The sequence below is a fragment of the Xiphophorus hellerii genome, chromosome 4, assembly GCF_003331165.1.
Source record: "Xiphophorus hellerii strain 12219 chromosome 4, Xiphophorus_hellerii-4.1, whole genome shotgun sequence".
Taxonomy (NCBI): Eukaryota; Metazoa; Chordata; class Actinopteri; order Cyprinodontiformes; family Poeciliidae; genus Xiphophorus; species Xiphophorus hellerii.
Genome location: NC_045675.1, coordinates 33,695,302 through 33,767,390, shown reverse-complemented (window position 1 = coordinate 33,767,390; position 72,089 = coordinate 33,695,302). Strand labels below are relative to the sequence as shown.

Sequence of the window (72,089 nt, the reverse complement as noted above, 5' to 3'; positions counted from 1 at the left end):
ACTCTGACTCAGACTTCTTTGTTGCTTTTGCAACAAAGTTCTGCTAAAAGCAAGTTTACTATTGAGAGAGGAGCCACAGCACAGATCAAATAACTTTCACTGCTTCAGTTTAAAGTAGGATATGAGATTTTTATTTGTGTCACATTGCTGAGATTATTGTACATCTGCATATCAATATGAGCAAACATTCATGTGTGCAGCATGAGCTCAAGTCTCAATGAATGATTCAACATTTTCGTTTTCTTATAAAAATATTGAGTGGCACAAATATGGGGGAATTTTACTGCCATAAGTCCAGAGCACACATTTTCAATTTAAAAGCAGTTCCTGTGCTCTTTCAAATATTCACTGTGCTTTCTCAAACCTTTCTTCGTTCTCTCAAAACTTCTCTTTGCGTCGATGAAATCTCCACTTGCAAACCTCTCTGCTCGCTTGCAAATTCTTGTCTGCTGTCTCTCAAAACAAAAAGTACCGTTACCTGGCAACCGTCTCAGCCCATATAATGAAAGTATTTCCTTCTAGTGGGCGTGCCGGTGTGTTTACCATCAATTGTAGTAGCGCCTGCTTTTCTGCGCCGCCCACTGATGCAGGGAGAAACAATGTCAGCTTTTTGCTCTGTGATACAACTTAAAGTAAAACTAACCCCCAAATCAACTTTTTTCCTGATAAACTGTCTGGAAAGCTTAGGGTTCAATCTTGGTTTCTCTGCGAATTTTGACATGTTTGTTCAATTCCTTTAGTTCTGCATTATTTTGCCTAAGTGTCTAACTGCTGGCTTTCTTACACAGTTTAATTTTCAATAGTACAACTTGGTACAACTTCGTCACAGCCCCTGTTTGGGTATAAAGGCACTCTCTCCTTACCTACCTCTACTCCCCCACCTGCCCAATGGCGAATCAGAATTTGCAGTAATATGGGTTGCCATGGCGACTGGCGAGCATTGATCGATAGCATTACTCAGGTTTATTTGTGTGATTTATTTTCAATGTGTACACAGAGTGAAACCAGTCTGCTCTGCTCTGACTGTTGGTGAAGGTTTGGTGTTGACTGTGTCAGACTGACTGCTGTGCTAAGGAGGCTGGAGAAGCTAATAGCGGCTAATGGCCGCTCACTGCAGACTCAGGACCGACAGGCTGCAGCCGCACCTGAGCTGCAGAGCGCTGTCGCCATAAAGGGCTCCAACAACAAAGAATAAGAGTTGTTAAATTTATTATTAGTTATTGTTTTGAAAAAAAATAAGTCACAGAGGAGTCTGAAAAATCGATAAAAGTAAAAACAAAGTAGATACATTGACAATAGTGCTTCTTTTGTCATGATCACACTCCCACCCATCCCTCTGTGGTTTGCACATTCTCTCACTTGGCTGTTTTTCTTGGCTCCACCACATTTGCTGAATTTTTTCCAAATTAGCCATGGATGGGGTTTAGCTTTCAGAATTTAGTTATACTTTGAAGAATCACGGCATGATTTCAAAATAATGGCTGTTGATTTTTATCTGTTTAATGGTTTTTCTATTAATATCTGTCTCTCTAGATTGATATAGAGTCATACCTATCTATCTAGACACACACCCACTAGAAAGACGCACGGATTCTTCCACCACCCAGTATAACACTTTCATTCTATTGGCTGAGAGGTTGCCAGGCGACTGTACTTTTTGTTTCGAGGGAGAGCAGAAAAGAATGCGCAAGCAAGTGGAGAGGGTTGCGAGCGGAGATTTAATCTGTGCAGAGAGAAGTTTTGAGTGTGAGGAGAAAATATGAGCATGAGCACAAAGATTTGAGAGATCAGAGAGAACATTTGAAAGAGAGCAGAAGTTTTGAGTGCAAGCATTGCAAGTTTTGAGAACAAAGATGAAATCTTGCTTTCCAACCAAAACTGTTGGAAAGTTTCGGTTGGAAACTTTCAACTGCTCTTGACTTATGGCAGTAAAATTCCCCATACTCACATATCCTAGTCTGCCATGCCATGCTAATTCTAGATCACAACACGCGTCCAGCCTCCCACAGTCCAAAACAGTGACTGTTAGGTAATTGGTATCTTTAGTCGGTCCCCAGGTTGGAGTGTGTGTGCATTCTCATCTGTCCTGTGTGTCTCTCTGTGATGGACTGGAAATGGAAACCAGTTTTCCTAAGTTGAACAAAATAATATAATTTTGTGTTTCTTATTTAGTCTCACAAACATAATTTATAATAAAAGGAGAAATGTTTGAAAGTTGTAAGAACCAAAATCACACAGCTAAAAATTAATATTACAGAGTTAACTTAAATAAAAATGAGTTAAAAATGTAATTTTTGTTATACAACATTTATAATTGTTGTACAACAATTATTAATGTTGTTTGGGATTGAAGCAGCAATTTTGCTGCTTCTGTTTTTTTTTTTTTGTTTCTCTACAGAACAAATAAAAAGGTAACTTTCATTACACTAACCTATTTTGCTCATGCATCATGGAAGTGCAAAAATTGTCTTTATTTGTTGCCTCTCAGCAGAGACTTTCAGAATGTCATGTTTTACGAATGTCTCTTACACAGAGGAATGCAGTGAATGAACATGGTTAGGTTTGCTTATGTCATTGTCTGTGGACTGTGTCTTTCTGTGGGATTTTTTTGTGAAAGGCTCAGTGTTATTTACATGTGAACAGACGTGCTCTTTTGGTAAGCGACACTTTGTGAAGGTTCAAAGTTGTTCCACCTGCAGCAAAGTTCAAAGCTTTTACCTGCCACTGATCCCACTGCAAGGAAACTGGAAGGCCAGGCCTAATGCCAAACCACAGGCAGGTGTGGGGCACAGCAGCAGAGCAGGCGCTGAAGGCTCTTTGATGACAAACGCACCGTCGACCATCTCCAGAAACAGCTGGTTCCTTGGTGAGATAACCTGTAAACTACAGGCAGAATCAAAAAGGAAACAGTAGGCTTAGCAATGTGAACTTGTTCTTTGAGTTGGGTAGAGTTACCATTATAAACTGACTTTGTCGTGACATCATAAGATCACATGAAGGGGAAGCAGTTTCCACAATTGTCACAGTATTCCTAAATGGCTTTTCATGCAAAATAAAAGATCAAATTTCAGATAAATATAGTATGTTTTACCAGTGGTTATTTAACAAGATCATTAAAAAAATACACATTTACTTGAGGCTTATGACTTTGTTCAACTTTTTGATAAAAAGACTTTTAATTATTTAAGAAATAAATTAAATTCCATCATCTTTTAATTTAGGACATAATTTAAAATCCTAAAAACTTTTCCAGGTTGTAAGATGACTTATCTCTACTGTCAGATCCACCATGCCATGATAAATGATACAAAAAAGCCAATATGTTCCCTTGGTGCTTCTATAGGCCTCAGGAAAGGAAAGACATCATGTGCCGCTGCTAGAAAAACTGGATTTTCTGTTCTGGTTGAAGTAACACAATTCCAAGAAAGAAAATCACCAGTAAGAATCTCAAAGATCGAATTGTGATTATTATTTATTGTTTTGAGCATGAAAAATAAATCCTACTGACAATGTTTTATACACAACACAGTGAAGAAAGCACTGTTGAGATGTTGCAACGTTTTCCCTTAACAAAACAATGCTTCAATTTAAGCTTACACAAAAACATTTTGATCTTATTTTGTATTAAAAAATATTTCAGACCGCCTATTTGAATTAGACATTGAAGTACCAAAACCAGCAATCAAATTTGATGAACATAAAATGATGAGAACTTCTCTTGATGAAAACTTGCAACCAAAGGCAGAAAAGTAATTATAAATGTCGTTGGGATTTGTTGCTTGGATGAAACACTTTAGGTGCTTGACGTTTTTAAGCTTCACTGAGCTTTGATAATGTTTTTTTTCCCTTTTAAGAAGTGACCTGCAGCTGCATTATTTATGTGTCCATTTAGTTTATGTTAATGTGCTTATCATTGATTTGCTGCCTAAAATTATTGGTAATTTTGTCACACTTATTTTTTCCTTCACTTGAACTTTTTTATGTATTTTCTATACAGTTTTTTTTTTGTTTAAAATACTTTGAACATGCTGACAATATATATGTGATTATATAACAAAAATATAATCATGATAAAATTATGAAATAGTGAAATACTATTAGAGTCTTCTTTTAATCAAACAGACCAGCACCTGTGTGTGTGTGGGGGGGGAGGGGGGGCGTAGGTGTGGGTGTGTGTTTGTGTGCGTGTGTGTGTGGGTGTGTGGGCGTGGGTGTGTGTGTGTGTGTGTGTGCATTCAGGGGGGGTGTGTGCGTGGGCGTGTGTGTGGCCCTGTGGAGGAGCAGCAACATGGAGTCACTGGTTCCCTTGTTCTCCCCTAATTGATCAGCAGATGGCACTGACAAATGATGAATAGGTTTGACATGTTACACCCCTCACACTTTAAAACACACCAATACATGCACACACACACACGCACACACACACGCACACAGAAAGAGTGGCGCCCCGCTTGGTGTCATCAGTCTTGTCGTACAAGACTCCTAACACCCCAGTGGCATGGGAGAGTGAGCGCATCAAACCACAGAAGAGCAGCCCTCCTCGCTTCACTGAGATAGACAGACTACACAAAGGCATGAAGCAGAAAGAGAAAGAGGGAGAGGAGATTCCTTACATAGCTTCCTATTTGTATGGATGGTTGCCATCAGAGAAATGACGGTATCATCAGATATTTCATCCCTCCCTGCCTTTTCATGTAGCATTCAAAGGAAGTTCTTTCGTCTTTAGACCTATTGAGATGCCACCACCTGTAACTGGATGCAAGTTTTTCTACCTTTTGTTCTTTCATTCTCTCACACTCAGACAAATACACCAGACTGTTGGATAACATGAGTAAATGAACCAGAAAATCAATGAGTCTAAAAGAGTCACATGTCTTCTTGTCCACGGTTTAATCTACAGTAGATGTTTCAGAAATGGAATAATTTCTGGTATTGTCTAACTTTGTTGAATCACAAATGTGTTTCAATGCAGTAGTGGTTCACAAGCTCTTGAATTTTAGGCTAAAAACATAAATAGGTATAAAAATACAAATGACTGAAACACAAAGATTTACTGGCTAATTCTGAGTGGTGTTTGTTGGTGGATCCAATGCAAAAAAGAAAAAGAAAAGCAAGACTAGAGTTCTAAATAAGTCCATACAAAACAAGAGTCTAGAGGCTGGCGATGATGGAGGACCCTAAAGTCTAGAGGTCAGTTGTGCGACTGGAGGGATCCACGACGAAGATCTGGAGAGCGGCCTTTCAGCCGGAGGAGCTTGACGCCTGCAGGACTGAGTGGTGGCTGAGTTTCTGGAGGCCAGCGTCGATTGAAGGGTCGTGAAGTCCTCTCGGTGAGCCCTACGGATGTTTTTAACCCACACTGAAGCTTGGAAAGATGACCCATGAAAAGACGCTGGGGACTTCGGTGGGTTGTCCTTGACCCCCTTGGAAATTGGTGAACGCTATGGAGCTCAGGAGATTAAGTAGCCTGGAGCCCTGGAGTAAGCACAGAGACTGCCACTGCAGCTGGCGAATGAGAAGCTGTTGGTTCAGTAGCCACTAGAGTCATGGCTGGTGATTGAGACGACAGATGATCTTTAGCTGCTTCTGCAACAACAGGCCGAGTGACTGTGGGTGAAGACATGGAGGCTGCTGGTGAAGACATTTACATTTATGCATTTCTGATATCAGCTTATGCCTGTTTTGGGTTCATAGGGAGGGTTAATAGTCAGTTAATAGGGTGAGGTACACCCTGGAGAGATACAGTCCATCACATGGCCAACAAGGACAAGGAGGACAAACAACTATGGATGTGGACACTCAAGCCCTACACAATTTATGCTAAATCCCATTTCTTCCCATGCTCCTCATTCTTGGCCTTAACCCAAGTTTTTATAGAACAGAGGCAGGTTAGCATTTAAAACAGGCACTTTTCAGAGGAGCAAAGAAGTTATAGCCTGCTTCCAAATACACTCATATGGAAACTCTTTCTAGGTTATGTTGTGATATGTTTGGTATGACTGTTAGCATAGACATGAATATATAGACTCCTCATTGACTGGGTCGGCCCGTTGCTGAGATAGGTCACAGCATCTGCCATATTGAATGAGGAGATCTACAAGTAAATGGACCGAATTTCATAAAACACAGTTCTTCAAAGTAGTTCAAGTTAATTCCTGTTGTTCAAAAATTCTGTCACACATACCAATACAGTGGGTACTGAAATTATTCACACCCCTTTAAATTTTTCACTCTGTTTCACAGCTGTCTTTTGCTAAAATAAAAAAATTTTAAAAGATTTTAAGTAACAAGTTACATTTCCCACACAGCCACCGAAGACGTTAATGCAACAAAAACAACACAAAAAAAACAAAAAACGAACAACCCCAAAAATAGTAGAAATCAAGAATGTACACTCAGCATTCTATCTTGACAGAAAAAAACAGAAATGTAGAAATTTTTGGAAATTGTAAAATTACATTATTATAGACAAATACAGGTACATGTTTTCTTTCATTCATACCTGTGAAAGATAATGCCAATAGATCCAGTTTGTACTGTAAAATTGTTGAAACAGTTCCACATAAGTTATGGACCTCCATCACTCCACCACCTCATCCAAGATGGCGACAATGTGTTCAATAAGGCATCTCTGCATTCATACCTATAGTATAAACAATGTTGCATCATCTCTATTTAAAATATATTGTCTCAATAACAAAAAGACAAAAAAACTGTAATGTTTTGATTAATGTACTAGGATGCATTTCTTCTGGCATTATATTTTTGTTCTAACATAACAGGATTGAAAATAATGGATAGCATAATAACATAGTCATGTTTAGTGGCTATGTTATTATATAGATTTCTTCTTTTTGACAAGAACTCACAAAGAACAGATGTATAAGATTTTTGAAAGACTTTCTCATTTGACTTTTAAATAATTTATTCTCTACCAATATTAAAGGTCTAGAGTTAGAGTGACCAGAAGCAGTATGAATAAGCCTAGGAAATATGCAGGCTTAATGACAGCAAAATTAACCAAAGTGTTCCACTTTGACATGGATAGCTTTCACTGCCACCATGTATGACTCCATAATTTAGCGGCATGTATGCTGCATATTCAGAAGAAACATATATACAGTATATATATATATATATATATATATATATATATATATATATATATATTTTTTTTTTTTTTTTTTTTGCTGTCGGTGCAGAGAGTCAGCATGGGCACAAAAAATGGATTCACATCACACTCCTTGTAGGCAGAATGTTAGTAATGAGGTGGCAAATTGAAGTCCTAAAGTTTGATGAGGGGGATTCCCTGCTGACATCCTGAGAGAGCACACACACACACACACACACAGCCTCTCCCTCAGGGCTGTCCTCCACCTCCTGCTGACTGTTAAACAACATGTTGTTCAGACAAACCTGGTCTTCACTTGCTTGCCTTTACCCTCCAGTTTTGACCCCAACAGTAAATTCCCATGGCTGTTTATGAGCACCCTCGCAAATTTTCTTTCACTTGAGTGAGAGAGTTGGGGGCTCTCTTTCAGGAGTCTGATAAAATGGTAAATGTACCACAATTGTTTGATTTTGATGTTCGATTTATTCCAAGGCCTAATTATTCACTAGTGAGAATGGAGATCACAAGAAAGGAATCTTGAATTGGGTGAAATTTTAAAGTACAGAAAGACTTCAGTATTTGCATCGAACTAACTTTCACATTAGTTCTCAATTAATGATTGATTAATTTAAGAAAGCCATGTAACATAAATGAAAACAAATTTACAAAAGCATACTTGACCCTCAGTGATCATTCTCATGGGAAAACTAACACCGTATTTATTTTCTGCCCTCATTTTCTTTCTGCTCCCCCTTTTCCCTCTTCTTCAATAAAGAAGTGGGAACTGAGGGACCATAAGAGAGGAGATCCTTATGCCGTGCTATCTTCAGTTTTCTCCATTCAGCCCGCATAGATGGGGATCAGTGGAGTGGACCGCCTGTCTGCCCAAAAGGACAAAAGTCCCCTTGCTAATTGCTGCCACATCAAATGAAGAAGGACAACCTAAATAGGGACTCTCAGACTGATGGAGAGGGGGTGAAGGAAGAAAAAAGTGTAATTCTAAAACTCCTGACTGCTTTGTCTCATTAATCCTCAGGCTCTGCTGCTCATCACCTGGTCAAGTCTGTTTAGTGATTGTTAGATGGTCACTCCGGTTTATTCAGGTTAAAGAAAACATTTTTCTATGGTATGAAGCAGTCACATACTCTTGGTGAATCCTATCTTTCATAATTATCCTACTACAGTATTAGTTTGCAAAGCCTGAACCTATGCAATAAAAAGAGCAAATGCAAAAACATTGAAGCAAGTTGATATGTTTCAAATCTTCAGTTTTCCTGTCGGTGACTCCTCGTGCAGCACCAATTCAAAAATACTTCTACACATTCATCTCAGTTAGAAATACGTTGCTCTGACCTTTGGTATCAAAACATTATACAGTTTATACTTCATTTGAAAAAGAGAAAAGAAAAGTAAGAAAAAGTTCACTTCACTACATAAGGATTTTGGCTAAATTAGTAAGAAAACCAAACCCTGTTTGTGGCTCCTCCACTTTATGCTCAAAATATTGGGGCAGGGCAAACAATTAAAGTTTCTCGTCCCCCATGCTCACTGAAAAGGTGGGAGTCATAACAGAAACTAGTGACTAACCGTTCTGAGAAAAATCCTATTTTAATTCCTAGGCATATTAGAAAACACGTCGGATTTTCGGTCAGGACCAGCATTGGCAGTGTTCAAAATGTTTTGTTGTTAATTTTCTAGGATTTCAGCCAAAGTATTCTTGTTAATTTTATCCTCAGAAAAAGCTCCTCATTACTTTTTAAAATGCTTTGTGTTCAAGACGTTGAAGATTCATCCATTTTATTTTGTTAAATTACCATCAAAAGGTAAAAGGTTTTTTTAAAGCTAAGGAGAAACTTTCCCAGATTAGTTCTGGCTGTACGAATGCCTGCTATGTCACTAGGAAGCAGACAGTAGCTGACTGCCGGTTTGACTGGCTGCCCCTTATTGTCCTTCAGCAACGAAGGAGATCAGTGGAGCAGGACCCAGTGACAATAGAATTGGAGCCACCGCTGTGTGTGCTGTGTGTTCTTGTATATGTGTAGCTGTCACGGCTCAGTGATATAAGTGTCTAGGGGCCCTGGTCAGGTCCCTGCACCACAAAGCCACTGAAAGAGAGAGAAAAAGCTGTCACATCAGAAGCTCAGTTCACAACCTGCAGCACTTCAGACCAGATATGTTCTGAAAAGCCACAATTTGACTCCTCTGAGGAGTCAAATGGCTGCTGCTCTGCATCTGCTTCTAGTCATTTGTTGTCCATCTCCTCCATCCCACCCTAACAGCACCCCATCTCCCACTCAGCCTTTATTTCTTTTCCTCTTTCTTACCACTCAGGCATTCCCATTTCCAGATTGTGTTGTCTCTGTGTCACTGCAAGTCTTTGTAGGGGCCATGGATGGCCGTCGAAGGCAGTGTTGTAATTTCAAAGTGTTTATTGATGTGCAGTCTCCACATGAAGCTGGATCATGTTGTTGGAGGTCACAACCTGTTGGTGTTCCGGTGTAACTGCTGTGGGACTCACATCTTGATCCATCCCACCAGGTCACAGTGGGCCTTTGAAAGCAACAAAGTAAACAGAGCTGTTGGACATCAGCTCATCCATCAAGCACACCTTAAGACTGTATCACCCAAGCATGGAGTGCTGTCACTCCCAGGTAACAAAGCTGTTTGAGGCAGGAAGTGTAGAAAAGCCTGCTGTATGGTGAGAGAACGGTTTCATAAGAACCGTGGCTTATTTTACAATTGGTCCAATTAAAGATATAAATAGATTAAGAATCCAGTCTGCAACATGCTGAGATCTAAATTATACAGATTTGATCAACTTAGATGAAAGCTATTTTGCCCTATTTGGTAATGTAATAGTTGTGAGTAATGCTATGTGAATGCTTTTTAAGATACAAAACAGAATTCATTTCAAGTATATCTTATAAACAGCTTTTGATTAAGACATCATCATGTATTTGTGATTGCGATCAATATGTATGACACGTATGATGTAAGCAAGCTTTCTGCCTCATCTGTCTCCTGGACTCCTGGGTAAGATCTGATTATCGTAAGTTTAATGGGCCAAGAGCAAAGGTTAGAAAAGAAAGAACACAGAGGAACCAGGAGGAATACAACAGAGACAATGTCAGTCAGAGGCTGATAGACAATGAGGAGTTTAAATACTGGTGAGTTGATTACTGGATGGAGAACCTGTGGATGATTAGCAATGGGCTGCAGCTGAGAGATGGTACCAGAAAGGTGGACTGAGGACAGAGAGAGAGAGAGAGGAAGAAAGAGAGGAACAAGGAGGCGAGGAAGAACAGAAGAATTAGGAAAATGAAACTGAAGCAAATAACTGTCACATTATGTAAATAGGACATCTAAAATAATACTGAACAGAGCAAAGTTGAGTGAATCACAGCAGGAGTAAAGAAGGATGGGAAGATTTACTGTGTGCAAAATAAAACCAAAGCTAAAGTACTGAACAAAGTGAAAGAACAAACTAGGCTGTGGGGAAGTGATGAAAATAAGAACAACAAAAGCTGAAGTCTACAACCAGATGGGTTGACATCATGTAGTTGACTTCATCTCAATAATATGTGTGGATTATTTTAAGGGTGCATCAAATTTGATCTTTTCAGCAAGTAGTAAGGTATTTATTTAATTCATTTGTTAACTTTACAAATCAAAGAAGTCATCATATGAACAAACTGGTGTCATTGATATATAATTGTATGAAGATTATCATCTGTACATGTTCTGATGGTAATGAGCAGCCCAGGTTTAGGTGAATTTATAGAATATTCATCTCAACAATGCAAATGTGCCAAATGCCCAACTACTAAAAAGTTGGAACCAAGAACAGCAAACCAGGCTGTGAGTGTTTACTGCAGAGAAAGATGAGCTAGAAGGATGATTGTTTTATTAGGATGAAGAAAAGAAGCTGATGTCCACATTTACAGAAACTATCACACAAAATTTGTAAAACCTTTCTGATTAAAAAAAATATTTAAAACCTATTTTCTTTCATTTGTCAATGTCAAATGTCACATTTGTAAGAACTGTGGGTCATTTATTTTTCTAGCAAATTTTAAAACAACAAAGCTGACCAAAGTGCTTCAAAGTTTCACCAAACATACATGAAATAAAGTGAGTAAAACAGGAAGTTTTGACCTCACAATGTTTCTTCTTCTACTCTCCAATTTCCATTATTTGATGTTATTTCAACTGTTAACTTCATGTTTTCTCTCAATTTCTTTTCTCACCATAGAAGCTACATCTGATCTGTGTTTGGCTGTGATTCCTTCCTGGAGGAGGGAATCAGCTGAGATAATGCTGCCATCAGGTAATCATTCTCACTCTCCTGCTATTAACTTTTTACTTCTATGAATATAGAAAATAGTCCTACATCAGTTCATCTCTTTCTTCTTGTGTTTCTGCTCTTTCTTTTCAAACCTCCAGTCAGTCATGCTAGATGGCCGCTCGTACTAAGCCTGGTTCTGGTTCTGCTTTAGGCTTCTTCCTGTTAAAGGTGAATGTTTCCTCTCCACTGTCACTACATGCATTGTAGTGACAGTGGCTGACAATGCATGGCTGATGCATGGCACAATCAGCATGGCTGTACTGATTGTTGCTGTGTGTTGGTCCAGGAGGAACGGATGCTGCAGATCACTGACTCAATACAATCTGCCGGGTTTTCTTAGATAAAAACTGAATAATAAACTGAACTGTTTGATAACGAGGATCAGTTGGAATGTATGTGTGATTGAACTGAAAAGTTTTACTTATAAAGCGCTTCAAAACGACATTTGCTGTGAATTGGCACGTTAAAAATACACTGAATTGAATTGAATGGGAATTTCTAAGTGAAAAACGTCACATACAGACTAATGTGTTTTGATATGACCATCACTATTGAAGCAGTTCTTTGTTCAATGAAAACACAAACAGGGCCGGGGTACAATAGAACCGAGCCGACCGGACTGGATCGAACCGGACCGGACCGGACCGGACCGGACCAGACCTATTATGAAGGCCCTTTCTGCAGTGTAAGATCCTTCATGCATGTGACTAGAGTTGTATTGCATGTAAAAAGTTGTATTTAAAATTTTTGTGGCATATTGATTTTCGTAGAAAATTATTTAAAGAAGATGTCTCCATCATGCCTGACCAGACAATGGTGACTCACTCTTTCTGAATCACATTTTTTCTCATCAGGAAGGCCTCCCTTCCTTCTCAGTGCTTTAATCTTCCACTATCAAACTGCCCCCTCACTGTGCTCCTAGCCTAAAACAGTCTCATTTACCTCCTGGGACTCATATACTTGAATCAGCCTCCTCTTATTTTCCCATGTCTCGTGTCAACAGTCCTTGAGGCCAAACCCGGAGTCTCTCAAGTAGGTAATCAAGTTATTTTAACAAAGACAGACACCATTAGCAGCAAATGTCAAAGGCTAGAAAGCTGAATTTGTTTTCTACTGTGTCTGAACTCCTAGGCTCAGCTTGGAGGTGGTGGGGGAGGGGGGGGCGACCTTAGTGTTAAGTGGGAAAAAATCTAATTCAAAACTCTTAAGCTTCTATTATGATGAAGTTAGACCTGCTCTGCTTATATGCTTGTGTTGGACTATATTCACACTTTGTCAGTGCCTCCATTCTGACCGGTCAGTTTTAATTGAGACTCTATCGTTGCCCAACAATTTCATTCAGTTTTCCCTCTCCATATGTAAAGGCTAGGCAGTATTTTTCTTTTCTATTATGTTTTACATATCAATCATCTTAGAAATGATAAAGTAATCATGTATTTTATCTGATTTTGCTGTCATATGATTGAGGCTGGTGTTGTTCCAGATCTGATTTTTGTTAACCTCACTCTTTCACCCAGAGCTAAAGAAGAGAACAGGGATCAGCCCATTGACTGTAGAGTTAATCTAAACGATTCCACAGCCTCCTTTGATTGAGCCCAGGCTGGATGTGTAGACAGCGGCTGCCGGAGCTTTGTCTCTGCCTGCTGCTTGGCTTTCAGCGAGCTAACCACTGTTGTTATGTTGCTCGTTACACCTGACTGTTCTCATCAGCTCACATTGTCATCTCATTAGGAGCTGAATCTAATGAGGGTCACTCTCGTATTATAGTCCCTCTGAAAGCACCCTGGCCTGACCTCTGACCTTTTCCTACCTACAGCCAATCAAGATTTGTTTATTACCTCTTTCCTTCCTGCTTTCTTTTGGTCCTGCTGTCAGACAGACCATGTGATTGGAAAGAACTGCCACAAACAGGAAGAAAATGAAGAAAGAGGAAAATAAAAGTTTGTATGTGTGTTACACATTCAAAAAACATTTGTAAAAATAGGATTTAAGTACAGTTCAGGTATTATTTTGTTAAACTTATAATTTTACTCAGGACAATTTAGTTTTGAAGGGGTGGGGTGCTGTGTGTGTGTACCAGTGGGGGTCACAGGAAGGGTGGAGGTAAGGATTAGAGGGCAACAATGAGTTAAATGTTCCCCATCCAGACCACATGGAGGTCGAAGCATCCCCCAAGTGTCCATAATTTGTCTGGAATAATTGTATGTGTGTGTGCATGTGTGTGTCTGTGTGTGTCCACAGCTCAGGCCTTGGTCTATGGAAGTTGGATGTGAAGGGGCTCTCCAAAGAGAGTTGAGGACCCTCGCTGTCAGACAAAAATCTGAAGAGACCTCCCAGTAGGCGTCAGCGGTGAGACCCAGCAGCTCCAGTTATTCACAGCACTGAGGAGAGCAGCCTGCCTCAGTCCACAGGGATCCTCACCAGTTCTGGTCACATGGAGCAAACATGTAGAAGTGCCAACCTGGACATGAGACTCTCAATGTTACAACATCAGAGAAAAAAAAAATCAATCCAACCATCTTCTGAATTGAACTAAGCTCAGAAGATGAGCTAACACTAGCTTTAGAAAGTCATCTGTAAACACAGAGAAATCAGGTTCTGGTGCCTGTTTCCAGGTGGAGGACACCCTGGACAGAGACACAGGACAGACAACATGTGCACACACTCTATGGACACTATGGAACATTTAAAGTGACAGTTAACCTGACAGTCATGTTTTTAGATTGTGGAAGGAAGCTGGAGTACCTGGACAGAATCCATGCATGCACAGGAAGAAAGACTCCAGAGCAGGATTCAAACCCACAACCTTCTTGCTTTGTGTCACCATCTTCTCCACCGTGTGGGCCAAAATGCAGAGATGTTCACTTTAATTCAAAAATATCTGAATATATCTTATAACATTCCAGGAGTCTTACTACAGGTGTTTTTATTAGAGTTGAAGACTATATGAGATGTGTGGAGGGGTGTGAGGAAGTGACGATATGAGGACATGAAACAGTGGAGTATGTTCCTTAATAATAAGGAGACTGCTGAACTACGCTACTGCATTCGTTTGTCAGGCATTGCTATCACTTCAAGTCGTGCACTGCCCCCTGGTGGACTGATACATAATGAGCCCAAACAGTCTGGTCACAAACCGTGTGTTACGTGAAGTAACTACTGTATCTTGTTACAGCTGCAGTGGGTTAACTATCACTAATGAACACCTACATTTCACTGACATTCAACTTTTATCAGAAGTCAAACTTCTTTAAATCTTCCAAAATAACAAAAACCCAGGTTGATATAGTTAAACTCATTTCAATTTGAAACCACGTATTTTTACTAAATATGAAGATGCAGAGTTTGACCTCCAGATCACATCCTACATCAACATCTGCAGCTTGATTCACAACTTCTCTGATGTAACCATGCATAAAACTTAAATTAATTCATTAATTATTGCAGTGATTAACAAATTAATCAATGCATTGATCAAAATTAATGCATTGCAAATAAGCATATGTCAGCTAGAAAGTCAGCCAGGGAAAGAGATACCACAGCATGTCTATTCATTCAATTATATGTCTTTTGCTTACTTTTATATATATATATAATTTATAATTTATATATATATAAATTCTGACAAAATGTTCCTGCGCATGCACCATTTTGTCACAGGTCTTGTGACAAAATGGTGATAAGAAAAATATGATTCCTCCATTTCAGTGACACCTGACAGAAAAACATAGTCATATTGGTTGCTGAATGTGTTTTGCAACACTTGATTTACAAACACAGCTGCTCACACACACGTGCTCCTGTATCTGTGTGGCCCATAGAACTGAGTGGGCATGTCCCGACACGTGTGGCAGGCAGTCCAAGCAGTGCAACAAGTTCTGAAGCTTTTGTTTCCAAAAGTTTGGGATCAAAACTTCCAACAAAAGTTTGTTGGAAGCTTTTGATTCCAATAAGCTTCCAAAGCTTTCAACAAGCTTTGGAAGCTTATGATTTTGTTTGAGTGATGCAATTGAGCCATCTGCTGTTGTAAATATACAATTACAAGACAAGCAACCACACACACATACCTAAAATCAATTTGGAGAGACAATTAAACTAAAAGTCGTGTTTTGGGGCTTCTGGAGGCAGAGTACCTGGAGATGACCCATGTATCACTGGGAGAATACCAGTGCACTCAGGACCTTCTTGCTGCAAGGCAACAGTGCTACCAACTGCGTCACCCTGAGAATGGTTTCATAAAACTGGGATTACAAAATCCAGGATAAGGGATAAATCCAGGTTTAACATAGCATCATTAGTTCATCCTGCTTTTGTCCGTTTCACAAAGACCAAACCAGGGCCAGGAGGTGCAGCTATGTTGAGCCAGGATGAAGTAATTCAGGTGAATGCACTTCAACAGATTTCTGCAGCAGACCATGAGATCAATCACAGATTCTCTGATGCTACGGTAGATAAACTGTGTACAGCATACCTCACACCAAACAAACAACATCTTTTGATGGAGGATATATGGGTTTGCAGCACTTTATACGAAAGAAAGAAAACTACTGCTACAATAGCAACAAATAGCAGATTGATTGAATGCATATTTGATAGCCCAAAATATAAATTTAAAAACTGTATATACAAACATATGCTAGTACTATACTAATACTTATACTAATATAAGAATTCCCGGGACTTCTGGGGGTCCCGGTTGTTGTTCCGAAGTGACAAAGACTGCTTAGTTATATTTATTTATCAAAACTCTTATGAGTTTTAAAAACAGCTGGAGAAAGACTGGCAGGTACAAAGGAGCATGACCATTCAGGTTTTTACAAGATAACATTTTAAAATTAATTCAGTTGCACAGGGAGTCAATGAAGAGAGACCAGAACAGGAGAGATGTGTTCATTCTGTCAGGAACCTTTAGACTGACTTGCAGTTTCTCTTCTGGAACCGTCCTCTGAATGTCTGTGTGGTTTTCTTCACTGGCCGTTGTCTCTGCTACTGATGCAAAAATGCAAAACAAGACAAAGCTGCTGGAACTTCGTCAATGTCAATTTATTTACGAAGCTGACAGCTAAAAAAAAATTAAAGGTTTCTATTGGAGGAACCTTGAAATGTACAGTACAGACCAAAAGTTTGGACACACAGTTGTGTCCAAACTTTTGGTCTGTACTGTATTTGATAAAGAGGGTCCATCACGAATGCATACTGACTAAGAACTTTCTTTGATAATGAACCTGTAGCTCTCTAACAGAAACCCAGGTTGATATACTGACAACATGCATCATGGACGCCTCTGTTTCTCAATGCCCTGTCTTTGTAATCAAGAACAAACAGACAGAACAATCCTATTTGTGCTTGTTTAGCCTCACACAGCTGTGCCCTTCACCCGAGGGGCAGGCCAGGGGGTGGAGGGAAGGGTTACTGCATGATGTGTCATTCTGATCCAATTTATGTAAAGTATAACAGCACAACAAACGCACACCCTCCTGATGACATGGGAAGAGTTTCTTCTTTTGAAGTTGCCTGTTTGCTTTTTATGTCACCTTTAGGATAACCTCTGACTTCTGTGACATAGGCAGAGGTTACTATGGTTCAGCCTGAAGGCAGAAGTGGGAAGAGGGATATGGTAGTTAATAAAGATAATCCATGTTATAAATTCACATAAGTTTAATCTGATTTGTTTGGTCAGACAAATACACCTGACGATGAGAACATGAGAGGCTGTAGCTCACAGAATGAACACAGGTTGAAACATCTCACAGATGGTCAGCAGCATGGAAACTTCTGTCTCTTCATCAAACCTTTCATTACATATTCTATTGCTTTCTGATAGTGGAAATGATAAGTGGTAGATTAGAAACTAAACCTGCTTGGACAATATAGTGTGTTAACATCTGTTTTGTCAATACAATCTCCATCCATCCATCGTCTGTACACCCTTGCCCCTGGTGGGCTCGGAAGGGTGCGGTGCCTATCTCCAGCGAACGTTTCGGGCGAGAGGCGGGGAACACTCTGGACTAGTCGCCACTCCATTGCAGTCAATACAATATTTTTCTGGTATTTCTGAAAGTCCAGGAACTGAGAACAGGAGTCCAACTCTCGTTTTGTAGTCTATAGAGGCTCCAGATGTCAACAGCTGTGTTGAGGTCTGTAACCTCATGTATATGGACCACTTAGCCATGCAATTCTTCGATCTCAATATACAGTAATGTCATTGATTCATATATCTTCAAATCTTCTCTGGGAAAAGAACAACTTTGTTTTCTTAGAATATAAACTTGTTGTTCAGAGACGACCTGTAATAAAGAGAACTTTGAGAAAGTGGTGACAGGAAGCAGAAGAAGTCTGGCAGGTTTGTTTTGAGGCTACAAACTGGACTTCTCTTTGATAGCCACATTGAGAGGACTGAGTGTGTGACGCCAGTGGAGGCCTCAACAATTGCCTGCATCAACGATGACCTGATAAACAGACCAGAGTTTGTGAGACTCAAGAGTCAAACATCTAGCCATGTGGTCAGCACCTCAAGAGCCCCACAGGGGACTTTCATCAGAACCAGAGACCTGAAAAGGCTCAACAGCCTCATAGAGAAGACATCACCATGTACGACTCTGAGCAAACTCAAAAGATAAAAACTTATTCTTCTGTCTGTGAACATGTCCTGTTTGTGTTAGATGGGGAAAAATAAACCTATCTACAAGAAATAATTATACATCTGTTTTTCTTATTTTTAACTGGAATATGAATAAGTTGGAGATTGTGTCAATATGAGACTTGTTAAAAATCCACAAAAGAGCAATATATTCCATTTAACCTTGACTTGATCTACTGTATTTTTTTATTATCTGCAGAGTTTCAAGCATCACAGCTGGAGTTTACAAAGTGAGACAAAGGTGACAGAAAGTCACTAGAAAATCCTGGTGTTTCTGAGAATCCAGCTCACTGCATGACCTACTGAGTCTGACATGGAACTATCCAAATGAACTTCCAGAGAAACCTTCCTTTACTTCACCTCAAACATTTTGTGTATACTCTGAATGTGATGCAGCTGCAGTTTGCACAGCTGAGTTGCTATGGAGTCCTGCCAGTTTTTAGTCTGCACATGCTCAGTAGCAACACAATAATACATCTCTCTCAGACACACAAAGACAGATTTTTGCTTCTAAAACTTTATTATTTTGACTTGCCTTGTAGTGACCTGTAGACTCACTACAAGACCTAAACCTGACTAACCCTGACCTCTAAAAGACTATCCAAATGAATATCCTTCAAATCTGTGTATAAAATAGAAACATTTTTACAAGATAAAATAGACATACTTTATCTAATCTTATCTTGACGAGTATCCGTAATTGTTATTATTATTAGCATCTGATCTATAAACCTGGCTTTATTGATCAGATAGAGAGAAAAAGACTTTGGGTAGCATCTGAGTTTATAGATGCATATTAAAAGACTTATTGGATTATGACATATTACAAATTTTGAAGAAATAGACAGACTTATTATTGACCTCTGCACAAATTTGCTCTGGTGAGTTCAAAACGTTCAGGGTGGGTACGCCAGACAGAAAAGTCAAAACTCAACATTCTCCTAACAGGTTAGAGATTATGTGGAAATATTATATAGCTCTTGAAACATTTATAAAAATCACCTTAGAGGAGTACAAGAGTTTTTGAGGGCATTTTCACTGCCCTCCAGTTATGGCTTTAAAGTTTTTCATGTCAGAGCACTGTTTACACATCACAGTGTGTTGATGTGGCTGATAACTCCATTTTCAAAACAGCTGTGTTTTCTTAGTTGCCAGAGGGAAAAAAAACATGATTCCACATTCCAGGTCTGTAGAACTGGACTTTGGGACTGTTTAGACCATCCACGGTTCTTCAAGATCAGCAAATTCCTGCTTGTTTTACAGAGACCCCTGCTGTCACGCAGATTTCAAATGGTCCTTTTTCAGTTAATTTCAATATTATTTATTTAGTATAAAATCAAACTACAATAGGAGCATCACAAAACATTTTACAAAACAAACAATTCCAATCCAGTCCATTTTAATAAGTCCAACAAAATGGCACATTCCAGGAATCAAATATAAATCAATTACATATATTTAAATTTGATCCCAGTACTCAAATGTTGCAGTTCAGTTCAGTTTATTACTTCAATATGTAAAGCAAAGAACTGAGAGAAGCTATGAAAATGTAGTACTGAAAAACAAAGAGATTAACATATTTAAGAGCAACAAAACCTCCTTAAGTGACTTTATCCTGAGAAAGGAACACACACACACACACTGGACCTGGTGTCCTTTCAGTGGAAAGACATAAAAAGAAAATATATAGTTGGCTTAGCAAAGTCTAAGCTTTTCTAATTACTACATTTAAAAAAAAAAAAAAACTTTTTAACCTGAGCTTAGATTGTTAGAGTATTTGCCTTAAACCTGGATTAACGTGGCTCTAAAAAATCACTTAGGGTTCAGTATGATTAGAAAACATGGTGTTCAGTTCATTTACAAGCTAAACCAACAACCAAATCTTTAATATAATGTGCCAGTAATCAGAGGTTAATATAGAAAAATACCTACACAGTCAAGGACATCAAATGCGTTTTTCTAATAAGAGAAAATACCATAAAACTCATTTGAACATGAACAATGGGCTTTATGAACTGAACAAAAGCACTGGTTCTGGGTTGTTTCGTTTACAGGACGTTATTTAAAGATACTTTTGTCCACCTGTGACTTTACTAGAAACACTGAATGGATCAGGTTTTTACATGCTAGGAACAGGAGGTGGCAGTGATGCGCTTGATATTTATAAATAGCTGCAAATTCTGCATAAAAATGTAAAAATGACTCTCTGAGGCCTCCGTTGTGATTAATGGATTGTTGGAAAAATAATCTTGTCGATTCTATTTAGATTGTTTTTAGTTTTTTTTAGTTTTTTTTTTTAGTTTATTTGGAATCAGAAAAAAAACCCATTTTGACTTCGAAGCTGTTTTGATTTACATTCCAGTCCAGAAGGTGGCGGTAATGCGCCTAAAACCTGAGCAGCCATTAAACGGAAGAAGAAGAAATGCACTTACCAAGAAGTGGAGTACGTTAGAAACATGGCTGGGCAGCAGGGAGCTGAGGATCTGTTTGACAGTATTCTTTTCGCGGATGAAAGGTGAGTTTTGTGGGTGAGAACTGACCGGGCGATGTTTGAGGAGAGCAAAGTGGCGGAGGGATACAGAACCCTCTGGAATATCAGGTTAGGTTAGAAGCAGGTAGAGAACAGAAATAGACCAGCCACTGGCTGATCCCTGTCCATCTTATCTGCATTAATAAGTTGTTGTAAAAAGCCTACAGATGTGAATAGAAATAGAAACTACTGTACAATCATAATAATCAAAATGACAAGAAATAAAGGCTTGAAATATTTGACACTATGTGTGGTGATTATGAAATGAGTTACAATAATAATAAAAAAGATTATCTGCTTTATAAATTAAAACAGAAAATATAGCTGACCTGGTCCTGTTCTCATTAAACAACCCGCCTGGTTGGCCAGTAGGTGGAAGACAGATGTCCAATCACAGACAGCAGCATCTTGCTGATTGAAAGCTTCTGTCTGACCTCCAGGTTCCGCGGTGAGGGCTACCAGGAGGGCTTCCAGAGGGGGACCCAGCGGGGGCTGCACAACGGCTGGAGACACGGGGCGTCTCACGGAGCCAAGCTGTCATCTGAGGTGAGTGTGGCTGATGAGGCTCAGGTCAAGTCATCCATTCTAAAACAAACGGTAACATGAATTGTGAACTATTGAAACATTCAAACGTACTAGATCTTTAAATGTTTCGCCGATATAACACCGATAATGCTGTAGCAGCTGTTTGACGTCATCATGTCAACAACCGTTTCTGACTAATGTTGAATGCTAATGTAATGTTGTCATGAAGAACTGAGGCTGGTCTAAAGGCAAACTGGTGTGCATGGTGTACCTAATAAAGTGGCTATATTAGGTACACCATTCTAATTCTAACTCCAGTTGAATTGAGGTGTGTCGCTTTAAAAACTGTCTGATATTTTTCTTTCAGATCTCCTTTTATTACGGTTTTGCGATCAGCTGGAAATGTCTGCTGGAGCGTCAGTCTGATGACAGATCACGGTACGACCAGCTCGGCGCTCTGACTCCACACTGTCCAGCCGCATCTCTGAAGATTCATGTCATTATGAAACAGCTGCAGAACTCCGTCAGTCCAGAAAGTTAATAAACTCTGAATATGTAGGAAAGTAACAGTGAGGTTATGGTTTTCCTGTCTGTTAGCATAATTATTTTTGCAAAGAGATAATTGTACAGAATTATGATTCTAATACAAAAAATGAAAATGTTTGCATCTCTTTTGTGTATTTAATAAAGTCACAATAATAAACAGCCTTTAGATGGTAGCTCTGTAGGACTCCTGGTGCAGAACATGGTTAAAGCAGCCAGGCGTTTCGGCTGACCCAGAAGCTAACGTGATGATTTGTCCCCAGGAAGCGCCTGAAGGCTCTGGAAGCTCTGCTGAATTTGACCCAGAAGTTTCCCCTTGATGACCCGCAGTCAGTGAAGCTGCAGGAGGACACAGAGAAGCTGCGAGCCAAGTTCAGACAGGTAGACATCAGTCTGACCCACTGCAGTCACAGTGACCCTCTTACTCTCTGTGTGTTGTTTCTGTCAGTGGGAAACCTTCAATTTTAGTGAATAAATGTCAACTGAAAAGCAAATGAATGAGCTTTTCTTTAAAAAAAAAAAACACTGTTCTCTATCTGCTGTCCTGCAGGTCTGCTCGATGCTGAATGTGCCCACTGACTTTAAGGATTACATCAGAACAGCTGAAGGGACGTCTTTCTGAGTGACATAGCGGCGTGGCGTGGCGTGGAGTGGCACGGCGTGGCGTGGAGTGGAGTGGCAGCAGAGCCAGAAGAAACGAAGCCAGACTGAGAGGGCCGCTGTGGGCCTCACAGGAAGCAGTGGAAGCAGAGGCCAGTGGCTCAGAGGGCTGGAGAACTCACTCTGGTTCTGTCCTGACTTCACATTAACTCAAGGAACTGGGGGAACCAAAAATGGTTTTGAGTGTAACTAGTTGGGTGGATTTATTGCCATGATAAGGATCCTCAGTGACTGATGGAGAAGCTGCTGCTTTCTAAACAGGCTTTAGATCAGGGAGCTGATGTTGCTTCTCTGAGTTAGAAAATGATTTGTGGTTCTGTCCGCAGTAAGCAGACGGAGGGTTGAGTTCTGTCAGTCACCGAGGGAAGCAGTTCTGTCAGGCCCTGAATACTTTGTACTCATCGACTGAATGGAGACTGAAGTTATGAAAAGAAAAATTCTAGGAAATGTTCTTCTTTGTCACATTATTTCCTTGACCAACAAGGTTTTCTTGTAATTAATATTTTTTTAAAGACAAACCTCAAAGGAGTTCCAACTTCAAAAAAGATTCTTTGTGTACATTTTAATAAAAAGGGATGTCAAATATTTTTGATACTTTTCTTCATAATCAGTATTTATTTATTTTTTGTCATTGTAGAAACAAACTGTGTTCAAGTCAAGCCTCTCGCTAAACCTTTCAGGAATATCAATGACTTCAAGTCACTATAGACTATCGATCATCACGTCTTCTGAAGTTGATTTTCAGTAATAACTGGAGTTATGATATTTAGTTAGTCTGGCAGAGAGAGAGAGTGTGTGTGTGTGTGTGTGTGCCTGCGTGCGTTTGTAATGCCTTGTGGGGACCATTTCCCTGACACATATTACGTTGTAAGGACCGAAGCCTGGTCCCCATAAGGGGAAACGCAAACGTGTGTGTGTGTGTATTGCTGCTTTTATTCTTATGTCCGTTTTAGTCCTCCATATAGAAAAATTAAAAGGCACAATTTTTGTGCCACAAGGGGGCAGTATTGGGTTTTTCACAAACTGTTCATGCTAAATGTGTTGAAAACTGCAGGTCATATGTAAGAAATGAATCAAGCCATTGATTGAACCACAAGTAGATACAGTTGAGACTGTTTCTGTTTCTGAAAGTTTCACGGCATCTACTGTATATATTTGAAATCTGAGATTTGAAATAAACACACCAGCTAACTCTCCACTTTCTAGCTTAAAGTTCTTAGATATTAAACATCATAATATCTTTAATATTATTGAAGATTGAATCAAAAATACTTCTGAGAATAAAATATATGTATGTATACAGTATGTATAAATCAATCTAGTTTTTTGGCATAGTACAATTCAACAGCAATGCAGTTAAAAATCATGCAAACATATAAATGTAATAAACACATCATAAAGTTAACAACTAAACCAGTAACAGACATTGCATTTTGCCAAGTGCCATCTACAAAACCACTAATACACATCACATATGTTGGTTAATGTTCCATTTATTATGGTTCAAATGAAATTCTAAACAGCTGAGTTTTTAGCCTTGATCTTTAGGAATTCAATGTTTCAGCTGTTTTGCAGTTTTCTGTAAGTTCTCTATTCAAGATTTGTGGCACATGGAAGCTGAATGCTACTTCTCTATGTTTGGTTCTGGTTCTATAGATACAGAGCGCTCTGGACCAGCTGCAGCTATCTAATTGACTGTTTAGGCAGACCTGTGAAGACACTGTTGCAGTAATCAATGTGACTAAAGACACACACATGAATGAGTATCTCTAGATCTTGCTCAGACATTATTCCTTTAATCCTGGAAATGTTCTTTAGATGCTACAAGGCTGACTGTAACTGAGTTTATGTGTCTCTGAAGGTTCAGGTCAGAGTCCATCACCACACCTGGGTTTCGGACCTGATCGCTAGTTTCTAGCGGAATAACAGAAGTCGTGTGCTGATTCTGGATTGTTCTCTTTAGGCCCCAAAATAATAACTTCAGTTTTTAGGTATAGTTACATTTAGTGCAAAGCATGAAAATGACCTGAGAATTAAGGCACTAGGAAATCTGCCTCCTTAGGGTTACCCTAACCCTAACCCTGCTCTCACATGTCCCCCACACCTTCTCTCCTTGTGCTCTGTGTCTCAGCCGTGATATACCAGATATACCAGACATTTATACCAATATAAATCTGGATCCATTATCTACTTAATGATAATAGAAAAGAATAACTGGCCATCCTGAGTGTGTTCACTGCTGCTACGTGATTTCAAATCACTTATGAGAACTTAGAATGGAGACGAGGAGCATACCTGGCGTTATGAGGTCCAGGTTGGAGGTCTGGATGCTACATGCTGGATGCTGGATGCTGCAGCAGTGGCAGAAGCAGAAATGTTGTCATTAACCTCAGTCACAATCACCCAGCGGTAAAGTCTTGATCATGTCTCACACATGCTTCCTTCTACCATCTGAAAGATGCCAGTCAGTTTCTATGACTACAATGCTAATCCTGATCTGTGACTTTCTTTTCAATGAAACCACATCAGCACTCAGTAGCCTGGAGAAAAAGCTGCATGCAGGCCTGATTTCCACCAAACAGCAGCAGCAGAATCAGGAGGCACCAGAAAGGACCAAAGAGACTTTTTTAGCTTTTGTCTAACGGCTTTCCTACTCGGCTGTTGTCAGAGTCACGCTGACAATAACCCAACAGCCCTGAATGTGTGTGGAGGGTACAGTAGCAGCTGGTTTATGCGGCAGCAGGCGGCAGGTGAATGCTGTCTTCTAGTCGGCAGCTTCTAAAGCCAAACAGAAAAGAAAACGAGGGAGGGATGGGGGGAGAGGAGTGAGGAGAGCGTGGCTGGGGCCAAATGGGAGAGAGGCTCCATTCAGATCAGCGGCTCAATATGGAGCCTTTAGGTTAGAAAATTTAGAGACAGGAGGAGCAATTATCAAAGCACTCATTCAAAGATAGAAAATATGGGAAACGAGTGTAGCAGCTGAAGATGGCTAGACGTTAGTGGACTAGAAATCATAAAAGGAAGAAAAAAGACTGTGGAGGATGAGGAAGAACAGGAGTTAGAGGAGGAGGGACCGAGGTCTTTGAGAGAATGTAGAGGAATGCAGGGAGCAGGTGGTGAGTGGTGACATGAAAAGCAGTGGTGACAAATGCAGCCGGCCGGCAGCGGCCACATAAGAGCTCTCTGAATGAAATGGTGGCATCAGATTTCCCCACAAGCACAGCAACAGCTCCACGAGGAGGAGGAGGACAAGAAAGAGGAGGAGAAAGAGGAGGAGAAGAGGAAGAATGAAAAACCTCCTTATAGTAGAAGACACCCTCTGTCCTGGAAGTGAACACTGAGACACGTTTGTACATTTTTCATTCATGCGATAGTATGACATCATGTCTGGCTCACATTACTATCAATGATCTGGTTATAGAAGACTGAAGAATTTATTAAAACATGGTGGAACATCCCTGCCTGATTGGTCATACAGCAGCTTTGATGCGTTGTAAAACTGTGTGGCAATTTTTATTTTTAGTACACTATCTACCTGTCTATCTATATTTCTATGTCTATATATAGCTATATATGCCTATAACTAACTATATCTCCAGAATGCCTAAATAGTCTTGAGATTTCCTCAAACCTGCACAGACTCAAGTCAAAGAAGCCCCAGAGCATAACACAGCCTCATCCATGTTTCCCAGAGTTCTTTTCTTGGCAAAAAGCTGATGAGCCAGTTCCAGTTTTCTCCCGTCTTATTGAGGACATTCTCTCAGAAACGTTGTGGCTTGTCAGCATGCATTGTGGGAAATTTCAGTCTCACTTTTTATGCTGTGCTTTCCTTCTTGGTCGTCTCCCATGAAGTCCACTTTGATTCAAACAATGATGGATTTGACACTGATGTACCTTGACCTTGGAGTTGACCTTTGATTTCTTTGGAGGTTGTTCTGGGCTCCTCAGTTGTTGTCATCCTTCTCCTCAATTTGTCATAAATGTTTCTCCTGTGGTCAGAGAGGTTGGCTACAGTCGCTCTCACCCTAATGGAGACGCTCCAACCTGGGCTAGAATTGGACCTGAGATTTACTGGTTAGAGTGGGACTTGACAATGGAGAAGCAGCTTTAGATTGTCTTGTCCTGGGCCCAGACAGGATGTCTGCAGTTCTGATCCCAAACATCAACTTAGTTCAAAAGACAACCAAGTCAATGTTTGGGAGAGGCCATCACAAAGCACTGACCTCAGTCCCACAGAGAATTTATGGGCAGAACTCAAAAAGTGTGTGTGAGCAAGACAATCACAAACCTGACCCAGTTCCAGCAGTTCTGTCAGGAGGAATGAAGCAGAACTCCAGAAAAATAGTGTGAAAGGAAACTCAGAACATTTGATCCAAGTCATGCATATCAAGTTTATGTATGTAAACTCTATTGTGATCGGTGTGACAAGCAGTTGAGGAACATGTTAAGGCAATCTTTAACATGGGAATATCGAGTAGAAATCTGGAGTCATCTTTATGATATTTTGTGCCGCCATCCTCTGGATGGTGATGAGAATCATGGTATTCATGCAACCTTCATCTGTTCAATTATATCCAAGTATAAGACATGATGGGAATGTCCAATCATAGTCCTCAGGATGGAGACGGTTCTGGTCCGAAATGTGTGAATCAACTCTAACAAAAGCCAAAACAGAGTCACTGTCTACACTGAAACATGTCCTGTACCAACATGGGCTGAAAGGCCACTCAGCGAGGAGGAAACCAAAACTCCAAAAGAAACATAAAAAGCCAGTTTATAATTGTTCACAGAGACAAAGACCTTTATTTCTGGAGACATGTGATTTGATGTAACTAAAGTGGAAATGTTTGGACATAATGACCATCCTTACATTTGTAGGAAAGAGTGGGATACTTGCACCGTCCTAAATGTGAAGTATGTGGTGGCAGCATCATGATGTGGGGATTTGCTGCAGGAAGAACTGGTGTACTTCATAAGATAGAGGAGGAGCCTAACACTGTCAAGAATGCTCATGTAACACTAAGCTGGTATGTCTTTAGTACCACACCAAGAATTTATTTGACAATATGGGAGAGCAAGTTAGTCAGAAAATCAGGAAAACAGAGACCAGGTTTGACTTAGCATGTTTATTCCTGTGGGAGCAAATAGGAGTAAATAAGGCATTTTTAAGGAAACTGTACAGTTAAAAAAATACTGCTTTTAAAAGCTAAAAGTCCATAAAATAACTCAAAATGTCAGGATGGAGATGGGATCTTGACTGAAATGTGACAAGAACCCACCAACTGGAGACTGGAGACCTTCATGTCTGCAGAAATGAAGGTCTTCGTCTCTGTGGACAGTCTCACAGTCCAGAATCAGATTGTTCTCTACATTTTTAATTAAAGGATGCTTAAGCTGGAATCACACCAGTCCAAATCAGGAAGAGAAGGAACTTCCTGGTTCCATCCCGCAGCCGTCTCTCTATTGGCTGCAGATCCGCTGTGATCCACAACAGGCCCCTCTCAGAGGCTCACTGCCCTGAAAACAAACAGACGCTGGCCAGAAGCACCGTCAATAGAGCCAATCTGATCTGTGTTCCTCCCAATAAGGCTGAGTCCTGCAGATGTCAGTGGAAAGTTTTAGAGGTTCATCTCTGCCCTGCTGTCAATCCAACATGTTGTTTTCTACTGATTGTCGTTTCTGCTGTGAGAATGGACCAGCACATCACGACGATCCGTCTTCTTCACCTGGCGATCACACAGTCAGTGGTTCTGTCACGTCTGGCTGTTACCCAGCGCACCTTTTAGTTTCTCTGGCAGGTCTGTGAAAAAACTGCTGACCATCTCCAGGCAGTTTGTCCAAAGAGTCCACTGTTGGATTAAAACAATGTTTTATTTCGACAGTGCAAAAACACCACAAACAAGAAATTAAAATAAAATAAGTCAAAATCATGCACTGAAAATGATCAAAAATATACATAATTGCACTATCAAAATAAAACACATTTTCACTGTGTGACGCTCACACCTATCTCCTCTCTTTCTGCTACGCTGCAGCTGGTTCCCCACAGCAGAGTCTGTCCTGAATGCTAGGGCTAGTTAGCATGGCCACCGATGACTGTGGCAGTAAGTTGTTTCCCCACCATTAGCACATTGAGCAGCGTGTACACAAGAGTCACTGACAGCGCTAAAACCTCTTTTTGGCTCTGATTGGTTGTTTCTGACTGGGAGCGGTGCATTTCTGCAGATGGCAGTAGAACAACTGGGGAGGAGTGGAGGAGATTATCTGTCTCATATTTTACTGTCACGACATGGTGACAATTTGAACAAATATATATATTAAAAAACACATTTGGCTTTTAAAACATACATATGGCAGCTTTAAGCTCAGAAATAATAGAGTAACTAGAAAAGGCCCAATTAAAAATTCTGAATTATTAAGAATGACTAAAATTCATGTGATGTAGAAAACAAAGAGCTCCTCAAGTTATTAACACATTTCTGACATTGCCATCATTTCTGCATGAAGCACAGTGTTGTTGAGATTGATTATGTCTGTAAACTTCATGGAAAATCCCCATTCATACTCTACTTTTAACAAGGTACTATGTGAAACTACAATAAGGCCAGAACTGGAGATTTTGAACATCAGTGTAAATATGACCCTGGTCTGACATTAAGCATGTCATTGTTTTAACAGTCTGATGAAGGCATTAATGTTCCGTGTCTTATGTCTCAAAAGGCCTTTGGATACATGGTTGTTTGTATGTAATGTGTGTTGATGGTCTTTGTCTGCTGCTGATTCAGTTGGTATTGGCAGGTCTGTGGGAAAGGATTAGAGTTTCACGCCTTTTCCTCCACACTGAAGCCCCATCAAAGACATTCCTTGCATAACAAATCAAGAGTTCTCTCTCTCTCTCTCTCCTCCTCTCTCTCTGTTTCTATTTCACTCTGCCTGTCTGTCTCTCTGTCTCACCCTCATCCACACACGTAACACAAGTTAATAATTTCTCCAAACATCTGGTTTCTTTAAAACAGTTTTCATGCCCTCTCCTTAAATTTAAGCTAGTACCATGATATAATAAAATTTGTAAGAGGGAAAATGAATTTGTAGCACAATGTAAAATTTTTAAATGCTTATTTAAATAGTTATTAAATGAACTGAGCCTTAAAGTGTGCAGTTATTAATTTGACTTTCATGTTTTTATAGTTTTAGATGTGCTGAGTCCTGCTGTCCTTTTATGAGTTGATTTGAATAAATTATTTTCTGTAGTCCACCTGACCTTGTACAGCCTGCAGACTGGAAGGCTTGTAAGGGGAGAAAAGTATTTTTTTTATGTTTTGTATTGTCTTTTATGACCACCTCCTGATTTGACTCAAGGCATAATGTGTAGATGAGCGGCGTTATGTCTAAAGCCACTTCCACATGGGAATGGCGACAACGAAAAGGCCTCTTTTGAGAAAAAAACAAATATTTTAGCCTGACCTCTAACTTTATGTTTGAAAATTTAGTATGTAACTTAGAAAAATACACTGCTCAAAAAAATAAAGGGAACACTTAAACAACACAATATAACTTCAAGTAAATCAAACTTCTGTGAAATCAAACTGTCCACTTAGGAAGCAACACTGATTGACAATCAATTTCACCTGCTGTTGTGCAAATGGAATAGACAACAGGTGGAAATTATTGGCAATTAGCAAGACACACTCAATAAAGGAGTGGTTCTGCAGTTGGGACCACAGACCACTTCTCAGTACCTATGCTGTCTGGCTGATGTTTTGGTCAGTTTTGAATGTTGGTGGTGCTTTCACACTCGTGGTAGCATGAGACGGACTCCACAACCCACACAAGTGGCTCAGGTAGTGCAGCTCATCCAGGATGGCACATCAATGCGAGCTGTGGCAAGAAGGTTTGCTGTGTCTGTCAGCGTAGTGTCCAGAGGCTGGAGGCGCTACCAGGAGACAGGCCAGTACACCAGGAGACATGGAGGAGGCCGTAGGAGGGCAACAACCCAGCAGCAGGACCGCTACCTCCGCCTTTGTGCAAGAAGGAACAGGAGGAGCACTGCCAGAGCCCTGCAAAATGACCTCCAGCAGGCCACAAATGTGCATGTGTCTGCACAAAGGGTTAGAAACCGACTCCATGAGGATGGTATGAGGGCCCGACGTCCACAGATGGGGGTTGTGCTCACAGCCCAACACCGTGCAGGACGCTTGGCATTTGCCAGAGAACACCAGGATTGGCAAATTCGCCACTGGCGCCTTGTGCTCTTCACAGATGAAAGCAGGTTCACACTGAGCACATGTGACAGACGTGACAGAGTCTGGAGACGCCGTGGAGAGCGGTCTGCTGCCTGCAACATCCTTCAGCATGACCGGTTTGGCAGTGGGTCAGTAATGGTGTGGGGTGGCATTTCTTTGGAGGGCCGCACAGCCCTCCATGTGCTCACCAGAGGTAGCCTGACTGCCATTAGGTACCGAGATGAGATCCTCAGACCCCTTGTGAGACCATATGCTGGTGCGGTTGGCCCTGGGTTCCTCCTAATGCAGGACAATGCTAGACCTCATGTGGCTGGAGTGTGTCAGCAGTTCCTGCAAGATGAAAGCATTGAAGCTATGGACTGGCCAGCCCGTTCCCCAGACCTGAATCCGATTGAGCACATCTGGGACATCATGTCTCGCTCCATCCACCAACGTCACGTTGCACCACAGACTGTCCAGGAGTTGGTGGATGCTTTAGTCCAGGTCTGGGAGGAGATCCCTCAGGAGACCATCCGCCACCTCATCAGGAGCATGCCCAGGCGTTGTAGGGAGGTCATACAGGCACGTGGAGGCCACACACAATACTGAGCCTCATTTTGACTTGTTTTAAGGACATTACATTAAAGTTGGATCAGCGTGTAGTGTTATTTCACTTTAATTTTGTGTGTGGCTCCAAATCCAGGCCTCCATTGGTTAATAAATTTGATTTCCATTGATGATTTTTGTGTGATTTTGTTGTCAGCACATTCAACTTTGTACAGAACAAAGTATTCAATGAGAATATTTCTTTCATTCAGATCTAGGATGTGTTATTTGAGTGTTCCCTTTATTTTTTTGAGCAGTGTACATTTTTTCTATATTTGTTAAAACTGTCACCATGTCGTGGCAGCATGGCATGAAACAGATAATCTATGAAAGATTAGCAGCCGCTTCATTCGGATCAGCTCTTCTCTTCGCAGTGGACGATGGTTGTTTACAAAGCAGGCAATTTCTGCTACGCTTCTTAGTGTTGAACTGGCGCATTACATACGTCACATACAAATGAGAGCAACAGGAAGCAATAATTTCTCAACACCTGAAAGCCCAGACCCTCTGGATCACAGATGTCAAACTCCAGTCCTAGATGTGCCTCTGCTGCACCACACCTGAATAGAATAATTAGGTCATTAAGGCTCTGGAGAACTGATCTACACAAGGAGGAGGTAATCAAGCCATTTCATTCCAGTGTTTTGTACCTGTGGCACATCTAAAAACTGCTGGACAGTGGCCCTTGAAAACTGGAGTTTGACACCCCTGCTGGATGAAACAAAAAGTGTCAGACAAGCTGTTGGTTTTTACCAGGCTACTTCAGAGGCGGTAACCAGTGGAACCGGTCATGGCTGAGATCCCTCTGTCTATATAAAAAATAATATTTTTTTTTTTTAATATAGTCAAGGCTGTATTAAAATATACTCATATGATATTGCTTATATGCAACATGTTCATTCATATATGAGGAACATAAATGAGGCACAATTTTTTTTTCTTTATTTCATTTTATTTTTTTGTAATAAAAAACACCTATTTTTTTGTGTTTTCCACACAAAGTAAGACATAAATGCTTGTCCACTGTCCACTTCTGGAGTATCTGGCAGTGTTTTTTTTTGTTTGTTTTTTTTTTTTTTTGTCAAAACATGATCTAGCATTGTGCTGCGTTCAGGACAGACCCGACGTCTCTCCTGCAATGTAGACCTGAGGTCACTGAGCTCCTGGATGGGGGAACTTGGGGTCTCCACCTCACCACAGTCCATCCTGACACCCCTCCTAGGTGCCATCCTCCCAGAATGCCACCTCCTCTGCTGCCAGTACTCTCTGCCTTCCTGCATCAGTTGTTAACACAGAACAATCTTTATGAGCTACAGGCATCTTTGTTGTCTTTATGAAACTACCGTGAAATTTTGTGGCTACTTCCAGCTTAGAATGCACACATAAAACATTAAAAACTCCAAAAAACATCATTTTAATACATTCTTGCACATTCTTGTTTTATTTGCATTCTTGCAAATAAAACAACTTTAAAGAAAAAAAAAAAGGAAAACACTCAGAAAAATTGGAAGAAAAAAAATTTAAAGCACTTGGTATTGTAAAAAATCATCAGAAGAAAAATCTGTACACAGAATGTAGGAAATGATGTGTAATTTGTGCCAAAGCAGGTTATGAAATGGGCAGATAACATGCCACATCTGGGGCGATTTCGTTGATTGATGTCCAAGTTTTTTTATTTTTTCCAATTGGACCAATAGGCATTGGTTTATTATTTAATGAATGATTAAAAAATGTGCGATGCAAAGAGTATGACATCCTTTTTTTTTCTTGAGCTACCGCCTAGCGGCCGGTTCAGAGCGAACAGCGGCAAAGTGTGTGACTCCATCTGTACTTAAGCAGGTGGAGCGGATAGACAGAGCACAGCGGACTGCTGTTCTTAAAGCTTTATGGACAAACTGTTGGCTTCAGCGTTTGTGCAGATCATCTTCTGGAGTTTAGTGGCGGGTGCCTGACCCACTATAAAAGCGCATTACTGCCACCAATTGGACTGGAGTGTGAAATGGAAGTTGACAGAAAAAATAAATTGTAGAAGATTTGTTTTTCAAAAAATTATGTGACAATATATTTCATTTTTATTATAATTAATTACTAAATGTTTTTAATTGGGTAGATGTTTATTTACTCAATTCTACTTTGAGCTGTCTCCTTTTTTGTTTATACAGAATATAATAAATATGATTGATAATGTCTGAGTTATATTTATTGCTTAATTAACAAAACTTTTTAAAAAAAGAACAAAACTTTTATACTCTATCAGAAGGTATCACATATTTTCAACTATTTTGCTCTTCAATTTAAACTCAAGAGTTAATCAGGGAATTGTGATAAATTATCTGTAGTTTCTTCATATTGTGGTATGGAATGCAGATTGCTACTCCAATATGACCGGACTCTGGGTCTTTAATGCAATCAGTGCAGAGTAACATTTAGTTTGAATATTGTTCACAAAAATATTTTTTGTATGATGAACCATTCTGGAACATGTTTTTCTTTATTATGATTAATATTATTATTGATTAAGTTATGAAATGATAAACCTACAGCTGGGTGGAATGTCAAAGTAAGATCATGTTCAACAAAAGTCTATTGTATGTAATCCTGTATATTCTGGTTTTATAACATCAATTCAACCAAAACTAACACACCTGTAAGATACATTTTAATGGATAAGATAGATCATTGTTTGAATATTCTTTCTCCAATCATACTTCTTCATGGCATACTTGTATAACTAAACAATACCTGCAGACTTCTCAAAATGTGTTAAATTGTTTGGCCCATTGCACTGCAACACCAACATGTATTTACAGTACATCTCCATTTGAAGGAGTACATGGTGGAATACAGGCTTTTTGGAGCCTGTATTCCAGTATTTGTGATTAAATACTGAGAATGTTTAACCACAAAGTCCAGATTAGGAGGTCATTTCAGAAGAGTCATCGACATCTGCCTATGGTACTAAAATGACCAATATTTTACATGTGTAAATGATTGGAACTTTGTCAGATGATGACACAACTGATGTGCTTTATGTAAAGCGCAGTGTTTTCACGTCAGCAGAAACCCTTCTCTTGGAAATATGTACAGCGATGGCTCTGTCTGCATTCCATTACACAATCTTGGATGAGCTTGACAGACATGCAATGTTGACAATGTATCATCAAATTTAACCTAAAAATTTTACTTAGGGATGGAAACTTGGTTATATGCCTAAGGTGAGCTAAGTGTGGCCAAGCGCTGGATGGTGAATGTCACTCTGTATTTGTTCTATTTGTATGACTTGGAACATTTGAACATATTCGGCATTAATGCCTGTTTTATACTTAAACAAATCTCATTATTTCTCAAGGTAATAACACTGAGGGGTTTTGGTTGGGTCCTGGAACTGGTAAACAGACCTGGGTGGTGCACAGAAGGGAAAATGGGTGAGCTACGACAGAAACTACAGTCAGAAAGGCCGGTGATCAATACTTGGTTTGCATTTGCATTGGTCCCAGAAACGTCTTTTAAATATGAAAGCCTCACCTAGGCCCAAGAGGAGGGGAATGATAGGGCAACACGGACTCACACAGTTTTTGTCAATTCTTCACAGTTCCCTACAATTTCCCATTCTGACAAAACCTCTTGCTGATTGCCCTCAGTCTCTAAGCGCACGGCAGCATTAGGTGTCAATAGCTGTCGAATATCCCACTTTTCATGCAGTGAAATCTGATTGGTTCTGTGAACAGTTCCATTGACATACTATTTGTTTTACATAGGCCTTCTGAAGACCTGGCCAGATTAGCTTGAAGCTCATAGATACTGAAATCTGATTGGACAACACATCAATGATTCACACAGACATGAACAGTGGCACAGCCAATAGAAACGTCACAAGAAAAAGAAAAGATTATTGGAAATAAATTAAGAACATTTAATTGAACAAACATTATAATTTAGGTCGTAGATACAGTATATGTCTATATCTATTGTAGGCCCTGATGGAACACCATGGAAAATTGTTGGCTTTAAGTGACACATTTATGTATCAATCACTTTTCTGGTGGTCATTTTTTGGAGTTTTTTGTTTCACTTTTTATTTTTCTTAATGAAGAAGAAGAAGAAGAATTACTTTATTCATCCCAGCAGGGAAATTATTTCGCAGTTACAGCACACAACAGGAGCTGCGTCTGCAGGCAGCCAGCTGAGCCGGCGCCATTTTTGAAGGAGGACATGCGGCAAAGGTCGTCGGGTCTAAGGCCTCCAAATGTGGGGCGTGCTAACCCCCTGCGCCACCACAGCACTGAGCATGCATGAGTGTATGTTTTGCCAACATTATACTTCATATAAAACTAATAGGTCCATATCACTTGAAATCAATTTCTGTGAATATAGACCAAACTCAAGTATTTGAAAATTATGAAGGTATAGTTATTTTTTAGAGGAATAACTGGAGCTACAGTCCAGAGGAAGCATTAAACTCTGCATCAGTTCATACCTACTGATGTATAGGACTACCTAATACTATACTGTAATAAGCATTAGTAAAATGTTTTTTTTATTAAATAGGTCACCAAACCAGGCTCCAGCCCAGGGACTCACATCCTCAGTGACATGCAGAGGGCAGTGGAGGAGCCCCTGCTCCTGTTATCCTTGATTTTTGAGGGGTTTTTTTTCAATTTTCTTTTTTTTTATCTGTGCATCAGGAGGTCAGTCTGTGCCCCTCAGCAATAGTACTTAGCTAAAAATATCAATGTAGCACCACAGCTCAATGCACCGGTACCACCTGCTTACTGTTCGCTCCCTCCTGCACCGTATATTTGTATATCTTGCCCTGTGTATATGACTGTTTTTATATTACTGTTTTGCATATGAATCAAATTACTGTATGTCAAATATGGAGTAATGAGATGAATCCAATAGTTATGCGATATTAAAATTATGTTCAATTGGAAGTGACTGGCAGACACTTTCTTTCTACAAGTGTGACTTAATATTGCAAGTCATTTAAGTTTGAAGAATATTTGACTTGGATTTTGATTGGAATTTTTAAAATTATAGTTAAGAGACAGAATTCCATATAAATACATCAAAGTCAACAATGTTTGTATTTGACTGAACTGAGTTTGTTGGTATTGTTGTGAAATTGGAACTATTGCAAAAATGAACTGTATGTGCTGCCTGAGCCTATTTTTTCCTTCTAAAATCACCAAACATTACATTTTCTATTGAAACTCATTCTTCCCATGATCAGTGCAGCTCCAAAAGAGGCCTGTTGAATTTTCTCTGCTTTTATTAGCATGAAAACATGCTTTTTTCATAAATACTTGGTTCTGTCCATCCATATATGAACATACTGTTTATATCTGTCTAATCCTGTTCAGGGTTCAAGAGACAGGAAGGGGTGGAGTACTGCACAGCTCACTAGTCTATCACAGAGCCAGCAGACAGACAGATAATCTGGCATTCACATCCATGCTCAAGGTATGTTCAGGATCTCCACTTGACTTAACATGCATGTTTTGGACCTGGGGAGAAAACTGGAGAGCCTGGAGGAAATGCACTGGGGAACTGTCAGTCCCAACCTGTCATGATGAAGACATGGAGGAAGGCTGTGACTCTGGATCTGGGGACCTTAGAGCTTATGCCTGAGAAGAAAAAAAGACAGCGAGGTCACCAGACTTCATCTAATTCATGTTTTTATTGTGTTGTCAGCACAAAGATGAATACACTGTGTGTCCCAATCGAGCAGACTCAACTGTGTAGAAGAATTTTGTGAAAACAACAAGAACAGTCTATGGCTTACAGAGCATGAATCTATTTACAAACTCAAATCAACGCACTGACATTTCAGCAATTGAAGCACAAAGCTTTTTTTCTCTTTATAAATATAAAAAGGGGGGAGGAAGAAAGGCCTCAACGGGCCTAAAGGGGATAAAGTCTCTTTTTACCGAGACAGCTTAACACTCAACAGAGTAATAGATATCCCATTTTCTGTTATGGCACAAGTATGAAAGCATGGCCTGGACTCGCTGGTTTCCATCATGGATGCTTCACCTTGAGCAGGTGGAACACAGCTGCTAGGCACTGACCCAACAGGCAAAATAGAATAAGAACTAAAACAAACAAAAAGACTAAAAGTCAGAGATAGATCTTGACTGTCGCATGAGGTATAATGGATCAAACACTTCTCTGTATATCTAATTTTTCCTTGTTTTTTGGAAATTGTTTGGAGAATCATATTATGTAATTATAAAAAAGGAGCACATATATTCTACACAAAACAACAAATGAGGATGTCAATAACAATTTTCTATGAGAAAATTCAAACCTAGAATGGCAGTATATTGACATTTATATGTATAAAACAAAAACAATCAAAACATAGCAGCAAACAACAAGAAACAAAGCATTGTTTTTATCCATTTAAATTTTTTTTCACCTTTTGCTTTTTGTTTTAACACGTAGCTGGGATTTCTGGTTCTATAGCAGCAGAATACAAGGAGTGTTGTTCTCCTACACTCTATCTGTAATGTACAATCAGAACCCTAGCAGACAGAGCTCCTACACAGTTCAACACACTCACATCCTTTGACATAAAAGCCTGTATCAACCTGATCCATTGTGTGCAGGAACCTGGACTTTAACTCTACAGCCGTAAGACACGCCCTTTATGCTACTTTCACTCCTTGGTACTGTTGCCAACTTTGCTCTCTGCCTTTTTGTCCCCAACAAACACTTCCCATGTCTTTCAGGTTTGTGCAAAATCATGTCAATAGTCTCACCACTCCCCTTTTTTCCAGCTTCATCTGTTTCCTGGAATCCATGAGCAAAGTTTAAACTTAGTTGGAGTATTTGAATTTGTGGGATGGGGTGCAGCTCTGGGGGTTCAGAGACGAACTGAAGATTTCATGGAGCCGTTTCTGCTCTGCAGGAAGATAAAAGCCCGTCTTTGAGATTTAACACCAGCAGGTTTTGCTAGGAGCTGCTTAAAGTTATAAAAATAAATTCTATTTGTACATTAAAATACAAAACATTATTTGAATGATAGAAATGCAATATATTTTTCCTCTTTTCCTCAGAATTTGTCCAGCTGGCTCCTGATGCTGACGTGTCAGACGAAGCAGTTCTGCTGCAGTGAAGGTTGGGAGGAGCATCAGGAGCCGCTCAGCCACTCATCAGCTCTTTGTCTCAGCAGGTGCAACTGTATGCAAATACCACTCTACATCATCTTCTCCTAAACATTCCAGCTCACCACCCCATCCCACTAGTCCTTTTTTATATTTTTCACAAACTTTATCAATGTGAGTCTTTTTTTTGTTTTTTTTTTTTAACTTGCGCCAGCATTACTGACCAAAAGTGCTTTTTCTATAGAAAAACAACCATTGGAATGGTCTGGGTGGATGTGGACTCTTCTGCTTACACATGCACTGGTTTGATGTTGTCACATTACAGCAGACTAGAATGAGCAGAATGAAGGCTGTGAAGGACGAACAAGGCTTTCCATTTGTCCACATCAGTAGCTGCTAGCTTCAAAGATCAGAATACAGAGTGTCACTCGTTATGCTGGCTCTACCAAACCAAACAGGATGGAACAGAAGAGGTATAAGACTAATGATGTTTAAAAAGGAAATTAATAAAGTGACTAAACATATGCAAGAGGGGATAAATGAGACAAACATGAGAAGTTGGGCAGATGGAATAAAGTCGTTCTATATAAGACAAAGGGAATGGAAAGAAAAAATAAACAAAATAGCTTTAATAAAGGCCAAAGACCAAGAGAAGACCTGAAACTGAAGACTGTTTGTGGTCATTAAAATATTCCTAGTGTATTAAAAGAAAAACAAAAGCTATCTACTAGACTGTCCGCTTCTGAGGCTCCAGCTCCAGCCCTGTAAGACGCCCAGCATCATCCTTTTCTCAGGTACATTTCTGTAGGTGGGGGTCACTGGCAGGAAATGGGACATGTGTGTGCTGCATGGCAGCAGGCCACTCTGTCTCGTCATGGCAGCCATAGCACATAATGGAATTATAAGCCTTGTTGGCGGCCAACCAGGAAGCAGGAGCAGGAGCAGGAAAAGATGGGCACGCAGAAATGGGAGCGAGCCTTCCATCAGTTCCCTCTGTCTCCTCCATCAACAGGTTCATCGTGCGACATGCGGTCTTCCTCAGATGTTGACGTCTCTCACGTCTGTGGGCGTGCAGGACAGGTCGGCGTCCTCGTCCATGCGTTTGGTTTCTGCTGCGCCACCGTGTTGCTGAGCCTGCCGCAGACTGGACTCCAATAGCGACTCTATCTGCTCCTGACACGACCGCAGACAGTCCTGAAGACAGGGGAGTGGAGAAACATCAGGACTGTTACACAAACAACACATGGGAGCACATGAATGAACTGGTGCTGACAGAGGACTGATCTCATACCGGGTCACTGCGAATGACCTGTGACAGGAAGTTGGTGAGGTTTGGTGAGGAGAGGGAGGCGTCTTGGCTTTTCAGGTAGAGACCTTGAACAGCAGCCACCACACTTCCTGCTGCCACCATTGATGGAGGACTAGCAATAAAGTTGACATCTAGTGAAACAAGAAAATCATTTTATCCCACACACATAGCATCAGTCATGGTAAACTGATATATTAGGACATTATTGAGGTGGCTGACCTGTTGCGCAGAGCGCCACGAAGGTCTGAGCGTGTTTCCTGAGGATCTGCTTTGTGGAGGGGTGAATCTTCAACTTGGACAGGAAGTGCTCAATGAAGTCATGAGGAGTGACTGAAGCCAGATCCCACTTGAGCTTGCTGAGAACCAGCAGCTCCATTTGCTGTGGACAGACACAGGAGCACATACTCAGGGACAAACATCTCCTCATCCCCTCATCTGCCTCCAACAATGTCTCCATGTGAGCACTCACGTTAACTTCAGGGCCTGCAGGACAGGTCGGCTCAGTATAACCTCAGTAATTTCTTTTAAATTACATCACAATAAATCAGATCATATTTAGTCATATCATTTATCTATACTGTGCTCTGAAAACCCTGCGTCTTAATTTATTGCGATAATAGTTTTATATCACATGGACACAGCGGGCTACAGCTGGACCAAAAGTCGTTTCTATTCAAAGCATCATAAGCTTTTCTTCTGTCTGCATTTCAGCCTTGTGACCACTGGGTGTCGCTGTAAATCCTATGTAAGGCATGTTCTGTGTCCATTCATGAAATGAGAGAGGTTACGGTCACCATGGGAAAGTACCAGGCAGCCGATTCAGACAAAGCGCCACGTTTATCACCTTTATTTTAACCAGACTCCTGGTCTTTGTCTTTTCATTTCTATGGAAACCTGTGAGGCTGACAGAGCAGATAACCCTCCGTCGCTGTGGCCTCCGTGCATGCTGATAATATGCTGTTAAGTGTTATGAAACAGCCATGTCTGCAGAAGGTAATTACCAGCAGCTCCCCGGGTAGGACCGAGTTGTCCGTGTAGATGCAAAGCTTCTCTGCAGTGAGGGGGACAGTCTCCTTCATCTTGGATGCTAGAAACATGCAGGTTGCTCCTAGCAGCTGCAGTCTTGTTTTCCTGGTGGCCTCCACTGATAAAAATCTGTCCAAATAGTTCATCGCCAGCGGAAAAACCTCCTCCTCGCACTTCTGCTCTTCACAGACCTGGAGGTGAGAAAAGCGCGTTAGAAGCTGCTGCTGCTGTACAAACATTTTCTCCCATTTTATCAGCTATAAACTGGTTGAATTCAAAATGAGCTCCAGCGACAATTACTTCGACTGACAAAAGATAGAAACATAACAAAATTAACCTCACGTGGCTTTGGTATTAAATAAATCAAACTGGGATCAGAATTTATAAAGCAAACTCAAATGTGGTTTAAACACGAAATAATATAAACTACAAAGTCAACGAAGTCTTTATAGAAGCTTTTTATCTCCAGTGAAAATAATCTGGATTTAGTTCGTAGTCAGTTCTGACCGAGACACAAAGGTGGCGTAGATGCAAGTTTCACTCTAATTTCAACTTCGTCATCTTTTCAAAAAATAATTATAAATATTTAAAAATTACTAAGCCGGCTAAAAATGGCATCTAAATGATCCTTATCGAATTTCTGATCGGATTGGGAGAAAAAATTCTGGAATGCGACATTATTGGAATTTAAAAAAAAATATTTCTCCGACGAAGCCTTTTCACGTGCTGCGGGGGATACTTCCCGACATCGCTCCAATGCGAGACTTTAAAAATTAATAAAAAATATATAGCGGCGAAGAACTTTATCCAAAAGTTGATGTAAATGTCTGATAACATCTTAGCAATCAAACCCGACTTTTAACGCTGCGAATTTACATCGAGATCTGTTAAAAAAACGCATTTTTCCCTGAGCGACCTTCACAGAAAGAGCCGAGTTGAGAAGAAGGAAGACAAAGTTTAGCAGTTAATAGCAGCAGAATGGCGACATGCACACACTAAACAAAGGTCTCATGGAGGACGTGGATTTCTTGTTGATTTTATCGCTTCACTGTCACTCCTGTTTGCATTCTAGATTTTTAATGGTATTAAAATCTTCCTTAAAGGACAACAACAAAGATGGCGCGTAATAGGCTTCTGGCACGGGCCAAACTGCATACGTGTACATTGCTGTTATTTTGGAGGAAATAAAAGCAGCTGTGTAGATTTTATAGACTCAATAATAATAATCAACCATATACCAGGCTATATTGATGGGAATTTGGATTTGAAGACAATCTCGCGAAGAAGCAGCCAGCACTCAGTTCAAGCTACTGCTTTGAATGGCATTGTGTGCATTATCCTTCTATAACCTTAACATTAATTAGAATGTTCCTTTTTAGGTTTTTATTTTAAGATTTACAAATAAATCTAACAAACAAAATTCCTGTCGTTTAGGTTAAAGCAAATACGCTGAAAACTAACCTCCAACATCCAAGTGGCTAGTATTTTCCTCATTTTGGGTATAATCTCTTTCTGAACACACTTGAAGTAGTTGGGGGACGGTAAGTAGTTCTCCTCTGCCTTCAGCATAGTCTGTAGGACTCGGTCATTAAGTAGGTTCTCGTCCTGGTGGGCTCTCCTGATAGAGTCCACCTCGCAGCACAGCAGCTGCTCCTCCATAATAAACCTCGGTCGAGAACGTAGTGGCAGGACTGTCCTGGTGAAATGTCCCCGGTTAGCTTACAGCAGGAAGAGACCGGAGCAGGCACGAGGAGACAGGCGGCTAAATTAAATCCCTTTGTTCTGTTCGTTGCTGCGTGCTGCTGTTCCTTCGGTGTGCGCGAGCCTTCTGAGGAACAGACCACTTCGCTCCGCGAGACAAAAACCCCTTCTCCGCGCGCCCAGACCTGCTTGTGCTCGAGCACGGCCGCACACACTAACTGCACTCCGGGAGGAGGAGGTGATACACGCGATGACGTCAGCTGTTGTTGAAGGGGGAGGGGGGGATCAAAGAAATGTGCGCGAGGAAGGATTGTGTTATATACATATAGATGTAGGCCTATATACAGACGGAAAGAGAGAGAGAGAGGAAGGGAGGGAGGGGAAGACCTCCCTTTTGAACCCCCCCCCCCTCCGCCTGCATGTAGCTTCTGGGGAGGAGGTGAGAGGTCCGGGACGGAGTCTGAGGAGCGTCTGTTGGCCGCCCTGTCAGGTTAAAGTCGGTAGGGGGCGATAACAGCCCTCCTCATCATGCTTCTTCCTGTGTCTTCCTGAGGCTGAATGAAAGCAGCAGCTTTGTGAGCAAACATGAGGTGAGCACATGGGGGAATAGTGAAACACTGCTTTATTCATTCATCCTATTTACTCCAGATATCAGTCCTGCGACAAAGGAGACTGGATGAAATATTCCTTTACTAAGGGTTCTGTTAAAGAAACAAGTAAGGGCACCCCAACCACAGAGCAACTGGTTATAAACTCAATAAATGAGGATCTCCTCGTCCTTTAGTTGCTCAAGTAATTTAACAACAATACACCTGAATTAATAAACATCTTTGCCTACAGATCTTGACTTAGTTACAGTATCCACTGAGCAATTTGGAAGAGGGGAGGGCAGGAATTTCACATTACACTAATCTATCTACAAATTAGTTAAGAGAACTTTAAAACATTTCTGAGAGCAAAGCATGAAATAAAAGCCTTTCTTGCACACTCACACAGACACATGCACAGACACATACAGGAGGAGACTGGAGCTGGACCAATAGGAAGAATTGCTGTTACTAGGCAGACTATTACTGGTGCTGTAACTTTTTATGTGGGGAAAAGTTCATTGTACTGCAAAAGTTGACAGTATCATTGACAACCCCATCAAAGTCCTTTGACACAGATTTTCAAATAAACTATTTTAATAAGACAACATTATGTTGCTGTGTTCAACCACAAAACCTGTGAAACTCAATAAAAGACACCTCACTCGATGTAGAGCGGTGGATTCTCACATTTACAAGTTAATACACATTACACCAGTTTAGACCTACAACACTGTGCACATTGATCTGTGGAACTTCAGTTTTAAATGTGTCAATTGAGAATGTTTTATTGTACTTTCAATATGAATGAGAGCTTTTCACATTCCAGGAATTCCTCTTTTGGCTGTGGGGTTTACTACCGTATTGCCTGAAGAGTCTCAGCCTGACTTACTTTCAGAACATAGTTTGACTTTGTTGTTGTTGTGGGGGTTAGGACAACCAACATTGTTCTGCAATGCAAATAGAAACACACCTTGTAAAGACACGTGGTAGGCATTTAAATTACCTGACAGCCATCTCTTCCTAAACTTTATTCAACTTATGTTTTTTTTACATTTGGTTTCAAATAAAACTCCCATGAACTGTAGACATTGATTATTGAGTTTCCAGTACTGTTAAATACTGTACAACAAAACGTTCCACTTTATTAACATTTTGTATTACATTCTGAATACATATTAGAAAAAAAGTATGTATTTCACAAAACTAAAAACGTGGGCCTTGATTGTATCTTGATGCCATTTCACAATTCAATAATTCACAATTGTTAAGCACCCAAACATTTTTATATTATGTGCTATTAGTGAAACTAATCACTCAGTTATTTTAATTGAACTTTTTACATTCCTTCATGTAATGTTATATAAAAAAATAAATAAATCTGCTACGTGAACACACATGAAAGCTCAAACCAACTCTGATTCTGATCCTGGTGGTTTCTATCAGCAGAAAGGCCCTCTAAGTTCCCCTCATGCACAGAAACATTGAGTCTTTCTGTGGGAAACAAAGGGAGCTGGAGCATGTGACTTTTGGAGTGAGCCTCTTCTAGCACCTTTATGGTAACAGCAGAGAAAAATTTAAAGGGACAGAGGAAGCTCATTAAATACCAGCAGACAGATTCAAAACTGGGATCACATACACTTATAAGCAGTATCTGAGCAGCAGTTTACTCCTCAGAGTAAGATAACAATGTACACATTGTTATTTTATGTTTATTTAACAGCAGGGACATGAGGTGATCCTGTACTGGTTTGCCCTCACTTGTACTGTTTATTTAAAATTAACTTCAGCTACTTTTTGAATTTGTGATTGATTAATAAAACTATTTGAAGCAGTACTGCTTTTACATTTTTTAAGAAATTTTAAACATCAAGTTAAATAAAGTATACTTTGATAGCACATCACGTGTAAACTAAGTGTGATAACAAATTGAAGAAAGAACAAATAAGTTTAATAAAAGAAAAGAGTACAACGTATTGTTAAAGAACATAAACATTAAGGGTGTATTCAGTCCAACCCAGGATTAGATTCCTGAATCAGACTCTAATTTCTGAATCAGACTTTCTAGTCATCTGAAAGTCTGAAACTCGGACTTTCAGACGACTAGAAAGTCTAAGTTTTTGGGGAGGTCTGAATGCAAATTTGAATTCCAAAACGGATTTAAAAACCGAAATCTGATCCGTCTAAAAACCTTGGTCTTGGTCAGGTTGAAGTGGACCCTAAAACGGTAGAAAACCTTTCTGAATGCAACCTGACTAGAGACCGTTTCAAAACCAGGAAGTTAGCAACAGTGCAGGACATTCTGGTCAATATATTACTCTCTGCTCTGCGGATTAACTGAGATGTTGTGTCGGTTGTCATATCAACAGGTTTGCGTGCCAACACTAAGCAAGGAAAAGCAGAATATAAATGGTCTGAAGTTGTTTTACAACTTTTTATCAGCTTATTGTCCCATTGCCGTGGCGCTCTGCAGCTGCTGTCATTTTTAAACCTTTAATAAATGACAAAAACTGAAGTTTGTTTGAACATATAAACATCAAATAGGATGGAGGAATTTGTTTAGTCCTCTCTTGCATCTTGATAGAAACCAAACTGTTTATAGATGTACAGTACAGACCAAAAGTTTGGATACACTTTCTCATTGAATTCAATGAGAAGGTGTGTCCAAACTTTTGGTCTGAACTGAGTACAGACCAAAAGGTTGGACACACAGTTGTGTCCAAACTTTTGGTCTGTACTGTATATCAAGGGAGAATACTTATAAATATCAGCAATTTTCTCAGCTTTAATTTAAGCCATGTTTATAGAAATTGGGTAAGAAATAAAGGCGCTGCGATCATTTTTGTGATTAACAGGTTTTTCAGTTAGTTTTAGTCGTTTGACACAGCGCAGTGTGAATGTGAACTAGAGTTCTGAAAATTTAACAAATGTTGCAATTTTAGTCCCCAATTGAACCGAGTCTACCAGACTATCCCGTATGATTACACCATAAGACTACTATTGTTTTGACCTATACATATAAACACTTTCACTTTAGCTGAAATCTTTCATAAGAAGATTTGTGTTTGATTTTCTGTCTAAAGTACAAATAAAAACAACTCACCTCAGAGAAGTTGGAGAAACTTCCCTATGCAGGAGCATGTTAGGGAGATGCACCACAAACTCAATTAGATTTTACCCTCTGTGCAGCAGGGAGGCATTTATTTCATGATCAGTCTTGATGATAATTAGTGAGTAAGTTTACACATGTAAAAACAAAGTCCACTTTCTCTTGATTCAGTTCAGTTTATTTAGAGCAGTATTATATAATTCTTGTTCCAGTGTTTTACCTGCAAAAACCTGATCAAAATAATCTGTTTTATATGGTCCACAGATACTTACATTTAACCTTGATTGTACAATTGAGTGCATCAATCAGATGTTCTCCAGCAGGTATGACAACTTTTACATAAACAGGAGCTTTGAGCAGTTTGTTGTGAGACTGAATTATCCTCTGGCTTCATGCATGTTTCTACAATATAATATGTATTATCACATTAAATATTCATCATGTTATACCAAAAAACATGTTACATTCATACATAACTTTATTCTTCAAATCTGAAGAGTGTATTGTAATAACGAGTACAAACATGACAAGTATGTTGTTTGAACTTTTAACAATATAAAGTGATGTTGTTGTATTTTTCTTTTGCGTGGGCGGTGGCTCTACGCTTCTATACATTTCAAAGGTTTTTATGATTACACATTGTTCCAAAAGAAAACAGAACAATCCAAGTTTGATCTGTCAACTTTGGCAAGCTGCAGGGTACAATAATACAGGAACAGGACTTTTATGGTTTTATGCATACTGAGAGCAGTAGGCAGAAAGGAGGCTCCACACGGGAAAGTTATGTCTAAAACAGGTTATCGATTTCAAAGGAAATTTCACGGCTAGATTTGTTGCACAGGTGGCATCCTATCACAGTCCCACACTGGAATTCACTCAGCTCCTGAGAGCAAGCCATTCTTTCACAAATGTTTGTAAAAACAGTCTGCATGTGTTACGCCCCTTATGAGTAAGGACTCTGTAGGGGAATAATGAAAACACGGACACGATGTCACTGCTTTCGTCTCCAGTGTTGTAATGGTAATATTTCAAAACAGTTTCAGACATTACACTGTCACATATTGAGTAAACATTACACCCATTCTGGTTATGCCAGCACAGTAAAACAAACTTAGCACACACAGGACGCAGCTAACCAGGAAGCTAAGGTGAGTATAGTAGCTCTTAGACTATAATTATCACAGTCACCACAACGCTCCCTGTTCATTAAACAAGCATAATCAATAACTTGTAAGGCTTGTAATAGGTAGTACGAACTCTACCTGTAGGGGAATAATGAAAACACGGACACGATCTCATTGCTTTCGTCTCCAGTGTTGTAATGGAGGAGCAGAAGCGTTGCGTTCCCCTACATCCAATCAGACAAAACCAATCGAAACTCGAATGATTAAACTATCATAACTTAAAATCTAAAAGGTTGAACTTTTCAAGAATTATAAACAAACATAGCCGGAAAAGTAACATTAAAGAAAAATACATTGTTTTTAAACTTCATTAAACTTAGGCTACCCTTTACTGCAGGGGTGTCAAAGTCAAATGGACGGAGGGCCAAATAAAAAATTTAGCTACAAGCCGAGGGCCGGACTGATCGAATGTTCATTGAAATTTTTTTAAATGACGCATATAGTCTAGTGAACCTAATTGAACCTAATGAAAACCTAACAAATATATTCCAATATGATCAGATAAATAAAGCAATATTTTCTTATGGCTCTGTCAGTAATCTTTAATTTTCAACAGACACAACTGAAATATTTTTAAAATATAATTGGATTGAAATACAATAAAATAAAGTGCAAAAATCTATTAATCAAAAACAGCACTTTCATCAAGGAGAAGTAACATGCAGTGAAAACAAATATTAAACTTTAACTTTTAAACTTGAACTGAGTAAAAACTCTAAATATGTGATTGCACAGTAATGTTCACTTGTTTGAGGTTGAGGGTGATACTTGGTGGTGTCCCATCTTTTCCACAAGTTCATCAATGTTCGGGGTAAGGCTCTGAGCTGAGGAAATCCTCAGAATTGAGTGAAGGTGTTCAGCAGTAAGTCGACTTCTGTGTGATGTTTTGTTCAGGTTCATCAAAGAAAACAGTTGTTCACACAGGTATGTGCTGCCAAACATAGACAACGTTTGAGCAGCCTGGATGCGCAGCTACACGTGTCGCCGGCGACACATCTAAATTTGCAGTACCGTAATTCCGCCACACGTAGCGCTAAGTGAAAAAATTCCAACGGTTTCTGAAAGGGGAGACGTTGCACTTTCCAGCAAGTATCGGGTTAATACTGTAACTTCGCAGCTGCAGCTGCAGAGAGTGTAATTAATCCGGGGGGCACTCCTTTAATAGATGGTATATTTCGGCAATAACTTGGTGGATATTGAAAGTTCCGGTTGTTATGGATACATGGGTAAGTACATCATCTCACAGAACATTTAAAGAACTACTTGCAGTTCAAATAAGGAAGGTATTTTTTTTTCAGACGGGGTGCCGGCTTACTGCGGTCTGCGGGCCGGTTCTAATAATAAATCAAGATCATTCCAGGGGCCGTAAAAAACCTTCTCGCGGGCCGGATGTGGCCCGCGGGCCTTGACTCTGACATATGTGCTTTACTGTATCTGTCTGTAGCACTGAACTTGAAAGACCAAAATAATCTATCGCAGATCACTACTGTAGATCTTGTTTTCCCTTTTGGTTGTCTAAAATAGTTTTATAACCACTACACACTCCCCTTCAACAGAAATGTCGTCCTCGACATTCAATAAGGAAAGGAGTAAGATGACAAACATAATCCATAAAACCTTAGATTACTTGGTCCATACACAGGCACTTGACCTAATCAAAGTCTTTAAATGCCAATACTAAGTCCAAAAAAAAAAAGGTGGATCAGCAATACACAAACACAGGATCGTAGGTGGACATCTGAACTGGCTCCGGCCACATAGACCTTGTTTGAAAGGGTCCACAATAGTGCACTGGGTCAAGCCAATATGTGGACCTTGGTGGAAGTCCCAAACTGTAACAAGATGGATAACCCAATTCATCATAGGTAAATCGCCGTGGTGGTCGCCGTTCTCTCCTAGGCCTATCTTGTACTTGCTCATCTCCACTGTGGTCCTCACATGAAGGAGGCGACATGGATGGTGATAGAGGGTTGTCTCCACAATTTTCCAGTTGTTCAGGTGCTCCATCTTCCACTAGCAGGTCAGGCATCACTTGATCTTCCTCCAGATTTAACACCGTCTCTCGGTCCTCTTCTGGCCTTGTCCCTCCCCTTGCTGCTGTGGGATCAGGGTCTGCCGACACATCAGTGTGCTCCTCAGCAGTGGGACCTGTTCGGTTGTGTGGCTCAGGGCATGGGTAGTAAAACCATTCATCCTCTGAATCCTCACCACTGATGTCCTTTTGTTGACTATTATGTTCACTGTCACTTGTTTGTTTCGAACCTTTTTTCCGTGATCTGGCAACTTTTAGGGGAACTTCCAGAGGTAGGTGGTCACAGGGAAGTAAGAGGTTGCGGTGTAGTATCCTACTATCTCTCCCCTTTCCTTGTTCAGGTACCACCTCATATACAGGAGCATCCTTATTTACTCGCCGCACAACCTTGTGGATGATGTCCTCCCAATAGCTGCAGAGTTTACCAGTCCCACCTCTCGGGGTCAAATTCCTAACCAGGACACGGTCTCCAGGTTCCAGCTCTGAGCTCTTTATTTTGCAATCATGGTTTATTTTTCCTCTTTCAGCTGATTTTCTTGCATTGTTCCGTGTTATCTCATAAGCTTGTTGCATTCCTTCTCGCCATTTTCGCATGTACTCTCTGTGATCAGGTGTACCTGTTTCTGGTGTCAAGCGGAAGAGTACATCAATTGGCAGTCTTGGAGTCCTTCCAAACAGAAGAAAGAAGGGGGAAAAGCCAGTGACTTCACATTTTGTGCAATTGTATGCAAAAACCAATCTGTTCAGTGACTCTTTCCAGTTGGACTTCTCTTTCTCTGTAAGGGTCCTCAGCATTTGTATGAGTGTACGGTTGAAACGTTCGACTTGGCCGTCCGCGAGCCCAAAACTCCAGAGGTTCTTTTTAGTTGTGACATGAGCTGGTTTTCGAATTCACCACCTTGATCATGATGAATACGTAGGGGGAATCCAAATTTTAATGCATAATCATTAAAAAGTTTATCAGCCACAGTTTTTGCTGACTTAGATGTTGTGGCGTAAGCCTGGGCGAATCTTGAGAAATGATCAATTATGACCAATATGTACTCATATCCGCCAGCTGACTTGTCAACATGCAAGAAATCGAGAGAAACCAACTCAAAAGGCTGGGTTGTGACAATATTAGTAAGAGGCGCCCTAACCTCTCGGCTTGGTTTCTTCTGTTTTATACATGTGCATCACTGAGCCACATAGTGCTGAATCTCATGTTGCATGTATGGCCAGAAGAAACGTTCTCTCACCAATGAAGTGGTTCGATCAACCCCTTGATGTCCCATGACATCATGTAGTTCCTTCATAACGGTTGCTTTGTACTTTTCAAGCAAAACAAGTTGTATCCGTTTGGCTGTCTTTCGACACAGGATGCTGTCATCATCCAAAATCAGTTTTTCCCATTCGTGTAGTAGTCTTTTACTCTCTTTGCTGAGTGATTTTAGCTGTTCTCTGTCAGGTTTTTTATTTAACTGACGATATTCAATCACAGGGCCAATATTTTTATCTTCCCTCTGAGCTCGACAAATCTCTTCCAATGAAAGAAGCGATTGGTGTGAAGTGCTGATTTCTTTACATTGAGCAGAGAGTGCCATGGACTACACCGCATGGGAACTTGGGTCCTCAACTGACTGTACAACTGCTTGAACTGAACGGGATGACATTTCCTCAGTACAGTGTTCCATCATGGTGTTAATATCCACTGGCAGCCTTGACAGACAGTCTGCATCGATGTTTTCTTTCCCTGGTCGGTATCGAATGGTAAGGTGAAAATCCGCTAATTCAGCCACCCACCGACACCCGGTTGCATTCAACTTCGCTGTAGACAAGACATAAGTGAGCGGATTATTGTCTGTATATACAATGCATGACGAGCCAATCAAATAATCTCTAAATTTTTCACAGACAGCCCATTTTAAGGCAAGAAATTCCAATTTTCCAGAGTGGAAATGGTAGTTTTTTTCAGATTTGGTGAGTGTTTGCGAGGCATATGCTATTACACGCATTTTTCCTTCCTGTTCCTGATACAAAACTGCCCCCAGACCCAGATTGGAAGCATCTGTATGTAGTACAAAGGGTTTACTAAAATCAGGAAAGGCGAGGATTGGTGGCTCCACCAGGTGATCCAACAGTTCCTCAAGCAAGTGCTGGTGTTTTTCTGTCCACACAATGGGAAAGTTGGAGGGGGTCCCCGTTTTTCTTTTATTCTGTCTCTGTCTTGTAACATGTGTGTCACTTTGATTTGAATCTGCAGGAGCTCTCATGAGATCATAAAGAGGGGCAGCTATTTGAGAAAAGTCTCAAATATACTGACGATAATAGCTCAGAAGGCCCATAATGGTTCTCAGTTCTCCCACAGTGGCTGGCCGTTCGTCTTTCAGGGCCCTGACAGCAATGGTATCAGCAGGGTCGATTTTACTGCCCTCTGATGAAATGACCCGCCCAAGATAGCGAACCTCATGCCGAAACATTTCACATTTGGCTGGTTTCAACTTGATGCCATACATTCTCAATCGTCTAAGCACAGTTCTGACATGTTCAACATGGCTTTCGAATGACTTACTGAAAACAAGGATGTCATCAAGGTATGGAATGCAAATTTCATCCCTGAGTCCCTCGAGACATTCTTCCATGCACCGCTGGAAGGCAGCTGGTGAGTTCATTAAACCAAATGGTATACGAATCCATTCATATAAACCCCAAGGGGTCACAAAAGCAGTGAGGGGCTGACTGTGTTCCGCCATAAACCCCTGATGGTAAGCTTTACCTTGATCTAACAGCGAAAACCATGAGTTGCCCCCCAGGCCATCCATAATGTCCTGTACTCTGGGAATGGGCTCGCGGTCTGGTACAGTTTTATGGTTCAACTCACGGTAGTCGATACGAAGGCATAAGGCATCTTTTTTTCGGACACACACCACTGGAGAAGAATAGGGGGAATTCGATTTGGGCACCCAACCTTGTGTGATCAGATCATGTAAATAGCTCTTCATTTCTTGGTATAATAGTTTTGGAACTGAGAGGTAAGTTTTGGCCACAGGTTCTGTGTCTTTCAGTGAGATGGACAGTCGCAGGTTCTCGATGCATCCAATATCATCATCGGAACAGGAAAAGGAGCCTGACTCCTCTCTTAACATCTGTTTAACCAGATCTCTTTCAGGGGGATTGAGATGATCCAAATTAACTGGGGGGTCCCAGTCACAATCAGTGGTTTGTTGTTTCCTCACCTCCACATTAGCAACTGTTAATGGGGATGTGGAGCAGGGCTGTTCAAAGATTGTCGTCGGGTAAACTGCTTGGACTGGCTGTGCTGTCCCAATAACAGTCCTTCCAGAGAGTATTATGTCATGGTCTGTTGGGTTTTGCACATCCACAATCACGACTGATTTTGTACCTTTCTCCAGTTTTAAGAGGGTGTCAGTGAACTCTAGGCCTTCCGACCACTGTGGGTTGACACTGGGTTCGAAGATCAGAGTTGTCTCCTGTAAGAGGGTTGCATTAACACGGCACTCTACTTATACTCATGTATGTTTTGGGACATGTACTTGTCCTCTGGTGGTCTTGACATTATATTCCAAAAATTGCTGTTCAGCAGCAACTCTAGCCACAAACACTTCAGCATCATCCATTTCAAAGTCAGAAAAAGCTGCGTGGACAGCTTTGATTAACTGCTGTTTATTGGTGTCTTTGCTTTGCTGCAGCTCTGTATCCACTATCAGGCTAATGACATTTGAACCAATAATAGGGCGAGCAAGACTATTGCCTTTGATTACTAGTGAAGGGACAACAATCTCTGTTGTTGGGACTCCATCTGCAGCTAGCTTGAATGTCACTTCTATCCATCCCAAGTACGGCATGTTTTGGCCATTGGCTGCAATGAGATTCAAAGTGTCACTGTTTTCAATGATCTCAGCAATGCCTCTCAGAGTCACATGTGGCAGATGTTCCGCTTTCCATTGTTCACTGACTACAGTCACTTGTGAGCCAGAGTCCCACAATGCCCTAGTTTGCTGACCTTGGATATAGCAGTCAACCAGATATTTTTTTCCAACTAGTGAGGCAAATTTAACTTGGTTTTTCTTTCGTGGTGTGGCTCGGACAGTACTACAGGAAGCTGTCAAGCATTGATTTTTATGTACAGTCCAATGTTCATGTTGACATCTCTCAGAGCAGTATAACACACTTTTACAAGATGAACATTGTCTCAGTCTCACCTTTAACCTGCTTGCACCACAGTGTGCACAGAGTTGGGGCACTGCTGATGGCGCGGTCACTCCCTGCCCCGCTGGGGTAACCCTTGCTCGTTTAAAGCACTCCCTCTGAATTGGCCTGATCTCCTCATCCTACAGCCAGCTGAGAAGTGTTCACTGCTGCCACACCTGAAGCAGTGAATGCAGTCCTCCAAATTTTCCTGCTGGCAGGCGTAGCACCTCCTCCTAGGCCGTGGTGAAGTTATGGAGAGGGGGCGTTGATTTCCATATCTCTGATCGGGTGGAAGATGATCATGTTGTCCTGGGGGTGGTGGTAAATAATTGTGATGTGTTGGATGGGGTTGCAAGTAGCTGTATTGCACTGGAGTAGCTTGATGGTAACCATGATGTATTGCAGGCTTGTGTGTCTGTGATGAGTTGTGGTAAGCTGGTGCTGATTGAGTTGGTGTGCAATCTGGTCCTGATACTGGGCTTGGGTGCTGCCTCTGCAGATAAGAGGGCTGCTGCATTGACTCTTTAATAGAAGACACTTCAGCTTTCAGATCTTTAAGCAGGGTCATGTTTGCTTTCATCTCCTGCAGTTCTGAGAGAATATCTGTTTGACTCTTACTGTGACTCGATTGGCTTATTTTGTCCTTCTTCTCAGTGGTGGTGTAGTCAGACTGAGCAGAGTGGACAGTCACAGATCGCTGTGGTGCGTGCATTTTTTTCTTGTCCTGCCTCTCACTTTCGTAGGCACATGCAATATTTAACTTTTCAAATAACAGTTCATCAGAAACACCAGCTTGTTCTAGAGATGGCTGAAGGTCACGTTTTATGTTATCGTTCAACAAACCAGTCATAACTGTATGGAGAAACATGTTCTGCACTAGCACTGGATCATAACGTAAGCCTGACTCTGACTCTTGTGATGCAAACAGAATCTTCTGTCGTAGGTCTAGAGTGCGAATGAGAAAACTCTGAGGAGTCTCTTTAACGCTCTGTGCTTCTGATGACAGCTGTTTATATAATTCTGTTGCACTTTTTTCCTGATAATGGCAGCGCAGTATTCTTCTCAGAGTGGGGAGTGTAAGGTCATGTTTTCCCTCTAGGTAGCTCCGCAATTGCATCCCCGGGACAATGGCCCTTATGACAGCATCAACAATATCAGTCTCTGGAAAGCCTTTGAGGAGGCCATGCTCAATTTGTCGTGCGAGACTGGAAAATGTGAGGCGATCTTTTTGTCCTGGGTCTCCAATTTGTCCAGATATTTTAAATTCTTTGTGCCATACAGCAGGGGTCTGACGTAGAGCTGAAGCTGGAATTCCAAGGCTGGACATGGCCGTCTGAACTTTATGTACATCCTCCTCGTGAGTATGTTTTATTTGGGATGGTACATGAGACTGAGAAGGTCTGGTTTCTGTTGATGTAGTGCCCAGTATCTCATCATATTCATTCTGCTGTTCGTGTCGTGCTGCTTTAAGTTCCTTTACATGGATATCTGTAGCCTCAACTTGGAGCTCAGTTATCTTATCTCTAAAGCAGAAAAACGCTGACATTCCCAAATCCTCTAACTTTTGGAACTCATCACTCTGTAGATGATTACTAATCATTAAGATGAGCGATGTTCTATTCTTTCCTGTCACATGTTCAAATTTTGGCCCAGCAATGGTGAGAAAATCACACAGTTCTGTTAGGCTTTCTGCAGGCAGCGTGCACAAAAGTCCGATTATCTATAACTGTAATGCCTCTACCTCGGTTGACTCCATCTTCGTTGTGGTAGCCGATCAGTGTTCTGTTGTAGCAGTAATTTGTTTGCTAAACCTTGGTTGCAGCACTCCTGGCACTTTAGGTTAACCTCAGATTACTGTTGCCCTCGGTTGCAGAAACTCACACTGCCACACAGTTGTCCAGTAGATGTTGTCGGCCTGGGTAAGTAAGTTAAGGGGAGCTGAATGAGAGTTGGATACGTCTGGTCCTAGCAGAAGTCAATCTTTGTCTCACTCAATCCAAAGCGGTGCCTCCAAAATGTTACGCCCCTCATGAGTAAGGACTCTGTAGGGGAATAATGAAAACACGGACACGATGTCACTGCTTTCGTCTCCAGTGTTGTAATGGTAATATTTCAAAACAGTTTCAGACATTACACTGTCACATATTGAGTAAACATTACACCCATTCTGGTTATGCCAACACAGTAAAACAAACTTAGCACACACAGGACGCAGCTAACCAGGAAGCTAAGGTGAGTATAGTAGCTCTTAGACTATAATTATCACAGTCACCACAACGCTCCCTGTTCATTAAACAAGCATAATCAATAACTTGTAAGGCTTGTAATAGGTAGTACGAACTCTACCTGTAGGGGAATAATGAAAACACGGACACGATCTCATTGCTTTCGTCTCCAGTGTTGTAATGGAGGAGCAGAAGCGTTGCGTTCCCCTACATCCAATCAGACAAAACCAATCGAAACTCGAATGATTAAACTATCATAACTTAAAATCTAAAAGGTTGAACTTTTCAAGAATTATAAACAAACATAGCCGGAAAAGTAACATTAAAGAAAAATACATTGTTTTTAAACTTCATTAAACTTAGGCTACCCTTTACTGTATCTGTCTGTAGCACTGAACTTGAAAGACCAAAATAATCTATCGCAGATCACTACTGTAGATCTTGTTTTCCCTTTTGGTTGTCTAAAATAGTTTTATAACCACTACACATGCTTAGCAGACTGTTTCTATACACCTGCGGTCATGGAAGTGATTGGAACACCTGATTCCAATCATTTGGCAATATAGACTACAGTCTCTCTGACTGGATGAGGTCTTATGTTTTATGCCTGTCTGTCCAACTTCTCCTGTTACAACTAACCCACTTAGCCTCTACCTTATCTGTACATGGATTGTTTTTTATTCCTGACCAGATCACATCTCCAATTCCATTTGCTTTAGAGTTGTTCCCGTTTTCAAAAACTTTCCTCCATTCTGGAATAAGTCGAATAAGAGGACAATACGAGTCTAAACAGCTTGTCAAAGAACCAAACTTTGCTTTTGAGTTTGTATGTAGTGCAGTTTAATGTAAGAACAACATTTTCAGTTGTGCATTAGAAAGAAGCTCGTTATGGAGTCATTACAGCGGGTACTTACAAAAAAAAAGAAAATGAAATGTGTGTGTGTCTCAATTGTGTTTAAAGATGTAGCACCATCCGGGTGCTATGTTTAAACTCCACTTCTTGATTTTCCTTTCAGCAAAAGGTTAATGCTTTTGTTCTTGTCCATGAATAACACCGCATACACACTGCCACACACATCAAGAAACAGAGGAGGAAGACACTCTACATCTACGTATTCATGTACTGTACATTTCAGCCTGTTGCATGCATACATGCCTTACTAATTCAACAAAGCAATCACAATGAAAAAAAGACTATCGGCTGTGTCAAAAAAGAAAAGAAAACATAACACTGTGCAATAATAATTCAATACAAAACAACAACACAAAGAGAACGTTACAGCAAAAAACCTAATTATTCTGACGACTGAATAAATCATTCATTTAGTCTTTGGATGTTTCAGAAGACTGTCATTGTAAAAGTTACCAACCCAACAAAAAAACCCCAACCTGAACCGTTTTAAATGTTTCACGTTTGAGTTTGCAGAAAGTTATTAAGGGCTTCTGCTTTTACTGGTTGTTCATTTAACTCTTTTATTCTCCAAACACAATTTATTCAGTAATTGAGTCCGCTGAAGGTAAAATACTCAATACTCATAACCGCTTGACGTAAACCAGTTAAAACTTTGTACATTTCAGCAAAAACTGTCTTAGAAAATGCTAAAACGTCTGACAGCTACCCAGATAAGCTGGTTAAGTCACATCCAAAGCTTTTGTTTTGCTTAAGATAAGATTAAAAAGCTAAAACTTTTTTCTAACTATTGAATATGTTTTACAATATGGCCTTTGTTCTATTCAGGCAGAAGCAAGAGGTAGATGTCAACACATCACAGAAGACAGTGATGTGGTTACTCTGAACGCTCTGGTCCACAGATGATATTATGGGAGTAATTTAGAATGTCAGATGTTTCATAGTAAACATCTTATCTGCCATTGTAACTTGATAAAAATAACTCCTAGCTGGATAATAGGAACACCTGATCAGATTACTGCTACTTCCAAAATACAGTGTCTATAAAAAGTATTTACCCCTTGAATGCTCTAGCGTTTTTATTGATTTTACAAATCAGTTATGATCAACATAATTTGGCTTTCTGACAAAAAAACCCCTTTAACATTAAAATGAGAACTGATTTCAACAAAATAATTGAATTAAAATATTACAGAGAAAAACAATAAGTGGGTACATAAACAAACACCACCTTTAAAATAACTGAGCTCATTCATCAGAGGTCCAATCAGTTGCTACTAGTCATCACAGAGTGGCTGCAGATCAGCTGTCTGCAGTAAGTGTCTTCAGTAATTGTAATAGAAAACCATCTGGTTCTGGAAGGTCCAGTCACTAGTTAATCAGGATTTCTGGCTACCATTACAGCATGAAGGCTAAAGAAAATCCAATCAATCAGAGAAAATGTTATTGAAAAGTATCAGTCATGGGATGGATACAAAAAAATCTTTCAAAGGGGCAGTATAATGTATTTTAAGATAAGATAAGATAAGATAAATCTTTATTGTCATTGTCACAAGGACAACGAAATTTAAAAGGTGCCATCGGTCAGTGCATATGCTTAAAAACAAAAAGCAACTGTCTCACAATTCACACACAATGTAAGAATTAACAAATAACTGGCAAAAAAACAACAAAAAAAAAACTAATAAATAAGAACAGCCACATTCTCACATACATCATTTATGATGATTAATGTTTGTTTTTGATTGCATTTAGTTTTGTTATTGCTGTCGGGTAGAAACTGTCTCTGAGACGGTTGGTTCTGGTTCTGATTGCTCTGCATCTTCTGCCTGAAGGCAGCAGTGTGAACAGAGAATGTCCGGGGTGAGAAGTGTCCTTTGTGATGTGTTGTGCTTTTCTTAGACAGCGGTCGCTGTGCAGGTCCTCCAGTGAGGGGAGAGGGCAGCCAATGATTTTTTGGGCTGTATTCACAACCCTTTGGAGAGCTTTCCTTTGAGCCGTAGTGCTGCTGTTATACCATACGCAGATACAGTAGGTCAGTATGCTCTCTATGGAGCACTTGTAGAAGGACACCAGCAGCTTCTCCTTGATGTTGTTCCTCCTGAGAACCCTCAGGAAGTTCAGTCTTTGCTGGGCCTTTTTTATCAGCTCGAAGGTGTTCATGTTCCATGTGAGGCCCTGCTCAATGTGGACCCCCAGAAAACGGAAATCAGCTACCCTCTCCACACATTTTCCCCCAATGGTTAGTGGTGTAATGTCCGTTTTATTCCTCCTGTAAATTTTCTAGGCATACAGAGGGATTTTATAGCACAACCAAGTAACTATGTTACCTTCAGTTGTTATAAAAATTCTGCATTTTTTGACTTTGCAATTTAATACCTTGAATTTAGGCCTCTGTCACTTCTCCTCCTCCTGCTTTTTCTGGAACTCTGCCTTCAGGTAGTGATTACAACATGCTTCTCTATTAACCCTTTAACAACGTTTTTACCAGCATTCACTGAAAGTAAAGGCGGATATTCGACAGCTATTGACACCTAATGCTGCCGTGCGCTTAGAGACTGAGGGCAATCAGCAAGAGGTTTTGTCAGAATGGGAAATTGTAGGGAACTGTGAAGAATTGACAAAAACTGTGTGAGTCCGTGTTGCCCTATCATTCCCCTCCTCTTGGGCCTAGGTGAGGCTTTCATATTTAAAAGACGTTTCTGGGACCAATGCAAATGCAAACCAAGTATTGATCACCGGCCTTTCTGACTGTAGTTTCTGTCGTAGCTCACCCATTTTCCCTTCTGTGCACCACCCAGGTCTGTTTACCAGTTCCAGGACCCAACCAAAACCCCTCAGTGTTATTACCTTGAGAAATAATGAGATTTGTTTAAGTATAAAACAGGCATTAATGCCGAATATGTTCAAATGTTCCAAGTCATACAAATAGAACAAATACAGAGTGACATTCACCATCCAGCGCTTGGCCACACTTAGCTCACCTTAGGCATATAACCAAGTTTCCATCCCTAAGTAAAATTTTTAGGTTAAATTTGATGATACATTGTCAACATTGCATGTCTGTCAAGCTCATCCAAGATTGTGTAATGGAATGCAGACAGAGCCATCGCTGTACATATTTCCAAGAGAAGGGTTTCTGCTGACGTGAAAACACTGCGCTTTACATAAAGCACATCAGTTGTGTCATCATCTGACAAAGTTCCAATCATTTACACATGTAAAATATTGGTCATTTTAGTACCATAGGCAGATGTCGATGACTCTTCTGAAATGACCTCCTAATCTGGACTTTGTGATTAAACATTCTCAGTTTTCATTGAAACACTCAAGCGAGTGTTGCAATTGTAACGTGTTGGAATACAGGCTCAAAAAAGCTTGTATTCCACCATGTACTCCTTCAAATGGAGATGTAAATACATGTTGGTGTTGCAGTTCAACATTCAGTGCAAACATTCATTACCAACATGTAATGAACATGTACCAACATGTGTGAAAAAAGTACTATTATAAGCAGTTACTTTTTCAGTATCGTATTGATATCACAGCAGTGTCCTGGCAGAAAACAACAGATGACACCACGGCGCTACAACAAGGCCAAACTCACAGTAGGAAAGCTTTTATTTACAAAGTAGCGAATCTCCACATGAACACAAGTGTCATATTTGTTTCTTAGAGAAAGCGGTCTGTCTTTTTCATAATGCCAAAACATGTAGGATGAGATTTCTTATTGTATTTTTATTACATCTGATGTTATAAACTCTTAAAAATACTCTTATCTTCTTTTATTTTTTCAGACATGCAAAATGGCTCAGCCTTAACAGCCAGGCCTCAAACCTCGCTGCCGAGGCGATCTTCCAGAGTCCACCAGGACGAAGTGAAATTCAGTGAGTTATGACTTCACAATTAGTGGTGAGCACTCAGCTATTTTTGTAAGTAAATCTTATCTCCCGGTTATTATTTTATTTCTTTTGTTATAACGCAGTACAGCAAGGCAGAGTGTGATAAGCAGAAGAGATATACAACATGGCGGACATGATCTTCAATATGAGGACACAGGGACGGGAAGAAGCCGGTATTCATTATGTTCATTCCCTGCATTGATTCCCGATCGCTCAATGGCTGGTTGTCTTATGCACTGAGTTATATTTTACTATTTATTGCACCAAATTTCAGCTGGGTGATTATTTATTTTGCATAATGTTCTCAATTCCACCTACAAGTTGATGACAACTCATAGGTGGTTATGCGGTCTGTTGTGAGCAGTGGTAGTAAATTTATTTTCCAGTTTGTCCATAAAGATACCTTTACGCTAAGAACAGCAGTCCGCTGTGCTCTGTCTATCCGCTCCACCTGCATAAGTACAGATGGAGTCACGCACTTTGCCGCTGTTCGCTTTGAACCGGCCGCTAGGCGGTAGCTCAAGAAGGAAAAGGGTGTCATACTCTTTGCATCGCACATTTTTTAATCATTCATTTTAATAATGCCAATTGGAAAAAATAAAAACTTGGACATCAATCAATGAAATCGCACCAAGTGCTTTTAATTTTTTTTTTTGTCTGAGTGTTTTCTATTTTTTTTCCATTAAAGTTCTTTTATGTTCTGTCAGAATGTATTAAAAGGATGTTTTTATTAAGAGTTTTTAATGTTTTATGTGTGCATTCTAAGCTGGAAGTTGCCACAAAATTTCACTGTAGTTTCATAATGACAACAAAGATGCCTGTAGCTCATAAAGATTGTCTGTTCTGTGTTAACAACTGATGCAGACTGTGGTGAGGTGGAGACCCCAAGTTCCCTCATCCAGGAGCTCAGTGACCTCAGGTCTACACTACAGGAGAGACGTCGGGTCTGTCCTGAACGCAGCACAATGTTGGATCATGTTTGGACAAAAAAAACAAAAAAACACTGCCAGATGCTCCACAAGTGGACAGTGGACAAGCATTTATGTGTTACTTTGTGTGGAAACAACAAAAAAATAAAATGAAATAAAGAAAAAAAAAATTCTGTGCCTCATTTATGTTCCTCATATATGAACATGTTGCATATAAGCAATATCATATGAATATATTTTAATACTGCCCTCACTATATTAAAGAAAGGGAATAATATATATGTATTTTTTATAGAGATTTTAATACAGCATTAAAAATATTGATTGGGGCGGGGTTTATTTATAAAGACATGTGCTGTCCATCAACCAACCAATCACATGTCTGTGATTAATTGTGATGTAATTTGTTTTCATCCAATGACTGAGAATCCACGTTGGTCTGCTGAAGCGGCTTTGCATATCCTAATTGCTGTTGGCTAGTCTCAAGGAGCTGAGTGGAGGACTCACAGGGTAGGACTGATCTGTGAGGCGGAAGTTCAAAAGTCAGGAAACTGCAGCTCTGAGTAGGAGGTGCGTCTCGAAGGCTTGGTTTACCCAGGCATTTTGCATAGCTGAGTGGTTACCATGGAGATCAAAGGATTTCTCAAACATGCATGAAAGAATCAAGCCAACACTCCAGGTATGTTTTTGTTGAGGGAATAACATCATTAAAAAAAAGAGTCCAAAAAGAGTCAATTTTACATAATACTGCTCCTTTAATGAGAGCCAGGGGTCGACTACAGCTGACTATGGAAAAATTGGTCAAAGCTCATTTGTAAGCACTCCACAACCAATGTTTTCAGCAAAGTGTTTTTTTTACCAGTAACAAATAAGATAATCCACACAATACAGTTTTAAAGGACTAATTTTGCAGGTTAGTGAGAAGAGAGAAAATAAAAAACAGCAACTGCACATCTGCTGAACTTAACATAAGAGCTACTGCTCAGTCCAACGATCTTTTAATGGTAGTAAACAGCATAACGGAGGAGCATTGTTGGGATGACCTGATGAGTGTCAGAAAGAACAGGAGTTTCTTAAAGAAACAAAGGCCAATTTCAAGTCAAATTTATTTTATTTAAGTTATGTTTCATATATACAGAATGTTTATAACTTAAGGTTATAGGGTTAGTTCAATATGCTATAAAATGTTTTTTTGTACAGTGCAAGTCTCACCAGTTGTTAACCATTCATGTCCTATTTCTCTCATAATTTTAGTTTTTTCTTTTTTTTTATTTTATTGTTCCTTAATTGTATGTTGATATTAATCCAGTAAAACAAACTCAGAACTATTTGCATGAGTTTGCAGGGCTGTTGAAGTGGTGGAGTTTATCTTCCCCGACATTACATGTCCACCTTTGAAGTCCTGAAGCCTCTTCATATTCTAAATATGACCTCTAATAGCACACACACACCCCCACGCACGCACATCCCCCTGCACACACACACAGTGTGTGAGGGCTTTCCCCACACAGTGAAAGAGAGAAGGAGGGTTTTCCCCGTGAATGAAGCTCCTTTATCAGCTGAGGGCAGGTCTACAATGACCCCACAAAGATGGATAGGGAGATTGTCCTGTGAAGTGATCCGCGAACACAGATAGTCAGGGGTCGGTCTGTGTGTGGTTCTCCATGTCCTGCACCACAAATGACCTAACAGCACCTCCATCTCAGCTAGATGGGTGGGTGCTTTGGGGCCATGTAGGGCCAAGGGCAGGAATAAGAGGAAAACACCCACAACACAATGGGTCAGTAGGAGTTTTAGATGGGGGTAGGGTGAACTGGAATCCATCACATATCATACAAACTCAGAACAAGTTGAGTCTACAGGGCTCTACGTTGACAAGTATTTGTGAATGAGGCTCATGGCACCAATAGCTCAGGCTTTCACCAGCTAGCAGGCAAGTGAATGAAAGAAGCTCCAGTGCTGCTTTTAAATAGGAATTAGTTCATAAAATTGAAATATTTCCCTAAACAGTTTCTCACTTCTCTCTTTAACAGAAGACATCAATTTAAGTTAATAACTAATTTAATTAGTTACAAACCAATAAGAACACTGATGGGCCATCGCATTTAACCCAGAAGACGGAATTCAGGTCAACTGAACAACGCTGCTGAGCTACGTAACCTGACTAACTGCTGTTAGCAAAACATGCTAATATTAGCAAAACATATTCAGTCACTAAAATGTAAGCAACAAAAAGTAGTCAAATTAGTGTTAGATTATATTGTTATGCTACTTAACAGTATATACCCCTTGCATGTTACTGTTTACATCTGTAAATTTAGCACAGTGCTTAAAAACAAGAAGACCTTTTCTATGGCAGAACAACTCCGTTAACAAAATGAAACCTGGAGATGTAACTGTTCTTAATTCAGTGCATTGTGCCACAGCAAAGGGAAAAGTAACAGAAAAACTGTGTATTCCTTTTTCTCACTTTGTGTCTGCTACGGTACACACAGACTTGTTGCCATACCAACTGACAAAAACACCATTTTATCTATCAGAATTCAATACCAAAAACCACTCAAACATTTCCCACACAAAGAACTGAACATTCAGTCCGTTACAGTATTATGCTTTTAGACTTGATGTTTATTTTATGATTATTAATAAGTGATCACTCTCGTGGATTAGCTTCCGCTGCTATTAGCTAATCTAACACAGATAGATTAGCTAATTTCAGCGCCTGCTCTACTGATGATCTATCAGAGTTGGTAATAGAGGCAACCCAAAAAAGTCAAATTGTTAAAAACCAGGGAAAAATACTTTAAGCTGAATCTGATTGCAACTCCAGCTTTATTTTTTTATTTACTTATCTTTTCATTTAACAGTGAGCTCTGTGGTATTCAAGCATAAACCTTGTGCATTTTATGCAGAATAGAGACACAGCTTTTTCCCTTTAGGTGAGATTGGTGGTTAGTCACTGTGTTGCTACATGCCAGATGTTTCCTAGACTGCTATGCTATGCTATCAGTGGCAAAGATACTTATCAGTCTAAGAAACATATTGAATGTAGGCTGTAAATCAGAAAGAAAGTCTTCAGTTGGAAAATCAGTGTACAGCGTTCCACTCCCCATTTTATTTGCATAACATTTGCATAGACTTTGCACTAATATGTATTCTTGGCTACATTTTCACATACTTGCATTAGTTAACCTGCAGGACTTCTCTTTTTCTCACAGCAAGGAAAATCCCTGTAACCTGATACCTCACTATACATTGAACTATTTAGGACAAACTCATGTCTGTGTTCTTGTTTCTCTTTTTTATTTTAGGGAAAGAGGTTTCTTATCAAGTTCTTGCATAAGTTTTAAGATTGAATAAATACAGATCATCACCAGATAGACAGATCTGTAAACAGAGAGATGATGATATGCATCATAAGGAAGCTTTGCACGTTATTTAGCAGCAGTGCACGCCTCAGTTTGCTTGTTAAGCAATAAGTACCTAAAAGCTGCAGTATTTAACTTTTCCAAAAATGTTTTTAACATATTTCTTCACACTATCACCATGTTGTGACAGTATAAGACAGATAACATGAGAAAAGATCAAGCTCCTCCATCTCCTGCCTGAGCTACTATTGGCGTCTAAAGAAATTCGCCCCTTCCGGTCATAAACAACCAATCAGAGCCAGGAAGACGGTTTAAGCACCATCATCCTTGCGTACATGTTGCTATGTGTGCTCATGACGGAGAAAGTTAGCGTTCCTGCAAAACTGTTCATACACCGTCATTGGTGGCCATGTTAACTAGCCTGAGCATTCATAACAAGCTGTATTGAAGTGAAGAAGCTGATGTAGCAGAGAGCTAAGGGGAAGCTCTGAGGAGTACATACACAAGAGTGATTTCTAACTGAATTGTGTATTTCTGTAGATGAACACAGGGCCATATTAAATTAGACTAAAACATATTTCTGTGCAGCGTAAGGCTAACTGAAACCGCCATTTGTTAGACTTGTCTGACAGCTGTGACACCTTCACCACTCTGTGGAGGAACCAAGGTTACATGTAAATGCATGACAAACAGTCAGGCTGCCATTATGTAACTGAGGAATGATTAGCTTCCTGGATGTCAGATGAACACATCATCTAAGCATTTTAGGATGTAGTTAGACCACCAGTGAGCTGCTGAATCCCCTGGAGCTTATTGGAGCATCTGTCTGGCCATATGTCACACATCCAAATTCTCCACTGCTGAAGTACATGGAACAGTTGTCGCAAGCCAGCTGAATTAGCATTTTCATAGAATGGTTTTGTTGGAACTTAAGGTACCAAGACGCTGTAGTTGGAACATGTATTTGTATAGTGTGTGACCAAGTCATGTTAAACTCTTTGTCTCATTTAGAAACTTCTAACTCATTTTTTCTGTTTCTACTCATTTCAAGTAACATTTCCACTGTTACTGCACATCTGTAGTTCTGTTCGGATGTGCCGTATTGTAAATAGTTTGTTTTTCTTAACAGTTAATCAACATGCACATATGACACATTTTTGGAAGGTAATCTGACTCAGTCGCACATCTCTTTTAATATGAGTTCAATATTTCTAATAACTGCACAGTATTTTTATGTAATAGTCTTGTACAGTATATTATTATTGTTGTTATTGTTAATTTAACACTAAGAAATTTTTGTGTGAACCTTTATATTGGATGCTGATATCACACCTGAATTTCCCCTTTGTATTCTATTGTATTCTATTCTATTCTGTAATTCTGGTGTTATACTGAATCAAAAACCAAACATGAAGGCAGGTCTCTTGTATTGTTTGTTCTCACTCAGATGGCATTGCTATAGTTACTTGTTTTGTTTCAAGGAGTCAACATCAAAATCATAATTCTATCAATATGTTAAGTCTTCATTTTGTTTCATTTTGGCTTAATTTCCCCAAACTTGTCCTTTTTGTAGAAAGCTTTCACTAAAATGTTTCCAGAATTTATCCGGAAAATTTAACATAAATCAGAGTTTTTACTTGCTTTTCATTTCTTACACGTACATAAAACGTATTTTGAAGCTGAGGTGCAGGGATGATAAAGGTGGGGGGTGGGATGAGTCAGAGTTCCCTTCAGAAGGCTGAATGTTGGTGAAGAAACTGTGAAAAACCCAGAATCCCAAACAGACAGTAAGAACCAAACCAGAAACAGCGAGGGGATGACAGCGCCACTCAAAGGGAATGAAGATCTTAACTTCACACAAGAACAGTTCCAATGTCTATTTTTCTTCTTTATTCACATATCCCTGTGTTCTTCAGACAGGCCCATGGGTCTCACCGATGGTTGAGTGGAAACAAATTTCCATGTGTTTAAATGTGGATATTTAAACACATGGAGTAAATAAAAGGGTTCAAGCATTTTCAAACCATGAAAATGTTGTAAAAACGTTGTACTGATCTCACAGAGCTTCAGATCAGAACACTGAAATACAGACAAAATATTTACTTTTTCCTGATCATGCAATGGACCGACCTTTGAAGTGTAATTGTCCTTATTGATCCCAGCAGCTGCCCTTAATAAACATGCACTGCTGCACAATCCTCATCAGAATATAGTAATACAAGTTATTGATTGTAAAGCCTGATAATCAGCCCACACAAGGACATTCGTTGTCTGATGAGAATTCTGGGGCCACAAATTGATTTTTATGCTGGGGATTTTGGAATCATGTTGAACACAGTGATTTTCTGTTCAGTCACCTTGAGCCCAATATTTGCTAAATTGGGGCTCATGTTTTTGTCTGTGTGTATGGAGGGCTGTCCAAGAGAGTGAAAGAGCATTTTGTTAAAAGGCTACTCAAATAACTGATCTTAACATCTACTGTATATTTATATTATGTAATCAGACACACATTTTAAGTTATATATAAATTCTGGTACTTCAAAGGGTAAAGCTAAAAAAAAAATCTAATAAATACATCATGCAGAAGAAATGTTTTCCCAAATTAAATTTTCAACATAATACCTATGAAACCACAGGAAGTAATGTATATATATTAGAACAAAGTAGTCCCTGTGACCATATCTACTGTTTTCTCTATAATCACTTGACCTCCAAAAGGCAAATAGAAAATAACATTAAAACAACAAAGTTATCTCCAAAGAAATCTCACTAAACATAAATTGTATCCCACACTGTGTGTGGTGCCTATGGATTGAAACAAGCTTGCCTTTTATTCAGTGACGTTACTCACAGTGGGTAGAGGAGATAGAAATTTTACTCAAATAAGAGTAAAAAGTATGGAGTAGTAAAGCTACTTCTGAAAGTATGTTCTCTTCAAGACATTACTCAAGTCAATTTAACTGAGTACCTGACTAAGTTACATCGCTTCTGTCAGGAAGAATGGGTCAGAATTCCAGTAAGCTATCATTGGTAGCCATGCTAACTAGCCTTTGCATTCATGGTAGGTTCCGTTGTGGTGACCCAGCTGCAGCCTTGCAGAAAGAAAGGGGATGAGGTGAACAGCTTGTACAAGAGGGTGATTGACAGCACTAAGACCCTCTTCCTGGCTCTGATTGGTTGTTTCTGACAGAGTATTTATGCAAAGAGCAGGACCATAGGAGACTGTTCATTTTATACCATATTATACTGTCATGATATGGTGACAGTTTTAACAAATATGTAAAAAAAAAAATGATTTAAATTACATACTTTATGTGAACAATTAATAAAAAAAGCAACAAGAATGAATACGTCACTTATAAATTGAACACATTATATACCAGCGCACTTTGTGAAATCAATGCCAGAAACCCCCACGTTGATTACATTCCACTGCACTCACTTTCAATTTTATGGTTTGTTTCTGCTTCTGACAGTCGCAGCTAGACGGCCTAGAATGCCTCTGGCGCGCCCACTTCCTCCCATGGTACCCCTAACTCATGAATGATTGGTCCTGCTGCCTTTCATCTCAAGCCCAGGCCTTAATCAGAAAGAGAGAGTGTGTGTGCTGGCGTGTGTGTGTGTGTGTTTCAGCATTTCTCACATTGTAAGGCTCAGTTTTTTCAACAAATGCTACATTATGAGGACCCACTGCTCCTTGTGAGGCCCACAGCCTGGGACCCATGCTTTTGGCTAAAGGGTTAGGTTTAGGACTGAGGTGTGAAGTGAGTTTAGGTAAGGTTTAGGTTAGGCATGTACTGGTAATGGTTAGGTTTAGGGTTAGAGTTAGGCTAGAGGTCAAAACAAAGTCCTTAGGAAGACAGAAGACTACTTCTGTGTAGGCGTGCAGGCGTGTGTGTGCGGTTATCCACATTTTTGCAGGCATGGGTTAGAGGGAAAGGGTGCATGGGGGAGAATAAAGCAAAAAGAGCTTTGCCAGTACCTGTAGTTTGTCACCAATACATAGATCTATTTTAATACATTGATTATCAGAGGATATAACAGTAGACTGTCTCATACACAAGTCAAGTTTGTCTGTTTAGAACTTCAGCCCAGGAGATAGATGGAGTTGGGAATATGATCCTACAGCCATGTTTCAATAAAACACATAATACTGCATTCCTAAATTGGCCGAGTCCGTCTTAGGGCTTGGAGTTGATCCAAGTTGTTTACCAGCAATCTCACATTGTCCATTATGAAAGCCTCCTTCTCTCTCTCTCCTCTTTGTTGCGGCTCTGCATCCACGATTCCTCTTTCTCAACTCATCTGATTTTGTTTCTTCTGCTTAGAAGCTGACCACCTTCAGTCCGTCATGTTTGGTTTACGTTCCGCAGCTAAAGAAGACCATGGCAGCAATGGTTTGTGGTCTGTCACCAAGATGAATTTCCCTCCATAAAGGAAGTCATGGAACGTTATAACACCAAACAATAAACCAAGTGCTTCTTTTTCAATCCGTGAGTAACTCTGTCTTAGTTAACATTCTTCATGCAAAGCAATTGGTCTTTTGCTTCCATCTTTCATTTGGTGACTGATTACAGCACCAACTCCATAAGGAGATGCATCACATGCTAAGTTAATTGGTAGTTCTGCATCAAAATGTACCAAGACTTTGTCAGAGTGAAGAGCCTTCTTTGCATTCTTAAATGCATTTGGTCAGTTTTCTGACCAAATCCAGTCTGCATCTTTGTGCAGCAATGCTGACATAAAAGGATGACAGTGTGAAATTATGTGGAGACTACAAGGTCACCATAAATCCCTAGTTAAATGTGGATCAATATCCACTCCCAAAAACTTCAGATCTGTTTGCAAAATTAGCAGGTCAGAAATTCATCAAACTAAACTAATCCCATGCTTACCAGTAAGTCCAGTTGGAGAGCTCTACCTTTGTCAGGGCGTTACCTGACAATAAACAATCACAAAGGGTTGTATATATACAACAAGTTGCTCTATGATGTTGCAAATGATCCTGCAAATTTCCAGAAAATAATAGATCAGATACTTCAGGGCGTGGATGGTGTTATTTTCTACCTTGATGATATTTTGATAAAGATGCAGAAAGCCTCCTGACTGACTTAAAGGAAGCAATGAAGACCACTGAAGACTACAAGCTCAGGGTAAAGCGAGAAGAATGTGGCTTCAAGCAAGTCAGTGTAACTTATTATTATTATTTAGGACATGTCATTGATGCCACAGGCGTTCCTATGTACGCTATTGGAGCAGCTCACTCATTGACTGTGGGATATATGTATATGGAATGATGAAGAATAGTGTAGTTAGATGCTAAGTCTTTATTTTTCTTTTGCTTGAAGGATCTCATGCTAAACACTGAAAAATGTGTATCTTTTGTGCATATAACACACAAACTCCCAAACTTTTCTATTTTGCCTTTGTCATTATTTAATCATTACAAACCACTAAAACAATAAGAGTGAAATAAATTATCACTTAATTAAAAAGTTAAGCTTTTCTACTAGTACAAATTCTGGAAGATGTTTAGGTAGCAATTCTTCCATCAGAGGGCTCAGTAGTGTAAAGTTTCTGCTGCTGATGAAAAGCCGAGGCCCACTTTCAGTTAGATCACTTGTCTGTAGCCCTTCCTCTTCTTCCCCCAACCCTGGTGAAACATTTCAGTTTTAGCGACTGGGCACAGTTAGCTCAGACTAGAACTAGCTGAGGCCAAGTGCAATATGCCAGTCCTTACCACAGCATATGTGTGGGTTAATGAGTATTCAGGTCAGGTGGCCAAACGGAGGCCAGACTCAGACTGTCAGTCTGATGTCCATCTCCTCACTCACCTGCTAATAGGATCAAAAGCAGGAGGGTCATGGCCGGGCAACCGATGAGGCGTAAACAAATGCTAAACGCGCGCCATCCTCGCCCATATGCCCCAGATGGAACATCGAACCCGTCCCGGGGGATTAGGAATATGACTCACTACTCTGTGTGTGTGTGGATGATGGATATGGATTGGATGTAATTACCTAATGCTCTATTCCTGGCAAGATTTTCATTGTTTGTTCTCGACTTTCTGGATGACACATTCATACGGATTATCTCCACTCATGCCAAATAATCTTCAACAAGTCTACGCTCGTGGAAGTTCTGCGCTGTGTTCTTTTTGGTACAAACAAATTTATCATTTATTATTGTTCAAAAATAATAAGTTATATCATTCAAAGCATTTGTCTGTCTTTGAACAGGCAGTTTTCAATGTTATGTCACAAAACCTTCAATCAAGAGAAAATTAAATAATTATTGGTATCACACTGAAATAAACTCATCCAATTTTTGTGTTATTGGATATTTTACATAAAACTACGTTATTAAATTCTGGATGATTGAAGGAACAGGGGTGTGTTATAGTCATTATTATTCCAATATTTTTAACTTCTGAGTGATGGCCAGTCAGACAATTTACTTCTTCCTATGGTTATCTCTCATCTCCTATGACTCTCGGTCACACAATGGCAGCCAGACATTGTTTAGAGGGAACTCCTATAATAATGAGCCAATATTGTCATGAAACAATATACAGTAGAATGAACTATTTCTGCCACTGTTTACTGTTATCCCAAACACTAGCACTTTATTTCAGTCATTTTAAAAGACTTGTAAATCCATAATTTTTTTTCAGTATTTATTAAAAAGTGCATGATTTAATGATATTTGTATTGGGAGAATCTCTTGTGTCTACTGTTTATCCCAACAGAAGCGTGTCCACATTATTTTATGATAGCACCTTTTAAACCAGGGATCCTCCACCATATGGAGGCCGAGTGATGAGCCTGCAGAGCAGACATGTACAAGCTTGTTATAGTGTCAATTAGAAAACAATGCTCCTATAGAATTAGTGATACACACCCTAACAGCAGGAGGGCTCACACCGATACAGTCAGCTCCCATACATTAATCAGAAACACAGGCAGGAATCCATCAAATCACATTAATACCTCACCACAAGCAGATTAACAGTTTTGATTTAAAGAGCAAAACAATGGACTCACAGGACAATCTCTCTGAAATGAGTTGAAGGACTGAACCATTAATGCTGGATGGTCTAGATCTGTTGATGGTCACTTCTTAAACCCCCTGCGGTTAAATCATTGGCTACAGCTGATAGGCCTATTGATTATCACACATCTATCAATTCAGCTGTTTACAAGAACTCAAATTGATTAAAATGAAAAATTTAAAATATATATATTTGACACCTAAATATTTTTATCTTAATTGTAATCTTACAATTCTAAAAATGTTGCAATTGTAAGATTTTATGACTGTTGACT

At 40.0% G+C, this 72,089-nt stretch overlaps 2 protein-coding genes and 1 long non-coding RNA gene across 3 annotated transcripts; 2 read left to right on the top strand and 1 right to left on the bottom strand.

The window, feature by feature from the left end:
* Positions 1 to 20,487: 20,487 nt before the first annotated feature.
* On the top strand, positions 20,488 to 22,939 carry lto1 (LTO1 maturation factor of ABCE1). Its single transcript, XM_032561494.1, has 5 exons — positions 20,488 to 20,611; positions 21,067 to 21,172; positions 21,519 to 21,589; positions 21,958 to 22,075; positions 22,245 to 22,939. The coding sequence occupies exons 1-5, from the start codon at positions 20,553 to 20,555 to the stop codon at positions 22,314 to 22,316; spliced, it is 426 nt and encodes a 141-aa protein (XP_032417385.1). The 5' UTR covers positions 20,488 to 20,552; the 3' UTR covers positions 22,317 to 22,939.
* A 13,904-nt stretch (positions 22,940 to 36,843) lies between these two features.
* On the bottom strand, positions 36,844 to 42,285 carry ccnd1 (cyclin D1). The gene is made up of 5 exons (XM_032561483.1): positions 42,088 to 42,285; positions 40,602 to 40,817; positions 39,820 to 39,979; positions 39,583 to 39,731; positions 36,844 to 39,485 (listed from the first exon to the last, which is right to left on the bottom strand). The coding sequence occupies exons 1-5, from the start codon at positions 42,283 to 42,285 to the stop codon at positions 39,330 to 39,332; spliced, it is 879 nt and encodes a 292-aa protein (XP_032417374.1). The 3' UTR covers positions 36,844 to 39,329.
* Positions 42,286 to 59,999: 17,714 nt separating this feature from the next.
* Positions 60,000 to 61,485, top strand: LOC116719107 (uncharacterized). The gene is made up of 3 exons (XR_004339074.1): positions 60,000 to 60,452; positions 60,551 to 60,640; positions 61,332 to 61,485. It is a non-coding gene; the product is annotated as an uncharacterized LOC116719107 (long non-coding RNA).
* Positions 61,486 to 72,089: the final 10,604 nt, after the last annotated feature.

What these genes read in the sequence shown, in the direction of transcription:
- ccnd1 (XM_032561483.1), bottom strand. Translation starts at nt 42,285, where the DNA reads ATGGAGGAGCAGCTGCTGTGCTGCGAGGTGGACTCTATCAGGAGAGCC. An exon ending in TCCTACCCGGGGAGCTGCTG is followed by an intron (nt 39,980 to 40,601) that starts GTAATTACCTTC and finishes GTCTGTCCACAG; the next exon opens with CAAATGGAGCTGCTGGTTCT. An exon ending in AGGTCATTCGCAGTGACCCG is followed by an intron (nt 39,486 to 39,582) that starts GTATGAGATCAG and finishes CCCTGTCTTCAG; the next exon opens with GACTGTCTGCGGTCGTGTCA.
- lto1 (XM_032561494.1), top strand. Translation starts at nt 20,553, where the DNA reads ATGGCTGGGCAGCAGGGAGCTGAGGATCTGTTTGACAGTATTCTTTTC. An exon ending in ATTCTTTTCGCGGATGAAAG is followed by an intron (nt 20,612 to 21,066) that starts GTGAGTTTTGTG and finishes TCTGACCTCCAG; the next exon opens with GTTCCGCGGTGAGGGCTACC. An exon ending in CAGTCTGATGACAGATCACG is followed by an intron (nt 21,590 to 21,957) that starts GTACGACCAGCT and finishes ATTTGTCCCCAG; the next exon opens with GAAGCGCCTGAAGGCTCTGG.